This window comes from Sarcophilus harrisii, chromosome 1, assembly GCF_902635505.1.
Source record: "Sarcophilus harrisii chromosome 1, mSarHar1.11, whole genome shotgun sequence".
Lineage (NCBI taxonomy): Eukaryota > Metazoa > Chordata > Mammalia > Dasyuromorphia > Dasyuridae > Sarcophilus > Sarcophilus harrisii.
This window is the reverse complement of record NC_045426.1, coordinates 663591845-663662886: the sequence shown is the minus strand read 5'-3', so window position 1 is coordinate 663662886 and position 71042 is coordinate 663591845. Positions and strand designations below refer to the sequence as shown.

The following is a 71042-nucleotide window of genomic DNA, read 5'->3' as shown; positions in this document are numbered from 1 at the left end:
CAATACATTCTAAATGGGGATAAGATCTTAATATTAAAGGTCATACTATTTAAAAACTAACAGAGAAACAAATCATGTACCTCTTAGAGCTATAGATCAGACATATTTTTTTTTTCCTGAGACAATTGGGGTTAAGTGATTTGCCCAAGGTCACACAGCTAGGCAGTGTTAAGTGTTTGAGGTCAGATTTGAACTGAAGTCCTCCTGACTTCAGGGGTGGTGCTCTATCCACTACATCATCTTGCTGCCTCCAGACATACATTCTTAAGCAAACAAGAGACAAAAACAATTACAAAAGGTAAAATAGATAACTTTGATTATTTAAAACTGAAATATTTATGCACAAACAATATTAATATGCCTAAGATAAGATGGGAAGAAAAGTCTTTGTATCAGATTTCTCTGACAAGGGTTTGGTGTCCAGGATATATAGACTATCTCTCTATCTATCTAATACATGTGTTTTTTCTAGTAAATTTATTTATTTTTGATAGACATTACTTTATGAATCAAGTTGGGAGAGAAAAATCGGATCAAGAGGGAAAAACAGAAAGATAAAAAAAAACCAGAAAAAAAAAGTGAACATAGCTTGTGTTGATTTACATTCAGTCTTCTTAGCTCTTTCTCTGGATGCAGATGGCATTTTCTATCCAAAGTCTATTGGGATTGCTTTGGATTGCTGAAGTGCTGAGAAGAACCCAGTCTTTCATAGTTGATCATCCCACATTCTTTCTGTTATTGTGTACAATGTATTCCTGGTTCTGCTTGGTTTTACTCAGCATTATTTCATGTAAATCTTTCTAGGCCTTTCTAAAATCAGTTTGTTCATCATAGAACTTTTTTTATAGAACAATAGTATTCCATTATTTTCACATATAACAATTTGTTCAGCCATTCCCCAATGGCCATAAGGATGATTTTCTTAAAACTCTCTGATCAAAAAGACTCCTCATGTACTCAGCCTATTCAATAAATCCCAGTGGCTTACTTTTGCCTCCAGAATCAAAAGCAAAATGCTCCATTTGGCATTCAAAGCTTTTCATAAACTAGCTTCATCCTATCCTTCCAGTCTTCTTACCTATTACTCTCTAAAAGGTACTCTTCAGCGCAGTGACACTGGCCTCCAGGCTGTGTCAAGATACTCCATCTCTCAGTTCTCGGCATTCTCCACTCTAACTACTAACTTCCATGGCTTCCTTTAATTTCCTCCTAAAATCCTACCTTTTACAGGAAGACTTTCACAACTTCTCTTAAGTGTATTCACTTTCCTCTGTTAATTATTTCCTTTTTATCTTACATATTTTTCTGGGATATACATTTCTTTGTATATATTTCTTTGAATATTCTTTCCCCCATTAGATTGACAAGCTTCTTGAAAGCAAGAACTGTCTTTTGCCTCTTTTTGTATCCCTAACACTTAGCATAGCGCCTGGCACATGGTCATACTGAGGACCAAAATGACATAACTAAATTAGAGTCAAGTTACAGTGTGTTCCACTGTGGCTGATCAAACCACATGAACTCAGTATGCTCTACCACAGGTTGGGCACAAATAGTCCATATGATCAGTCTCTAACTTTGCACATTTCACATTTCTTTTGAGCTACTTCAATTCTGCTTTTTTCATGGGGAACAGTACCTTCTCAGACAAGGGCATGCCTTGTTGGATAGTGCTGTGTCAGTATCTCCCATGTCCTGCAATCAATTCTAAAGTGCTTAAGAGAGACTTTGAGAATGTTCTTGTATAGATTTTTCTGATTACCATATGAACACTTACTTTGGGTGAGTTTTCCATAAAATAGTCCTTTTTTGGCAAGCCTGGCACATAGTAGGGGCTTAATGTTTATTGAATTAAATATGACTATAGATAAATGACTAAATGATATGAACAAGATTCTTAAAAGAAAAACTACCAAATATTCACAACCAAATGGGAAAAAAAAATGCTCCAAATAACTAAGAGAAAGGTGAATCAAAACAGTTCCGAGGTTTCCAACAGTCAATGTTAAAGGAAAGATAGGTACACTAAAACATTGTTAATGGAGTTGTGAAATGGTTAAAAAATGAGGAAAGCTATTTAGAATTATGCTAATAAAATCACTAAAATATCCATATCAGAACCAGAGAGTCATTACTGGGCTTCTATCCCAAGGAAGCCATCAATAAGAAAAAGATTTCCATATACTCCAAAATATTTATAGCAGCATTTTTGTGATAGCTAAGTATTGGAAACATAGTGGTTGCCTTTCAATTGGGGAGTGACCAAACAAACTATGGTACATGAGCTGTGTTTTATTTTTTTTTACTTTTTTATTGTAGTAAGTGTATTTATTTTAAATACACATTGCTTTATGAATCGCATTGGGAAAGAAAAATCAGAACAAGAGGGAAAAACCATGGGAGAGATAAAGTTTATAAACAGAAAAAAGAAGTAAACATAGTATGTGTTGATCTACATTCGGTTTCCTTAAATCTTTTTCTGAATGCACATAGCATTTTTTGCCCAATAATATTCCATTATATTCATGAGGCACAGCTTGTTCAGTCATTCCCCAATTGATGGGCATCCACTCCTTTTCCAGTTCTTTGCTATGTGGTATATGAATTGTAAGGGAATATTACTGTATGTAAAAAGAAATGAATGTGATGAATAAAAGATCTGTATGAAGTTAGCAGAGTCAGGAAAACAGGATACATAGTAACCATAACAATATAAATGGAAGGAACAATGATAAAGCAAAAAATCAAAAGTAAGTGTTACAAAATTATAAATCCGGCAGAACTCTAATCAAGAGAAATGAGAAGACCTTCCCAGTCTATCCTTGGTGGGGACTGGCAGTCCCCAGGAGTTACACATTGCACATCTTTTCAGACTCGCCCTGTTTAACCTCCCCCCACCATTATCATATGAGATGACTCTCAGAGAGAGTGAAACTATAGTGATTGTAAGAAACAGAAAAACATCAATAAAAAGTTATTTTTAAAACGAGTTTCCGAAAGAGTGGTGACCTGCTTTGATAGCAGGATTTTCCTCACCTGGGAATTCCCTTTGGGAATGAATTCTAGGCTCTCATATGAAATGCTATGCTTCTCATACGTTTTGCAATTATGCATCCTCGTGTGGTTTCTCCCCTATTTGTAGTCCAGCTAGGCTGGTGGTGACTGTTCTTGTTAGTGTTGCTGCTCCTGCTGGCGATGGATAGAGAACCTGTCCCCGAGACAGGAAGATCTGAATTCAAATATGATCTCGGACACTTAAATTAGCTGTATGATCCTGGTCGAGTCATTTACACCCCCTTTGCCCGAGTTCCTCATCTGTAAGAATAGGGAAACACTGGAAAAGGTCAAACCACTCCAGTATCTGCCTCAGAAAACCACGCACAGTGGGACACATCTGAACAGCACTTGAGGGCGGGGAGTATATTGTTTTTGGCCGTGGAGCGGATACAAAGTGGACGGTTAATAAATGCTTCTCGGATTCAATGGGATCGGGCCTCATTTTCCCCATCTGAAAAAAAGGGGTTTATCATTCCTGCGCTGCGTACCTAAAGGGCTCCAGGAAGGGGAGAAACCGTTTCTGTTCCTGAGCCCCTGGCTGGAGGTGAGTGGGAAGGGGGTGCTGCACTTCCCTAAGGTGACAGGCAGGTGTCCCCTTTCTCTCTCCAAAGTCCGGGCCGGAGCTGGAGGAGGGGCGAGGGGAGGGCCCGGTCCGGCCTCGCTCAACCGGCCTGGGGCATCCACTTTCTCTCTATCCCAGCCCTCTGGCTCCGAGCCCGTGCTGGGCTCCCCCCCCCCCCCCCGATATAAAGTCAGTTTCGCCTGCCTCTGTCTCCAGAGGAGAGACTGGCTACCGGGACCGGACCATGAACGCAGAGGCTACCCCAGAGCCCATTTTCCAGACGGGAGAAGACTGTCGGCCGGCCTGGCAAAAGGCGACCGCCGGTTACGATGGGCCCGATACGCACCTGCAGATCCTGGGCAAGCCGGTGATGGAGCGCTGGGAGACCCCCTACATGCACTCGCTGGCCACCGTGGCCTCCTCCAGAGGTACCCGCCCGGCCCTTCTCTCCTCGGCCGCCTCGGAGCGGATCCGAGTGGTCAGCGCCCCGGGGAAGCAGAGGGCCCCCAGGAGCAGGGCGGGGGAGGGGAGAGGGAGAGAAGGGGACGGGGGGAGGGAGGCAGAATGAAAAGAAGGCACGGTGGGGAATGCAAGGGCCTAGGTTCAGATCCATACCCTGCCCCCTCTCCTGGCTAGGCGACTTTCCGTTGGGGATTAGACTTGTCTTTGGGACACTTAATTCCGCTAAATCCTGTGATCACAAACTTTGAGCCTACAGAAGTTGCTTGATCCCAGTAGCCTCCCCCATCCCCTTTCCTTATCTGTAGAATTAGGGGGTTGGACTATGACCTCTTCCAACTCCAAATCCAGCAGTCCCTGGACCATAGGAAGTTGCAGCTGGAAGGGGCTTTAAGGCACAGGCCTGCTTATACCATCCTTCCCCTAAAACAAACAGAAAAAACTTGGGCAGCTGCTTACTGCCTTTGGAGTCAAATTTCAAGTCCTCTCTACCCAGCGTTCAAGGCTTCTACAATCCCGTAGACTGGGATAGGATTTACAGCAGTCAGGGATGAGTGATTCTGCCCCCAAAGAAGCCCTACCCCTGCTTCTGGAGCCTCTGAACCTTGCTCTGCTTGGAATGCTTTGCTTCCCTTCCCTTCCCAACTCCTCCAGGAAGCCCTCCCTATCCCCCTTGCATTAAATAAGACCTTTCTAATGCGCTCTTATCAGGTGATATTAAGGGGCAGCATGATGTGTAGGAGATTAGAAAGCAGGCCTTGAACTCCCAAAGTGTGCGGATGGACAGGGCAATCTTTGGCAACTTTCCTTCTTTACCTATAAATGAGGAGCTCGGACTCTATGGCCTCTATATTCTAATAAGAATACCGTATCTCCCCAACCCTATGAGACAGATGCTATGATTCTCAGTTTTCAGATGAGGCACACTGAGTTTAAGTGATTTTTCCCAGGATCATACAGCTAATAAGTGTCAGAGACCGCATATGAACTCGGGTCTTCCTTCAGGACTTAGGGCTGAGAACTCCAAACGCTGCCGAGCTTGTTTGCCTCCGTGCTCCCGGGCATTTCAGCGCTCTGAATCTGGGTCTTCTAGCTCCAAGGCAGAAGAGATCGGAACTTTGCTAATCTTGATCTTTTTATTTTCTACCTGTGTCTATATACACATATCGTCTTCCCCAATAGAATGTAATCTTAAAGGCAGAGATTAGCTTTTCTCTTTCTTTTCTTTTTCATTTTTGTTTTCCCAGGACCTAACACAATGCCTGCCAGAGGATGATCCTGGCCTTTTTATAAATTAAGGTCTTTCTCGGGCATCCATTTTTTGGAGTCCGCACCCATTCATTGACTAAGGGCTGGGTAAGAGTTGAGACAAAACTTTATGTATCGGAGGGACAGTCCTTTGTTGGCCTTAGTATTTAGAACCTCAGAGCTGGTCAGTGAGATTAGAGAATCCACTCCCATCTTTGAAGTGCAAGGAAGGGAGGTGACTTGTCTTAGAACATCCTCTGTGTAAGAGACAGAGGGACAAAGCATAGAACCCATGAATCTGGGGACAATCCAGGAGTACCCACAGCTGGCTTGGGAACTATGGTATAAGGTCATATTCTTCTCTGTCTTCCTAGATCCTCTAAGCCGGACTTTCTATTGGAGACTTTGAAAATTAATCTTTCTAAAACCACTCCAGCTCAAACATCTTCCATGGCTCCCACTGTTTTTAGGAAGAAGTCTAAACTCTTACAATCAGCCATGTGCATTTAGGATAAAAAACCAGACCATTCCTTGCTCATAAGAAACTTCCATTCTATCTGGGAAAATAACATGTGCACAAATAATACATATCATTGCTCATTATTCGTTCTTGGAGGGAACCAGTGTGACATCATGGGGGAGATGTCTTTTTTTTTTTTTTTTTTTTTTATTTATTTTTTTTTTATTATAGCCTTTAATTTACAGGATATATACATGGGTAACTTTACAGCATTAACAATTGCCAAACCTCTTGTTCCAATTTTTCACCTCTTACCCCCCCCACCCCCTCCCCTAAATGGCAGGATGACCAGTAGATGTTAAATATATTAAAATATAACTTAGATACACAATAAGTATACATGACCAAAACATTATTTTGCTGTACAAAAAGAATCAGACTCTGAATTATTGTACAATTAGCTTGTGAAGGAAATCAAAGATGCAGGTGTGCATAAATATAGGGACTGGGAATTCAATGTAATGGTTTTTAGTCATCTCCCAGAGTTCTTTTTCTGGGTATAGCTAGTTCAGTTCATTACTGCTCCATTAGAAATGATTTGGTTGATCTCGTTGCTGAGGATGGCCTGATCCATCAGGACTGGTCATCATCTAGTATTGTTGTTGAAGTATATAATGATCTCCTGGTCCTGCTCATTTCACTTAGCATCAGTTCGTGTAAGTCTCTCCAGGCCTTTCTGAAATCATCCTGTTGGTCATTTCTTACAGAACAGTAATATTCCATAATTTTCATATACATGGGGGAGATGTCTTGACTTAAGAATGAGTTGGGCAGAACTAGTGACCAAGTCATCAGCTTCACTGCTCCAAAGTCACCAAAGTCCAGTGGCCGGACCCAGGATGACCCTGGAGGCAGTGGGTGATCTTGGCCTTTCTATAAATTAAGGTCTTTCCCAGGTATCCATTTATCGGAGGCTACATCCATTCATTGATTAAGTGTTGGGTTGCCACAGATATATTTATCTGGAAGTGGAAGGCCCTCCAAGTTTCCGGCCAGAAGAGAAAACAGTTGCTCTTTACACTAATTCTAAGGCACCAAAACCTAAACCTTGGGCCACTGTGCCATGGGTTGGAGATTATATTGAAAATTCAATGAAAGCCATTAAGAAACATAGAAACTATGGCTGTGGTTCTTCTGAAGATCCCCTTGGCTTTACTCACTGGGGCAACTCAATATCTATCTGGGGTGAGGTGCACAGTGCATGGTGAATGTTTAATAATGTTTTGGGGGTAATTTTAATGAAGTTAGCGAATGTCAGTCACAGGGTCCAAGAATTTCCATTTTATTGGTGGAGGAATGAATGCCCTTGTTAAAATTTACCAAGTATTCTGTTGACTCTCTCTGGACTCAGGATTTCATATCGGAATTTCTTTTCCAAAGGAAAGGGAAACAGTAAAAGGGAAAGGAACAGATCTTTATTAAGCTTTACTTTTATGTCAGGCAGGAAGGAGTTAACTATATCTGTGTGTGAGATCTTGGTCTCTTTAAGGTTTGTAAAGCATTTTAAACATATCACTTGACCTTCCCAATGGAATACCATTATTGTGTTAATTTTACAGATAAGGAAACTGAGGCTAAGCGAGGTTAAATGCCTTTTCTAAGTGTACACAATAAGCGACAGGATTTGAATTTTCTTACTTCAGTCCATCATTCTATTGATTATGTTCTAGCCTCAAAATAAAAAAGGAATAAGGAAAGGAGATGAAGGATCCAAAGTTGGTTGACTTGAATCCTTAAACTCCACCTTGAAAAACATGATCTGGGGATAGTATGGGGAGAAAGAAATAATTGAAAGGAAAAACATCCAGAATTCAAAAGAATAATATGGTGAGAGAAAAGAGGGAAAGAGGACAAAACATTCTCCTTCTGGAAACCCCACACATGCATCCAATTCCCATTAAAATTTCTTTAAGGAAGAAGGGAATTAGGATTTATTAAGCACCTTTGCAAAGGACTTTACAAAGTGAGTGCCTCGGGCACTCATTGTGGGAGGGATGGGGGGAGAGTTGGTAAGTAGGAGTTGAATAAGGGGATCTTGGGATCCTCATGATGGATGTGGGACAGACACTGAGTGGAAAAAGAAAGAGGGTTAAGGAAGCAGACAACTTATTGCCCTGTACAAAAAGAGGCAGCTAGGTGGTGCAGTTGAAAGGGTCCGAGTTTAAATTTGGCCTTGGATGTATACCAGCTGTGTTACTTAGCCAAGTCACTTAATCTTAATCTCATTTCTTCACTGTAAAATGGAAATGATAATGGCACCTACCTCCTAGAATTGTATTAACCGATAATACAACATACATGGCAAGTAAGAACGAAAGAATTGGGTAGGGGGGTGATGCTGGGGGTCTGGAAAAGCTTCATGAAAGAAGGAGTGTTTCAGCTGAGCTTTGAAGAAGAGATTGAAGATTTACAAGAATTAGCAGCAGTGAGGAAGGAGAACATTCCTGGCCTGGGAGGGGAGAGATGAAATAAGGTCCTTTCTTTTTCTTTTTTTTTTAAAGCCTCACCAGGACTTAAGGAAGTGCCCAGCACATAGTTGGTACAAGATTTTTTATAGGATAACAACAACAATGATAGAATGCGGGAGGTACCTGAATGGGGACAATGGAGGGAGGTACTGGAGAGGTTACTAGTATTCTAAGGATATCTAAAATGGATAGATCTTTATCCTGTCAAATTTTTAGAAGGAATGATTATAGCCTAAAGATACAAGACCTTGATCTCACCAAACATTAAAAGGGAATGATTATACCCTGGGGTTTGGGGACAGAGCAACTGAGATAGGATGACCTCAAGGAGACTATGGCATTGTAGATTAAGGATAAGCAAGTGGATCCATTTGGCTAGTGGACAGGGTGCATGAATGGCTGGAATCCAACTGTGAAGTTGAGAGGTTTGCTTTGCAGCCTTAGTCATTGGGGAGTCACCAGAGGCTTTTGTTCAGGGAAGTTAAATAAGTGCTCAGCTCTTTGCGTGGTTTGGATTAAGATGTTTATGAGTATATATACATACACATACCTAAATATATATGTTTCTATGTAATACACACAGTATGATTTCAGAAGTGGAAGGCACCTTTCTGGTCATCTTATACAGTTGAGGAAACCCAAAATTCATACGGATAAATAGTACAGAGCCAGGATCTGAACTTGGGTCTTCTGCTTCTCAATCTAGCATGTCTTCCACTGAACTACACGACCTCAGATCCTTTAAAACAAACCAAAACAAAGCAAGTGCAGAGACCAAGAGAAGCGTGTAAATGTGAAAAGCCAGCCTTCTCCTGGCATGGGATAGAGCCTGCTGCCTTCCTGCCGGAGTCTAGGAACACAGACAAAGCCTGTCCATGAAGTTGCACATAGTTCAGTGTGAACAATGCTGGTTTTGAGGCAGACGGCTGAGATTTGAATCTATATTCGGTCACTGTGGCAACTCTGGGCATTCATTTGGCTTGGATTAGATTTCCCTTTCAGTTTTGAATCTTTAATTTTATGAAACTATTGGGATCTTGTGAATGACATGTTTGTTGGAAGCTAGTGGGTAGAGTATTTGAACTGGTTCAGGAAGGTCAAATTCAGCCTGACACTCATTTAGCTGGGTGATGTGGTAATCTTTCTATTGCCCCAGTTTCCTCATCTATAAAATGCGGGTAATAATAATTGCACCTACTTCTCAGGGTTGTTGTAAAGGTCAAATGAGACAATATTTGCAAGATGTTTAGAAAACCTAAAGTAATATATAAATGCTAATCACTCTTATCATTACTGAAAATTTTCCTCTTTCCAGCTAGCTTCCAAAGGGAGACTTAGGGGATATGACCAAAATCCCTACTCTTTTGTCACTAGAATCTAATTCTTTCCCATTTAGCCTCTCCCCAGACTAAAAATCTTTGAGTGGGGAGGGGAAATAGGGCTGGCTTTGTGAACATGGTTAGATGTCAGTATGCTAGGTGCTAAAAGTCCTTAGCAGAGGGGCCCTCCCAGCTCTGACACCCTGTGTTCTAAGGGCTCTCCCAGGTCTGACACCTTGTGTTCTAAGCCTTCCCAGCTCTGACCTCCTGGGCTCTAAGGGCCCTCCCAGCTCTGACATCCTGGGTTCTAAAGGTCCCCCAACGCTTTCTGAGAGAGATGGGAAGCATTCATACAATGGACAATGCTGAGGCAAGAATGAATTCTGGCTGTACTTTAGAAACTGCAAACTACCCTTTCCCCGCCCCCCCCCTCCCGCCTTATGGGGGCCAGTTTCTTCCAAGTAAAGAAAAGGGTGATGTGTTTGCAGGCCCAAGCCCACTTCCTTCCCCAGAATAGCTTCTGTGTAAAAGGAGACCTTAGGATCCAACCTCCCAGTTGTGCTCCCTTGTCAGTGAGGAGACAGGTGTTGGGGAGGGGGGGTCTGCCCCAGTCTGTCAGTGGAGGCTAAACTAGATCTGGGGAAACCCCTGAACCTAGCCAGGAAGAGGGCCCAGAGCTTTTCCCTCAGAAGATACTGGTGGCTTTGGTCAAATCTCCTCTCTACAATCCTGGACTTCCAGTCAGGCTACACCTTCACTATAAGCATTTTTCTAAAGATGTCCAAAATATTGACACTTTGGAGGTGATTTTAGCTTGATCTTCTCTTACATATGGGGCTCCTGGGAAAACAGTCAAGATTAGAATCTGGCACTCTGCATTCAGTGAACTTTTCAGTACTTTCTTGTTTCCTTGTGGCAAGTATTTTCATTCCTACTTTATAGGTTAGGAAAACTGAATCTGAGAAATTTAGATTAATTAATTAAAATCCAAGAGGATGCAGAGTCTGAGGCACATTGGTCAGCTCAATGTGTCACAGAGCCTTGAAGGAGTCGAGAGGCTCATTGTCCAGTTTCAGCTCCACCACTGAGTTCCTTTCTGAGAATGGGCCTCAGTTTATCTACCTGTAAACTGAGAGCTAGACAGTCTTTAAGGTTTCTCCCAGCTGTGACATTCTCTGCTCCAAGGAACTTTAGAACTGCCATCCTACATTTATAAGTTCCTGTGAACTCTGACTTTTCCCTCAGTCAAAATCACCTGTCTTTTCCCTAGAGACAACACTCCACTTTGGCCAGACTTTCTGTTCCCTGGGTCTGGAACATTTTTCCTCCCCTTGCTTCCTTCAGAGCTCAGCTCAGGGGCTTCCTTCCTGATCTTCCTTCTTCTCACTTGTCAAAGCTCTCTCTTTCCTTACTGAAATCACTTGGTATTTACTTATATGAATTGTGATAGATCTCAATTGAATGTAAGCTCCTGGAGGCTCTGGATTTTTCCTATGGATATCCAGTATCCAGCACATCTTTTTTTGTTGTTGTTGAGGCAATTAAGGTTAAGTGACTTGCCCAGAGTCACACAGCCAGAAAGTGTTAAGTGTCTGAGATCAGATTTGAGCTCGGGTCCTCCTGATTTCAGGGCTGGTGCTCTATCTACTGCACCCCCTAGCTGCCCTTCCCTCACAATGTCTCCCTCATACTAATCATTTATAATGACTATGTGTTGTTAAATAAATTTGATTCTGTGTTCTCTGACAGGATCCAGGAGCTCTGTGTGTGTGTGTGTGTGTGTGTTAGGGGAATAAGCTTCCTGTAACCCATGCATTAATACCCAACATAACAGGGTGACAGACAGTGGGATACTGGTCATGAGTATCTTTGGGTAAAGGGAAGGTAGGATTCAGCTGGGTTGGTTAGGGAGTGTTTAGAGAAGGCATTTGCAGGAGGTGGGATTTCAGTGTTTACTTAGGTAGAAAGTGGATGAGTGAATAAAAGAACATTTTAAAGCACCTGCTCTGTGCCATTTACCAAACAAGGTACAGGGATGTGGGCGGGGATACTAAAATAAAAGGGAGAGGGTCCCTACAACCTAACAGGAGGGGGTGAGCAGTGGCACAAAGCCACAGAACGGAGTCTTGCCTTTTTCTAGGGTAGTTGATTGGTTTCCTGTTATCAGAGCAAGAATTGGAGGTGGAGGGAGAGAATACCTGGGGGTATCAGCCTTAAATGGGCTGAGAAGAGAGGTCTGGGGCCAGTTAGGACCCCTGAATTTTTCTGCTTCTCACTAAGCAAGGTGGCTCGGCCTTAGGGCAGAGAGAGTAGGATCTAAGACAGAATTTCAGAAGTTATTCAGTCCAAGCCCTTATTTTTCAAAAGAGGAAACAGAGTTTTCGGAGTTCAGGAGACTTGCCTAAGGGTCAGTCATACAGGGGTGGATCAAAAGCAGAGACTGAACTTAAAACTAGAACCCAACTGAAAATTGGAACGGCCCTTCCCCTGCCTTCTGCTACTTCTTTCTGCCTCTCTCCTGGGGTGGGGGGGGGGGGGGGGGGGGGGACAGGACAGGACAGGAACAAGCCCTACCTGGTGAGAAGGCAGAATTTTTATTGACACCAGGTTGAGGGGAAGAAGGATGGGCTTTAAACTTACCTCCTGCAAGAGATGACTTGGGGCTCCCTGGGACCTGTCACTTTTCTCTTTGGCTCCCACCCCAGGGGGAAGGGTCCTGGAGGTCGGCTTTGGGATGGCCATTGCGGCCAGCAAGGTGCAGGAAGCCAACATCCAGGAGCATTGGATCGTTGAGTGTAATGATGGCGTCTTCCAGCGGCTGCAGGAGTGGGCCCAGCATCAGCCCCACAAGGTAGCGTTTGGGGCTCTGCTGGGAGGGACATCTTGTCCTGGGTGGGCTCAAGACACCTATAGCGGGTTACCAGCCCTGGGACAGCCCATAAGGGAAGTGCTTTACAAAGTTAAGGCAGAAATTAGGAGACTTGGCTAGGCTGAGTCTGGAATTGATCTCTATTTTCTCTTTTCTCTCCCTAAGGTTGTCCCTTTGAAAGGCTTGTGGGAGGAGGTGGTACCCAACCTGCCTGATGGACATTTTGATGGTAAGAAAGCACAAAGAGGCCCTAGAAGGAATAACAATAACAACAATAATTTATATATCACTTTAGGGGTTTCATAACACTTTCCAATTATCTCATTTTATCCTCAGAACAGTAGATGCTATTTTTTATTCCCATTTTATAGATGAGAAAACTGAAGCTGGCAGGTTTTCCTGTCTCCAGTCCAATGCTATCTGCTATGGCAACTGGACAATTAGTTCTCCTGGAAGGGTGAGGGGATAGCAATCTGTGGGGAAGTCTGGGAATTCCTTTCACTAATGAAATGATTTGAAAGTCTCATGAATCCCATTGGACAACTATTATTGTTGCTTGAAATTCTGCCATTATAGTATTATCGCTTTGGATTAAAGCATCGACTCCAAGAAAGACTTCTGCTCCAAAGGCCTTGGGAAAGAATTAATGTATTTAATGCTGCCTCCCTCCCGAGCCTTGTTGCTATTGGGAGCTTATGACCTTGGCCCTATTTACGCCAGACTTTCTCCTGCCTATTCTGTATCTCTATAAGTCAACATAGTTACCCATTAGATGGGGGTGGGGGGGCACATTAAGGAACAAGAATCTTGCCATTGCCTGGACCTTGTAAGGCCAAGAATTTAATTTATAACTTCAGGGACAAATTAAAAAAAACCAAAAAAAACTTTGTAGGATTTTGTTGTTGTTGTTATTGGTTTTGATAAAGGACTGAAGATGGTAATTCAGGCCTGTTCATCAGAAGCTAACAGAGTAAATGTTATAAATCATTGTAATGAGCACTTTGGCCCAAATAGACACATAATGAAAAATATTCCTTTCATCTTGTCATAAAGGTGGAAGATTGTGGAGGCACAATGTCATATACACTATCAGATGAGAATAGATGCAGAAAAAGCCCTTGAAAAAAGGAACACTTGTCCTAAAAAAAAAACTAAAAAAAAAGTCCTACAAAGTATAGACATAGAAGGAGCTTTTAAAAATATGACCAAACTATATGTATGTGTTTATGTATGTGTGTGTATACACACATACATACATACATACATATATACAAATACATGCATCATGTATATGTATTAAACTCAAAGTTAGCATTATTTTTAAGGAGAAAACCCAGAAAGCTTTCCTAATAAATATATAGGAGCAAAGCAAGGAGTTCTCTCCTCCCACTCCCCATGTTTTTGTATAGTTATACAAACGTTTGATATAGTAATAAGGAAAAGAAAATTAAAAGCACAAGAACAGGTAAAACAGAGACAGAGATATTCCTATTTATAGGTAACGTGATCATTTACTTAGAAAACCTCAGAGAATCAACAAAGAAAATATATAAGAAAAAAAGTTCTGCAAAATGATGGGATACAAAGTACACATTGTCAGATATGATCTCTATAGCATTTATTTTTGCTAATTTTTTTTTTTCTTTGTTGCAAGAAACAGTTTAGTCCTGTGTAAGAGGTGAGGGACCCTCACATATATTCAGAAATGTAAAAAACAAAGGCAGTCCCATGTAACATTTTTAAAGAATAAACAAAGTTAAAATCATTGTTTCTCTGGAACAGGAATTCTGTATGACACCTATCCCCTCTCTGAGGAGACTTGGCACACTCACCAGTTCAACTTCATCAAGGTAAGGCAGAGGAACCTATGAACAAGATGTTCCTTAATGCTGTCAACAGGCCACAGTTCAGGGCTGTCCCCAGTCCAGGGATGGGTTTGCACTTAAGACATCCAAGTTTTTCCATCCTTTGTGCCTTAGAGTATTAGTGAGCTAGGTATGAAGAGGGGAATGGGAATGGGGGCTCATTAAACCCTGCCCTTTTACCCTGTAGGCTCATGCTTTTCGCCTGCTGAAGCCTGGAGGTGTCCTTACCTACTGCAACCTCACATCCTGGGGAGAGCTGCTGAAGACCAAGTACACAGATATTAAAAAGATGTTTGAGGTGAGCTATGAACCTGGCAGCTGCCTCCCAGCCCTGATACTCTGTGTTCTTATCCTTCCATTCTGTGTTCTGACAGCTCTTCCAGCTCTGACACTCTGTGTTCTAGTATCCTCCATTCTGTGTTCTGAGGGCCTTCCCAGCTCTAAAATCTTGTGTTCTAGAATCCTTTCAGCTGACAGTTTGTTCTTATTTCCCTCCTAGCCCTTACATCATATATTCTAAGCATCCTCCCAGTTCTGACATTCCATGTTCTTGGGTCTCTCCCAGCTCTGCCATTCTGTGTTCTAAGAGCACTTAGAAGGACATAGGAAGCAAAGGTGAAATCTCTGAATTCAGGGGTAGCCTCCAGAGATGCAAGCAGGCTGCAGATGTTTGCCTTTATCCTTTCCTAGTAAGAACAACAATAAAAACAGCTCATATTTTTCTATTAGTTTTTTGGTTTACAGAACACTTTCCAACTTATTCTCTTTTTTTTTTTTTTTTTTTTTTTTTTAACAAAGCCTGATGGTGGAGGACCACCCTCCTGCCTTTTTTTTTTTTTTTTTTTATAGCCTTTTATTTACAGGATATATACATGGGTAACTTTACAGCATTAACAATTGCCAAACCTCTTGTTCCAATTTTTCACCTCTTACCCCCCCACCCCCTCCCCTAGATGGCAGGATGACCAGTAGATGTTAAATATATTAAAATATAACTTAGATACACAATAAGTATACATGACCAAAACGTTATTTTGCTGTACAAAAAGAATCAGACTCTGAAATATTGTACAATTAGCTTGTGAAGGAAATCAAAAATGCAGGTGTGCATAAATATAGGGATTGGGAATTCAATGTAATGGTTTTTAGTCATCTCCCACCAACTTATTCTCTTAAAAGATAATAGGTAGTAGAACTGAAGAGGACCTCAGAAGCAGAAACTGAAGCCCCAAAGACATGGTATAATAGAATTAGAATAGGACAATATTTTAGAAGTTTAGTCCACCTCTCCCTCGTTTACTAATGCCGAGTAGTTACACAAATGACCCAGGGCCACAAAGATCATAAACGTGTCAGAGCTTGGATGCAAATTCAGGTCCTTTGGTTCACATAGCATCACAGATTGAGAGAGGGAAGGGAACTTTTAGGTTGTTCAGTACATCCTTTCCCCCTCAATCTGCTAGTTGAGGAAATTGAGGCCCTAAAATGTTTTTGACAGGATGGAAAGTTGTAGAACCAATTGTTAAACCCAGATTCTCCAATACAGTATCCTTTCTACTACTTCTTGTTGTGTCTATTATTCAGAGCCCCACTTAGCTAAAAAGAGGGAAGCTCATTATTGGAAGGCTGACACTCCCCTTCCTCAAGGATGACTGGTTTTGCTTTTAGCCATATTAATTCACTTAAGGTGTTGAGGGATTGGGATTGGGATCTTTATCAATGCCTGCCAGCAACTGACATGAATGCTGGACAAAGTAGTGAATGAAATAAATGAATTAAGAGTGGGGCCAGCTGAGTTCAAGCTTCCTGGCTTTATTTCTTCCAGCTTCTCTTTTATACCCCACCATAAGTATATTTTATTCATCACACAATTGTCATAACACCTAGAGAATATAACCAAAGCTGTAACATTTTCCTTATTTTATTAGTCAAGGTATATCCTGTTTTTAATTTTCTTTTAAAATAAAATATAGTCATTTTGTCCTTATCGTCAGTAAATAATCTGAGGGAGCTTGTATATGGGTCACCAGCTGTGGAACTGGCCTTGCCAAGTTACCTGAAGTCCTCCAAACGACCTCCCCTTTCTTTGGTCTTCCAAAGGACTTACAGCTGGCTCCCCACAAATGCTAAGACACTCATGTTAACAAATTCAGATTATTGAAATCCTAAAGATAACCAAATCTTTTTTTTCTGGTTTTGATCCCCAAAGGATGGTGCCTTGGAGACCATGTCATCCTCCAAAATGTTCACATCCAAACTGTAGGACTCCCTCTCCAAACATCTCTTTCTTCTCTTTAGCAAAGACTCATGACCAATTTTTCCTCTGGGAATTTCTCCAGATTTCACTTCTTGTAGGTACCTGGATGACCTCAGAGGGTCAAACATCTAGGGCTGGAGGGCACTGTAAAAATCCTCCAGGCATGTTAAACTTGCCCAAGATCCCACAGATCATCAGTGGCAGACCCACCCCAAGTTCTTTAACTCATCAGTGAATCACTTTAGCTCTTATAGAAGAGAAATTTCAAAGTCCTTAGGAAAAGGAATGTAGGCAGGAGAAGCGAAATGACTTTTCTCACATCCCATTGGTAGTAAATGGAGTGTACCACCTCAGGTCCACCCTATGCATTTTCTAGTGTACCTTCCAGAGAAGTATCCAAACCCTTTTTTCTTTTGTCCCTTAGGAGACCCAGATTGCAGCCCTGGTGGAGGCAGGTTTCAAGAAGGAGAATATCAGCACCACTGTGATGGACCTGGTGCCCCCTGAAGAGTGCCGCTACTATTCCTTCCCCAAGATGATCACCCCGACGGTCCTCAAACACTGAATGTGCCCAGCTTCCTCTTCCCACTGGGCTGACCCTGGAATGGGGGCACCAGGGACTCTCTAGCCTGCCAGGGTTAGAGCCTAGGATTGCCAACTTATTAACAGTACTTGACAGGGGAACTAGACACAAGAAGTGGACTGGCAAAGACCAAGCTGAGAACTGAGGGACTCTGTAGGCCTGTCTCTTGACTCGAGGCCTAAGGGTGACAAAGAAGCGTCTGTTTCAATACAACAAACACATATTGAGTTCTTGGCAGGGGTCAATGCTAGAAGTTAAGGCTCACAATTTTTCTACAATTTGATCAGTCTGTGTAAACAACTTGCCGCTTTTCTTTGTTTCTTCTGTTCAATGGGTACATGTACCTGTTGACGGGAATTGACCATCCTCAAAAGTAATAATCAAGCTACCTAAGTGGAATTTTCTTAACTAAAAGTCTCTCTAAGGAATTGCTTTTTTTCTTTTTAAATAATAGCCTTTTATTTTCAAAGTACATGCAAAGAGAGTTTTCAACATTCACTCTTGCAAAATCTTGTGTTTCAAATTTTTCTCCCTCTTCTCTAGCCAGCAAGTCATCCAATATATGTCAAACGTGCAATTCTTCAATATATATATTTAAGGAATTGGTTTAAGGAAATGCCCCTTCCTTTTATGTAGGGTTTGTCATCTACCCATAACGTGCTCCATGGTACTGGAGAACTACAAAGAAGTCTAGAACTTTACTTTGCTTTTGGGGGGCTTGTACCTCATTTGAGAACAGGGTATTGATAATTCAAGAGTGAGATAATTCAAGGGGCCAAAGACTCGGGTCATGCTGCTCCCCCTCACTGAAGGGCTTCAAAGAGTAAACATCTACTTGTTAGGGGTGAGATTTTTGTTCATATTGTAGCTGAACTAGAGTGGATAGTCTCTGAGGTCCCCAGAGCACCCCTTAAGAGATGGGAAAATAGTTTTATCTTTCTCCATGACCTTGGACCCTATTAGCACAGTGCCTGACATTTCATGTTTAATACATATTTGCTGACTGATTAACCCCTTTCTTTTGAGATGGATAGAGCAAAGAATAGCCCCATTTTACAGATGATAAAGCAGCATTGTATCTACAGGAGAGTAGCTAGAACTGGCCTCTGAGACTTACATATTAGCTGTTGTGACTGGGCAAGCCACAATATGTAATTATTCAACGCATCTCCTTCTGACTAAGACCTGCACTAGTACAGAGTTCCCTTTAATTGTTAAAATCAGAGGTTCAGTCCCCATCTCTTTATAGGTGAAGAAACTGAGAAGTGACTTGTCTAGTGCCACTCAAGATGTAACTAGGATCTGAACTCGGGTCTCTTGAGGCCCAATGTTCTATCAAAGTGAGGACTCTAGGCCCCAAGCCCTGTTTGTTCTCTTTCAGTCTGTTTCCCTGTGGAAGTCCATTTGAAAGCCTTAATTTACTAATACACTGAGTTCTCTATTCTTTATTCAGATTTTGGTGCTCTTCAAACCAGGTACTCTGCTAGGATGCCAGAGGGCCTATGGGGAAGGGAAGGCCCCACACCTTCCCAATTGTAGCAGAAAAACTGCTGCTTACATAATAAAGGCGTTCTGACCTCTGCTGGATCCCCTGTTTTTTTGACTCTCAAACTGTTGATGGTGGGGTGTGTGTGTGTGTGTAGGGAAGGGAAGAATGGAGGAAATGGAGATAGGAGAGATTAGGGGGAAAGAATGGAGAAAGAAGGGGTGAAGGATGAGAAAGAGAAGGAAGAAGAAAAGGGAAAAAGAGATGAGTAGGAGAGATAAAAGGAACAAATGGGCCTTTGAGGGGAATTCAAGTAGGAAATGAATTCAAAGTATGGAAGGTATTTCCCATTCTAAGTATGGGTCCCTCCCACCTCTCTACTTGCCTAATTCTCCTGTTAAAGAAATGACTTTCAGGACTTTGCCAACTGCAAGATCATTAATACATGCTGCCATGTGAGATTTCTTGCAAAAGCTAACTGGACAAGATTCAAAAAGGAGCAAAGCACAACTTATCATTTTAATTGGTATCTTCTGTTTTTATGTCATGTAAATTTCCTTCTTTATTCTTGAGATTGGGAAAGATTGGAGGCAAAAGGAAAAGGGAGGGCAGAGGATGAGATGGGGAGGGCAAAGGATGGAATAGGTAGTGTCATGGAAACAAAGACTATGAGCTTGGACAGACTGGGAAATACTGGAGGACAGAAGGACCTGATGTGGTATGATTCTTTGGGACATGAAGAGTTGGATATGATCAAATGACTGAACAACAAAATTCTTCCTTAGATATGCCATACAAAAATGAATTTTTAAAGGAAAAAAAAACACCGCAAAAGAGAAAAATTGGCTAACATCAAAACAATAAAAAAAAAAAAAAAATGTGATTTTCCACACCCAAGAGGGGAAGTATCTTCTCATAGTTTCTTTAGGACTATATTTGTTTCTTTGGGATTTTGCAACATTGTTTAAAAGCACAACCTTTTTATAATCGTGGGAAACCAGTATCTAAGAGTGGAAAATGCTTTGCAGGGAGGACAGGGAATAAGTGAATGGATAGAACCATTTGCAAAATTAATAGACATTTTCAAAGGGGAATTGTAGAGGTCTTACAAACTCTTTGGGAACCTGCAAAGTATTCTGAGAAAGGTAAAAACTGTAATGTCAGAGAAACTGAGCAAGACAGAGATTAGAGAGTATTTAATAATTTATTTAAAAGGGAGAGATGTACTGGGACCAAATGGATCCATGTTTGGATCCTCAGGGGGGTAGACTGAGGCAGGGGTGGAGTCAGGGTGCTGAAAAGGGGAACACAGGACTCTGACAATCCGGTTCTGACAGGGCATGGGAGATGGGATGACCTAATGGGAGAAGGCTTCTTGATAAGAAGATATCTGACATAGCTTGGAATGGGGAGAGGCATTCTGATATTCTAAAATGCAAGATCTTTTATCCTTATCAAATATTCTGATAAAAGAGGGAGGGGAAGTTTTGTAGGACTGACTTTGAGCTGACAATTATAAACTGAAGCAGAACAATTAGAGAAACTGAGTCAGGACAATAAAAGAGAACCGTGGCACAACAAAACTTGAACAGAAAATGGCTTAATAAAACGTCCGATAAGACGTCCTAGCAGCATAAAACTCCTTGGTGGGTCTAGAGATGAGACGTTTCCCACAGTCCTTTGGGCTGCCATGCTCAAGTTCCCCAGAGTCCTTTGTGTGTACCCACAAAAATAGCAGGTCTGGAATCTGGACTCCCGACTCCTCCCTCCCAAGGCCATCATGACTAAGCTGCTTCAGAGCTCTGGGTTTTCTTCTCAGGTTGGTAGGGTCCTTATCCCCTTGGGCATTGAATGCCAAGCTGGTGGCGAGGTCACTTCAGGAGCTCCCCCAAGGGCTATTTCGAAAGCTGGCCTTCTCTTACTCTGACCACGGCTAAAAGAGGATGATACAATGTCCCCATTTTTATATCTATGTGTTTTCCTCAAAACACCTTGGTAAGGCGGGCAGTAACAAGGGACAAGGCTTGGGTTATAATCTGGCATCGGGTTAGGTATCCCTCGGAGGTCCTTCATTGATATATTTATAACTTAGGCCTAGAATTGAGATCGGGTTGACTTCATTCCAAAGTTGCATGACTTATTTCTCAGGAAAACCTATTTCATCATTGATAAGCTTCAAATGGTACAGATTATGAAACGTACCATGATCTTGAAAGAATCGGTTACACATGTCAGTGGAAAGGTATGTGTGTAGTGGGCCGTGTGTACACCTGCGTGCTGCAGTATCTGACTGATAAGGGACGTGAGGGAGATGCAGCAAAAATTACTTCAAGGATATTACTGACCAGAGTCAAATGGGCCAGCCCGAGGGTTGTTGCTGCTACACCCAAGTATTAAAAGAACCAGAGGAAAGGGATTTATGGAAGAAATGGAGAACAGCCAGGTAGGATAAGTGGGGAGATTTGGGGCCAGATGAATAGAGGGCCCCATATCCACAGGATCATGGATCCATTCAGAGAAAGGACCCAAACTGAGTGAGTCTCCAGTCTTCTCCATTATTTGCAGCCTTCTCAGCCCTGAGCCCTGGGGAAAAACTGGATCTCAGCACAAGTAATCTAGTACTAAAGGGAAACTTGCGATTGCAAAAATCATTCCAGAGAGATCTTCTCTTCTAAAAAGAATGGCCTTCCTTCTGTACAAAAGGAGTTATGCTGGGACAAGTATGCATAAAGAGCCTCCTCCCAGGGTAGCTAGAAGGCACAGTAGATAGAGCACTGGCCCTTAAGTCAGAAGGACCCAAGTTCAAATCTAGTCTCAGACACTTAACACTTCCTAGCTGTGTGACTGTCACTTAACCCCAATTGCCTCAGCAAAAAAAAAAACAAAAAAAACAGAACCCCCTCCCTTCCTGCTTTAAGACAACTTGTGCTTCCAAATACTCTGCAAAAACTTCCATCAAGAGTTAAAACAAAAAAATCTAGCAACTAAGGACCCAGCACAAGCTCTGGAAGTCTTGGTCTATGGTAAGAAGGCTGGAGAACAAAAAGAATCACCAATAATGGGGAGAGGAGGCAAGATAGCCAAGCTGCAAGAAACGCTACAGATCTTCTGGTCCACTCTCGTTTTACAGGAATCTGGGGACTAGAGCAAGGAAGTCAATGCAAGGACCGTTTTTCCAATTCCCAGGCCAGGTAATGATGAAATAGCCAACTCTCCATCATTATCACCAAGAAGCATTTATTGAGTACCTACTATATCAAAGTCACAGAGGATTCTTCACTTTACAAAGGGACTCACCAGTACTCCTTGTGAGCCGTCTTAATACACATTGACAAGAATGTTATCCACACACATCCCTTAGTAAGGTGCACCTTGACCAACAGTGGTCCTCCTCTGTCTGGCAGCATGAGGGTCTGGGTTTTCCCAGGACATGTGCTTAGGGAAGTGAATGGCGATGACCTCCACCAGTGAGGATGCCTTGAGTATCCCCACTCAGTCCATCTCCCAGGTGTGCACTGGCACCCTGCCTGCCCAGAAATGGATTAGCTATTGAGCCAGTGCCAAGAGATGGATCTTACAGTCTTGCCTTTAGTCCTATCCAGCCTATGATGCACTGTGTGCTTTTGTTACACAAGCATAGGACAAAGAGCTCTAGGGTCATCTCATTCAACACTGACTTGACAAGATGGGAAAACTGAAGCCCTGTGGAACTGAGCACAGGCCCTGACTGCCAACCCAGGGTCCTGTCCATCCCCCACACCAGGCTGCCCTGGGTAATCTCTGTCACTACCAAGCAGAGACAAAGCGTCTATTATCTGGGTATTTTATTGACATTCACATGGCAGGAGGTCACAAACAAACAGGGGCCCGTCCCTGTTGCCTGCCCAGAGGGGCCGTCATCACCGCCGGTACCACACCTTGAGCCTCTTCTCTCGTTTGATCTTCTTCTGAAGCTGCAGGATCCCGTAGAGCAGCGCTTCAGCCGTGGGCGGGCAGCCTGAAGGGACACACAGCACAGGGAGTCACCGTATCCCCAGGGGAGGGAGGACGAAGCTCAGACACTGGACTCCCCCCAAGCACCTCACTAACGGCATCCTAACATCCCAGGATCGTTTTGGTGTTGGAGCTCTTTGAGCTTACCGGCTACCCTGAGACCTTGGCAGAATAACCATGAAGTGGCTAAGGATGAGGGAATCAAGGGAAGGGGTACTGGCCCTTAGGACTGGGGGATCAGAAAGGCTGCATGGAGAAGAGGTGCTTCAGGGACACAAGGATGAGAAGGGAGTGTGTTTCAGGGATGGGAAATGGAGGCTATGTGTGCCCGTTTCTAGTCCTGCCTTGGCCATAACCTACTTCTGAAACTGTCTCCTTCCTTATCTACAAAGTGAAAGGATTTCATCAGATAATCTCCAAGTTTCTTCCTTGTTTCTACATTCCCTCCTCTCCCCAAGAACAGTTACATGGTGCAATGGACAGACTTAAATGCAAATCCAGCCACACACTTAATGGCTGTGGCTCTGGGCAAGTCACTGAAACTCCTGGCCTCAGTTTCACCAACTATAAAAGGGGAATAACAGTACAGCAGCTTCCGGGGGTTATTGCAAGGTTCACACAAGGCAATACCTGCTTTCCCCCTTCCCCACCTTTGACAGACTCCCTCTCTTCCAAAACTCCACCAGTTCCAATACTTGTTGGCAGTCGCCTCCGGTGCACTTATATCAGCTGCCATCAAATGCCTTGTGGCTAACCATGGATGAGATTAATTTAGATAAAACCAGGCTGCTGCTTTCTGGAGCTTACAGTGACTATGGATCAGAGAGGTCACACCACAAAGTCCAAGATGACTGGAGGAAAGGGGGAGATGAGAGCACAAGGAGCTAAGAGACCAGAGGATTTAAGCTGGGCCCTCCTTTTAAAGAGGAGGAAGAGGGAGCCAAAGTTGGGGAGGCTCTGACTTGCCTGAGATCACATACATTGGTAGTAGAGCCAGAATCTAAATTCAGATCCTCTGACTTCAAATTTGCTATTTACAGAAAACCCTGGTAGCTCCCCCAAAAGGCTGGCTGACCAAGTGGGAGGGATTCCTGTTCAATACAAGCTGGACCATCTACCCTCAGAGTCTTTTCTGAGGCTGTTTCTAGGAGACAGAATAGTCCTCCCCGTTACCCTCCTGTTGGGAGGATGAGAACATGGGGGGGGCCACTTGGTGCTGTGGACTGTAAGGCCTGATAGGCCTATGGGTCTCTAGGACAAGTAGTGTCAGGGCAGAATTCACAGCCACTGAACACAGGTGCAAAGCCCCACTTGAGTGTCTCATGTCCTTGACCCCTTCTGTCCAACTCACTCAAGGTCCCGGTTTGACACTAGAAATTCCTGATCTCCTGGCCTCAGTTGGAGCCGAGTGTTTATGCTCAATGCCAGAAACAGCCTTTGGATGTCCCTGATGGGATTTCTACTCGGGTGTGGACTGGCCAGAAAGCTAATGAAGGTCTCCTCCCGAGGATCTATGGCTCAGTGAGCTTGAACATTTTCTAGAAGATTACAGATCACCATCAACTGCACCAGCCTAAAGAGACTCTGGACTCTGGGACTTCTGCCCTGGCGTGGAAGGGCCATTTGAGTCATGGCTGCTTTCTTCCCGTTGCTTGTCTCCTTCCGTGAGGGCAGCGCTCCCTCCCCCGGCTGCTTTTGCTCTGCTCTAGCCTATACCTCAGATGACCACGTGGTCAGAACCATGTGAAGAGTGAGAGGCAGCAGCCTCTCTGATGCCCTTTGGCCTCTACTCTGGGGTTAAACCCCATGATTCCCGGACATCAATTTGGGGAGCTACGACAGCCTCTCGTGCTTCTTTTCTGAACTTCCACTGGACTGCAGATCTGTGATTCTTTCTATTCCATGACCAGGTATTGGTTACCCAATGAAAGTGCTAGAAAAGAACTCAGAATCCTTCAGTCCAACCTTCTCATTTTAGATGGGAAAACTGGGGCATAGAGAAGCAGAGGCGTGAACTGAGAGGGTCACAGGGCTTAAAGTCGCCAGGGTCCTCAGAGACCCCCCTGTCTGGACAGCACTTTACAAATGCAGAAGGGATGGACACAGCTAGTAAACAGCCAAGGCAGGATTGGAACCCTAGCCCCAACTACAACTTCCCCACTCTCTCACCTCGGGGGCTCTGACCTTAGATGGAAGGTTTGCTCTGCCATGCCATGTACAAACAAGCTATAAGAGGCTTTAAGGTGTCAAAGGCATCCCATCTGTGAAAAATGCCTCCAGTCTGCTTATTCACTGTATACTCCTATGGTTATTCCTCACTTTTATTCTGAATGACCTTGGAGGAGTCACTTCCCTTCCACTGAGGTGTGAGGGAAAAGCTGGGGTCAGCAGCGAGTCCCTTCTGGTGCCACGCATGACATACGGAGCAGCAGGGCTGGGTTCAGGCACACGGTGGCTAAGGAGGGGCTCCTCTACCTGGGACATAGATATCCACGGGCACAATGCGGTCACAGCCTCTCACTACGGAGTAGGAGTAATGGTAATATCCTCCGCCATTAGCACAACTGGTAAGAAAAAAAGAGAGAATAATAGGAATTATCTCATTTTTCCTAAACACTTCAGGTGTACAAAGTAATGATAATGAGGTAGTAGTTCAAATTCTGTCTCAGACATCTATTAGCTAGTCTGGGCAAGTCATTTACTTGCCTCCCTCAGGCCCCCCATCTATAGATCTCCCCACTTTATAAAGTGGGCGAGATAATAGCACATACCTCCTGGGATTGTTTTGTGAAGGCCAAGTGAAATAACCTATATAAAGTGCTTTGCAAACTTTAATGTACCATATAAATGCAGTTTTTATTATTACTAACAATAATAAGGATTATTTATCATCATTACTCTCTATCCTCCATTTTTACAGGGGAAAAAACTGAAGGGCAGAGTGATGTGACAAGTATGGTCACATGATAAATAGAAGAACATGATTCCCACAGGCTGTCCTGACTTCAAGCCCAGGATTCTTCCCAGTTTCCAAGCTAGCTGCCCTTCAGGCCCTTTGAAGTCTGTTTGCAGACCATACAGAATATGCCCAAGAAACTAAATGTACCCAAGAGGCAATTTCACTCCTGGGCACAGAGGCCTTCCTGGGTAACTAGAGGAAAACTGCTCAAACTCAAAGAAACCCCAATTCACTGGGTATTTGCTCAGTGCCTACTATAGGGTGGCTATCTCGGCTACATAATGGGGACACAAATGCATAAACTGGACCAGGGGAGGGCTCAAGGAATTTATATTCTTTAACAGAGCTGACTTTCCTTGATACTCTGGAAGGATCCAGATGGTTCTGGGGTTTCTTAGTAACAGATGTCGAGAACTCACCTGCTACTCTCTGGCCCCATTAGACGTTTCTCATAATTTTTCCCAGTCCTGGACACGAACCCCCTGCCAAACTGATCTTAACATCACTTAATCTGTTGTGATCATTTTCTCTTGCCAACCCTCATGCGTTTTCTTAAATCTTATTGCTTCCTGTGTACATCAGCTATTTCTGGTGGGACTGTTGCAGAAAATATGCTTTGCAAACCAGCATACCCCCACAGATGTGAAACCAGTTGCAAAAATCACTGCCAGGAAGTGATCCAGGGCAGCAGAATGTCTCATATTAGCTGCAGTGCATGGAAAGAAGCTTTAGTCCGGATTTCTTTTTCCATTAAAGGAAGGTCCTTGTCAGGATGTTCTTCACAATGATAATCAACACGCAAAGAGTCTTAGATAGTGTTTAAAATGAAATAAAAATCTTCTTAGGGAAGGACACATTTCTGAGGGTCATGAGTTAGAAAATGTGCCAACCAAAGCATTCACCTGAGTGGCTATTACAAAATTCACACTGAAGAGAAAGCCCACCAACAGAATAGATACCTGTCGAAACCTTTTAGCTATGGAGTGAGGGAGGATGAAGTTGTAGGAGTTCCAGGCATGGGATCAGAAACCTGGCTTCAAATCCCAATTCTAACAATTGGCTGAATACATGACATTGAGCAAAATCACTTCCCTCTGGCTCTCAGTTCTCCCTCTATAAAATGAGGTGGTGATTTTGGTGGTCTCTTAAGGTTCCTTCTTTAACATCCTCTGATTTTGTAATTGCTGAAGAAAGTCAGGTCTTCCTATGGGCTTGGGCAGAGAAGCCTTTTTAAAGGAACTCTGTATTGAGGTTGGACCAGGAGAATTTTGTGGGTACAGTCAAGTCTTTGGAGAAGAATACTCAAGGCAGGCAGATGAAGTCAAAATAGAGACCGACAAGATCATAGCACGTGATTAAGCCCTTATGAACTCTAGCTTCCCATCAGAGATTCAGTACTTTCACACATTCAGAATAGAAAAACTGGGGGAAGATAACCTCATAGGCTTCATTTTAAACTCTTTAATCTCTTTCCTGCTCCCTCCTTCCCTGATGCCCTCTTGTTGTCTTGGTAACTATCTTTTTTGCTCAAGAAGAATTAATCGTTTCCTTCTGACCTTGGATAACAAGAGACAACGAGTCCAGGAGTCAGTGTGTACTAGTCTTAGCCAAATGTCAAAAAAATCTCAAGAGTTCAATATCTAGGAGGGAACCAAAGTTGCCAGGGACAACCTGTCCCAGGGTAAGAATATTAAGACTAACAGAATCACTGTTGCAGTTGTTATAGAGAAATTCAAACCCCATGAGGAGCCACTAGGAGAAAATGTGAAGGGAGGTGTCCCTAGGTAGAACATGGCACCTCTCATCAGATGTGGTCACTTTACTGCTGATTTTTCTTAACGACTTTTCTTTATTACAAGGGAGAGTTTAGGAGGGATGGATGACTCTCAGAAGGATCTCCTTCCCCAAGAAGATTCTTATTTTGTTTTAAACAATATCTGAGACTTTTCCCATGTTTATTATCATTGTGAAGAACTTCCTGACAAGACCCTTCCTTTCATGGAAAAAGAAGTTAAGTCCAGACTTAAGCTTCCCTCCATGCACTGCAGCTGATGTGAGGCATTCTGCTGTTCTGGATCACTTCCTGGCAGTGATTCTTGCAAATGGTCTCACATCTACAGGGGCTTAAGATGGTGTGCAAGGCATTTTCCTCACAACAGTACCACAGGGAGGTAATGAGAATAATTTCTTTCTTCTACTCCAAATCAAAAAAATAAGAATCCAAGAGGTTTAAATGACTTATCATTTTTTTTGCTGAGGCAGTTGGGGTTAAGTGACTTGCCAGGGTCACAAAGCCAGGAAGTGTTAAGTGTCTGAGGCCACATTTGAACTCAGGTCCTCCTGACTTCAGGGCTGGTGCTCTATCCATGGCGCCCCCTAGCTGCCCCTAAATAACTCATTATTAACACAACATTATGAGTCCAAGACAGGGATTGGAGGTAGGCCACTCTTATGCCTCGCCCCACCCTTCCCATACCATTTAGTGCCCTATCTGTCTCACCACGAACCTCTCTTACTTCCCTAGGATCTCGCTTTGGTTCCCCATGGCATTTCTCATACTCCGTCCTCCCACCTGCGGACCTTTCTAACTGGTCTTTTCTTGGGGCCATCATTTTGGCGAAATTTGCAGGTCTGGAGCTAAGGATGCCCTGGCGTCAGGCACCGGCTCCCATGACCACTGCAGCCTGAGCCACGCTAGTCATACTTTGACATCATTCTCCAGGTGTTTCTTGGACTTCCCAGTGAGGGATTTTGGATCCTCCCACTGCTAAGGCACAGTCACAGTGCTTTGTTCCATTCACGGTTCAGACTCTGGTCACAAAACAATGCCCCAAAAAGGAATCGGTCCTTCGCTCACCTTCCCATGGAGACCACATAGCGAGGCTCTGGCATCTGGTCATACACCTGGAACACAAAGCCAGCCATTTTATTGTCCTCTTCCGGCAGGGTCACTAAAGCCTTCTACATCCCACTATCTCTGAGACACAGACCTACCACCCACCCTCATCACTCCATGCTGGAGCCCACTCATACCATGGGCTCTTTTGCCTGAATTTCAAAGCCAATGACTTGGAATACTAGAGTTCTCCAATGCAACCTTCTCCTGTGTCAGAAACACCCTTAATCATCACTTCCCCTTCCCTCCCCAGTTCTTTGCTGCCTTTGGTAAAATCAACTTGCTTCTTGCTGAGCAAAAACATGCTCTGTCCCAATGAGGCCGGGTCTGGGTTCTCTCTGAGGGAGACAGCTATTTCTGGCTTACCTTTCGGAGAGCCGGGGCCATTTTGTTGGTGAGGGTGCCGGCTACAATCATCACATCTGCCTGCCGGGGGCTGGCCCGGAACACCACCCCAAACCGGTCCATGTCATAACGGGGAGCCGCCATGTGCATCATCTCCACGGCACAGCAGGCCAAGCCGAAGGTCATAGGCCACAAGGAACTCTAGAGAGAGAAAAAGCTTGCTGAGGGGAATACCACAGCCTTCCTGGGGGAGGGACCGTCTTACACAATGCCCATGCTGATGAGCTGGGGATTGATGGGTGGGCAGGAGGGGGTGTTTTGTTTCCCATGTAAATTAGAGACATTCTGGGTCTAGGATCGCTTCTGGGTAGGGTTATAGGAATGCAGATTCTGTCTCAGTATAAAAAAGAAATTCCTAAGAATTAAGAACTCTCTGAAAGGAGAAGGTGGCACAGCAGATAGAGCACCAGCCCTGAAATCAGGAGGATCTGAATTCAAATCTAGCCTCAGATTCCCGCTAGCTTTGTGACCCTAGAGAAGCCACTTCATCTTGTGTGCCTCAGTTTCCTCATCTGTAAAATGACCTGGAGAAAGAAATGGCAAACCGTTCCAGTATTTTTGTTAAGAAAAGGGCCACGTGTGGCTATTTTCAACAGCGAGGTGATTCAGGCCAGTTCCAATGTCTTGTGGCAGAGAGAACCATCTGTACCCAGACAACTTTTTTTTGTTGTGGTTTGCTTAAATTTTATTTTCTTTCTCTTTTTACTTTTTGATCTGATTTTTCTTATGCAGCAAGATAATTATAAAAATATGTATGCATATATTGGATTTAACATATATTGGATTACATGCCATCTAAGAAGGGGTGGGAAGAAGGGGGGCAATGGTTCTTCAAAGATGAATGCTGAAAAATTATTCTTGCACATTTTGAAAATGAAAAACTTCAAAAAAAAAAAAAAAACAGGGTCATGAAGAGTTGGATACATTAAAAAAAAAAAAAAAAAAAAAGGCTCCCTGCAGAGGATTCCTACATTAGCTAGGGAGTTAGACTGGACTTTGGAGTTCCCCTCCTATTCCAGGCTGATATAATTCTAGAACATATAAAAGACATGAAGAAAGCAGGCATTCCCCTTTTTCAAAGAATTTCTATCTAGAGAGATACTCATATTCTCTGCAAACTAAAATTTTCATCAATAAAACTGTGTGGGAATATTTTGATTAACTGGATTCTTAAATTTAACTCAGGGTTTAAAAAAAAACACACTAATATTTATTTTGTAACAAAGATCCACCTAACATATTATACTTCTTTCAATAAGTAAAGGATCACAGGGCTAGAAGGAACATCAGAGGCCTAACATCTTTATTTATCAAATGACAAAACAAAGTCCTCAAAAAGTGACTGGGCTGAGGTTGCACAGCCAGGAAGCAGCAAAGCCAGGATGGGAAATCAGACCCACTGATTCCAAGTTCCTATCTTTCCAATGAATTCCAAAACCTGCTAAGTACAATTGAACCTGCTTTTGCTAACTATGTCTCCTGAAAGTTGTTAGGTCATTGTTCTGAACACTTAAAAAAATTCTTTTTCCATTGATCTTTTTTTTGTTTAAACTTACTATAGTTTTCCCTCCAAAATCCTCCCTCTCTCAGAGAGCCATGCAGTAATAATAAATGGTATTTCTGAAGACAAAAAAAAAAAAAAAGGAGAAAAAACCCCAACATTATTGATCAATACTTTGAAGAATTCTGAAAATAAGTGCAGTTTACTGCCCGCCTGGACTTTTGCCTTAGCAAAGGGATAGGATGGGAGTGTTCTCTCATCTCTTTTCAACTATACTTGGAACATTCATTTTCCTTTGAAAGGACTATCAAATCACTGAATCACAGACTTAGAGTTACGAGACCTCGGAAAGAATCTCCTCCAACTTCCACATTTTCTGGATGAAGAACCTGAAACTTCAAGAGAGAAACTTCCTCAAGTTCACAAAACAAGCTAGGGGAAGATCTGGGATCAGAAGCCAGGTCTCTGGGTTTCCAGGTCAGGACTTCTTATATGCATGCAGGTCTAACTGTGTGGAAGGAATTCAGTATAGCCATCTTTCAGCGAATGGTTTTTTAATAATTCTGACTTAGTTTTTCCCTCCACAAAAATGTTCTCTTCCTGACATTGTCTAAATTGCTTAAATTCCATTTAAATTGGAGTTTATTATAACTGGAGATCACCAACTGTAAAGGTGAAAGAACAAGACAACTTTTATAAACCAATCATAAAAGGGAAGTTCATGTTTGGCCTGCTTCTTCTGCAAGAAGGAGGAATGGAGTAAGAGAAACAAAAACCCAGGATGGCTTGGGAAGGATTTCAGTGGCAAATTCAAGATCCTAATTCAAGAAAGTGAATTTGATCTCCAGAGGTTTGGATAAAGACCATGAAACTTGTGGAATGAGGTAGGAGGAGAAAGAAGAGAGTTCAAATCTTACTTTTGAGTCCTTACTTTTTAATCCTCTTTATTTTATCTTTAGTTTCCCTGTTTGTATAGTGAAATAATAAGAGCCTCTACCTTCTCAGGTTAGGAGAATCAACAGAGTTAACAAAGAGAGAGTTTTCCCAAGTTATGAAGTGCTAGCATTATTATTAACAGTAAGATGTACAAAGAAATTTAAGAACTAGCAAAGGTGCATGTGATGAAAATATGTGGGTGACAGTAAATTGAGACAGAAACAGAAACTTTATTGAAACATTCTATGGAGAGGAGACATAGATGAGGAGTCTAGGAGATGGAATCACAGGCAGGCCCCAGAGGATCATCCAGGCAATGTCCCAACCTCTCTTTGCTGGAAGCAGAGCACCTTACAGACTTCATGACTTGCCTGAATCTTTCAAAAGCAGGAAGCCCAAAGCAGAGGATGTCTATCCTGGATCTGGCTTTCTCTGACAAGGCAGAGAATGCATGTTAAGATGGAAATGCAGGAAACACTCCAGGGAGGTGGCTATTCCATCTGAAAATATAGGGTAAAAGAGGAAACTGGGGCATTATGTGACATGTGGCCTAGGTTGGGGAGAATAGATTTCAAAGGACTCAGAGAAATGATAAGGGAGGATTGCCTAGATTAAATGCTATAGGCAAAGTCAGCTAGGAAAGGATGAGGTCTGAAAAATGGTATCTGGAAAACATAAAGAAAAAATTCTGATAAGGTAGGAAAGGTATAGCTGTCTAAAGAGATCAATATGAAAGCCCAAGGAACTCTATTAATCAACTTGGATTTTGGAAAACTACATACAGAAAAAAAGAAACAAAGGCAGGAAACAGAGGTTGAATAATAAATCATGGCACAGTCCTGAAAGAAATAAGAATGATGTTTGGAGATGAGCTAATACTGACAAGAAAAGCTAAGAAGAAAAGACAATTTTATTTTTAAAACTATATTGAGGGAACTATGAAAGGAGAGGACCACTACTTAAATGGATCAAATCAATCAATCAACAAGCATTTACTAAGCCCTGCTAGGATACAAGTCCACAGAATGAAACATTCTACTCACAAGGACCTTACACTCATATGGGGAGGGGGAGAAAAGTATACAAACAGTGACTAAGTCCAAGCAGACAAAAGTAACTATAATTAAATCCCCAGGAGCCTAGGAGGGAGGGAGAGCGAGCCCTGGCAGTTGGGAGTCTCAGGAAGGGCAGAAGATGAAGTTGGAGTTACACCTCAATGGAAAAGACTTTTTTTTAACCACCTAGGACTTTGCTTCCATTTCCTCTGCAAAGGAGACTGATTTTTGGACTGAAAAGGACAGAACCAAAATGATCACCAAGGGAATAAATGCCCAAAAAGCTGGGAAAGAGTGAGAAAGGACCTAGCTATCTGTGGTGAGTCCCAGCCACCTGACTGGAAATCAAAGGTAAACCACTGCTGAACGTAACAGGCAGTGGGGAAGGGTGTGCCATGGAAATAGAGGCTCTGGAGCCAGAGTATGAGGGCTCAATCTTCTCCCCGAAGCTGACCACCCAGATAAACATGGTTAATCACTTATAATCATGCAGTAAGTTTCTAGACTGGCAAAAAGAGAGGGTCGAATCAGACAGACTCTCAAGATCCCTTTCAGATCAACATCTGTGATATTGCAAAAGAAAGTCTAGGCCCAAAGAAAAGTTAACATCCTGATTTTCCAAAAAGGGAAGAGAGTAGATACTGCAAACCATACTGACTATAATTCCTTGTAAAAAGTCTAAAATTTTCTAATAAGGGGAAGGTTAGTGAACATTTAGAAAAGGAAACTGATAACAAGAATCAACATGGCTTCAGCAAAAACAGATTAATAACAGTCTGCTCTAGGTAGAGATTCCCTGTTTCCATGTGCCTTGCCTGCTGTTGAAATTCAAGCTTTTAGGGAAGAAAGAATGGTCTGGTGGTGACTTACCCGCCGGGCCCAGTTGATCAGGTCATCTAGTTTGGTGATCACATACTCCCCCTTGCTGCTTGGGAGTGAGGAGGATTTGGAGACTACTGCTCTACTCTTCTTTCCTTCTGGTACAGGGCTGAGAAAGCAGGGCATAAAACACAAAGGGAAATGTACAACACCAAAAAAAAGAATACTAAATCAAGACACTGCGGAAAAGGGAAGCTGGTACATGATGCTAATAAGAACCAGACTATTAAGTAGGGGATCTGTGTGTACCTGAAAGAAGATCAAGGTTTTCATTCTTGGCCTACTAAGCTCCCAAAACTCAGTTCAACTTGGCTCAACTCAGAGTGGTCCAACCCAGATGAAGCATCCGAACATGGGACCTCTGACAGCAAACCATGGGCAGCTAACTTGTAAATGAATAATTATGGTCACTAAGAGAACTAGGGGAGATGCATAATTCAATGTAAATCTATTTCATTCCTTTCTCATACCCAATCCTCAATGAATCTTCTCTTCCCTTTCTCAACAGTTTTGGGGTACCATAATAAAAAAAAGAACCTGTGATGCTCATGGAAAGCTCTTGAAAAAGAAAAAGAAAAAGACTTCACAGACCTTTCCTAAGAAGCTACCTTTTACCTGCTTGCATCTGTCACCGAACTCTGATGGATCAGTTGAACCTGGAGGGCTGTGCTGGGTCTATTCAAAAGAACAGTCAAGAATCAGGAGAGAATTCAACATCATATTCCAACAAAGAATACAGGAATGATTGAGTTCATTATCTTCTCAGCTGCATCTAGCTGCATCTAGTCCATGTTATGCAGATGGTCTCACTGAATTTTCAATTGTCACAGGGTATCATGGGATTACAGATTTAAAATTAGGGAGGGTCTCTCTCTGATCTAGTCTACCTCCCTCACTGTGTGGATGAGGCAACTGAGGTGCAGAAGAGGAAATGAGCAGCCTGAATTCACATCTTCTTAAAATTCAGCTCTGATATTTTCACTGACCTCAAAAACCTTCAATGACTTCCTATTGCCTAGAAAATTTATACTTTTTATGCTTTATTTTATATGCGTTATATTAATGGTATTGATTTATCTGACTTATTTCCTATTTCCCCCCACAGTTGTCATTAGTTACAGTCAAAAAGTACTTTTTGCCTACCCCCTCAACATGCCCTGAGCACTTTTGCCTCCAATGCCTCCCGGTGCCAGGCAGGATAACTGCCACTAATATTCTATGTAATACTGAGCAAGTAAGCCATTTCCCTAAGGACCTGAAGTGTCCTCATCTGTAAAAACGAAGAGCCTGAACTACAAGACTGCCAAATTCTCTTTGACTTCTAAAATGCCGATTCTTTCTCTGCCCTCCTAATAACATTGTATCCTTCTGGTTGGTAAGATATCAGAAACCACAGTACTCACCGAAAACTAAATAATCCATAACGGGCCAGACGAGGAACTGCAGGCAGAAACCACAAGAAAAAAGAACCTCAATAACATGCCAATTTAATTACTGCAAGTGGGGCAAAAACTAATTACAATATTATAATTATCACGCCCAAATTGTTAAAAGATCTAGAGAGAAAGGCCGTTAGCATACTGGGTAGATGATCTACGGAAGATTTATGGGAAGACAAGGACAATGCTAGAATTGCAAAAGAACTCCAAGTCTCAGCTCAAGTGTTATCTCCTGGGGCAAGCCTTTCCCGATTTCCTAACGTTACTCTCTTCTCCATTTATCTGGTAGCTCTGATTTATATATACCGACTTCCCCATTAGAACAGAAGCTCCAGGAAGGCAGAGGTTGTCTGTCCACTTCTTTGTACCTAGAACCTAGAGCACCACTTGATATAAAACTCTACAAAATGACCATTGACGTATAACCAAGGTTAAACTTGGGTTCTCCAAGCAAGGTTGCGGAGGCAACTCCACATGCGGACTCGCTTTTTTTCAGGAGTGAGTTATGAGGGGCTGAGTAGGATTTCAATGGCAGAAATACATGGGCGGCAAGAAAAGCAAACGGGCCCTAATGTGAGGGGTTTACATGAGGGCACGGGTCTCACTGCGGAGGGGTCGGGGGTGGGCCGGGCGTCAGGAAGAAAGGGGGCAAACAACCTGGCTTATTTCAGTCCGAATTACAAGGCTCTTTAAAGTTTGCAAAGACCTTAACAAGCAGTATTTGATCCTCCCATCCACACTGGAAAGCAGGTGTTGTTATTGCTGTTTTAACAAGGGGGAAATTTTGTCAGAGAGGGGTGAAGTGACTTCCCTAAATCTGACCTCCGGGCGCCGGCCCCTAAGACAGTCCCGCCAAGTTTACGGGTCCTTTATGGGCTGGTTATCCCTGGCTATCAGGTCCTGGCCAGGGTCTCGCATTCCCTTTAAGGCCGATTAGAAACCCGCGGGTTCGCGCACGGCGGCCCGGAGCAAAGAGCCGGCGCTTTCGGCCCCAGGAAGGACACCTGGCGCAGGTAAATAGAGGCTCGGAGGTCAGGGGTCGGAGGCTCCAAGCCTCAGCCGTTATTCTCAGGAATAATTCAAGTCTACGTTTGCGAAGCCGCCGAAGTGCAATAAGCACAGCCTGGGCACCGCCGCGGGAGAGACCCTCCTTTCCCAAGGTCGGCCGAGATCCCGGGCAGAGAAGCGGGGCGCGCGCATGCGCGCCCCCTCCCCCGGAGCCCTGAAGGCTGAGCGGCCTACCTACTAGGCTGGAGATGGGGGAGGCGGCTAGCTAGTTCCCCGCCCGGCCTCAGCGAATGCTCTCAAGCGGGGGTCCTCGCCGCTTGCCCGTCCACCCACGCCCCAGCCCCGGCTTCTCGCTCCGCTCACCAGCCAGTGCCACCGCCATCTTGTGCACAGCCTTCAGACGACCTCCCCGAGTCCTCCGCTCTAATCGTTCCGGGTTGGAGAGGGTGAGCGGCGGAAGTGTATCTGGCGGTAGGTTCCGTGAGTGTGGGAAGGAGGCGAGGGGGGAGGGGATAGGTAGTGCACTTCCCAAAGAGGCCCGGCGCCTCGAAGTGGCCACCGGAGCCGTTAGACTCCGAGTTCCGCCGCCTGCAGCCGCTCTCCAGCCTGCACCCTGGTCTCCGAGACTGGCCCAGGGAGTGTTCCTGGGCGCTCCGATGATGCGGGCCGACCTGGCACTCTGAGAACGGGGCAAATCGTTATACCTCCCAGCCTCCCTCTCGTATCCCGGACCGGGCCCTTCCTCCCTCCATCAGCCCTTAAATCTTCGACCTGCTCCAAAAGGACAGAGCCGAGGCCCTCGGTTCGTAGTCCTAGGGCTTCTGGGAAATGTTCAGAAAAAAGTAGCAGCGTCCCTGGGTGGGCTCGAACCACCAACCTTTCGGTTAACAGCCGAACGCGCTAACCGATTGCGCCACAGAGACGGAGCTAGAGGAGCAAGTTCCGCAGGCCGTAGTCATGGCTCTAAACTGTGCCTGCCCTGGAAGCCTAGGGCAGTGCTCAGAGAAACCTCAGAGGGAGGGCACCTTAGAATATTGAATAACAGAACTGGGAGGGCCTTAGAACACAGGATGTGAGTGGGGAGGGCCCGTAGAATGGGGGAATGTCAGAAGTAGCCCTTAGAACAGGAGATGTTAGAGCTGGAAGGGTTCTTAGAACATGGGATGTTGGAGCTGAGAAGGCCCTTAGAATATTGAATATCAGAGCTGGGAGGGCCCTTAGAACCCGGGAGGTCAGGGCTGGGAGCGCCCTTAGAATCCAGGATGTCAGCTAAAATATCAAAATTCAAGGGCTCTGAGAACATGACATGTTAGAAGGACCCTTGGAACATGAGATGTCAGAGCTGTAAGGGTTTCTAGAACATTGAATGTCCGAGATGGAAAGGGGATATTTTAAGCGCGAAGGATCTGAACCTTTAAATTATCTCCTCCAATTATCTGTTTTTACCCTGAGTCTCTAGGATTTTCAGCGTAATGGAAAAGAGTCCTTTTAAAACCTGCCAATAAACTCATCAGAAAGATGAAAGAGGGGAGCAGCTCGGAAGTGTCGGCTTTCACTGAATGAGGATAGTGAGACAGACTTTTTACGCAGCCGAAATAGCTCAGTTGGGAGAGCGTTAGACTGAAGATCTAAAGGTCCCTGGTTCGATCCCGGGTTTCGGCAGACGTTTTGGTGTTTCAGTTTACGGCACGCCAGGCTAAAAGTGACCTCCTTTTACACATAAAGGAAGCCGCCTCAGCCTGTACCTCGGGGGTGAGAATGCCCGCCTTCCTTCTGCCCCCCTGGGGTCTCAAAGGGAAACTTCAGCTTCCCTTCCTCCCCGTAACTCCCTCATTCTCCTTCTGAGGGCTCCGCAGTCCCCAGGCTTGATGCAAGCTAGCTAGACTCACGTTGAAACGGGACATCAGAGAAACAAACGTGGTTCCAGAAGGGCACCGGGGTCCAACAAATCCCATAACCGCTCGTTAAGCGAGTGGAAAGACCCAGGAAGGGCAGCATGTGCCTTTAAGCGACCACTGGAAGCTCCAGGTCCCTGCCTTGGCTGTCTGAGCCCTGTAGGCAGCACTTCGCCCTCCCAAAGCAGAGAGAAGCGTCTGCCTGACGGGGCTCTCCGAGGAATGACTCGCCAGCGCGGGATATAAATGAAAACCTTCCCTCATTCCCTGTAGCTCAGCGGCTGTGGGGGTACAACTGAGCACGTGATTCTCCCGACTTTCTCGGGGCCAGTGTGACTTGGGACCCAAAGGGCCTGGGCTCTGGGCCACTGCGGGCTCCGTCGTGCCCTTTCGCGGCACGTCTAGCTTTTCCCAAGCCCGCTCCGATCGTGAGTCTGCCATCCACCCAACCTGTGCGCCCGTGGTTCCTGGCGCCCCGGCGCAGCCCCGTGGCTCTGTCCGAAATGCCCGGCTCCTAACGCCTTCGCCTCCCGGAATGCCAGGCTTCCTTCAAGGCGCACCTCAGCCGGCCCTCCTACTGGAAGCCAGTGCCCTCGGCTCACCAGTGACTACTCGGCCGGCTCGTTCCCTCCTCCATGCCCCGGACAGCGTTATTTGTGTCTTAGCGGGGGGCTTCCCTAAAGTGCCCGTTCAGTGGGCAAGGCCCAGGATTGAGAATCGGTGGATTTGGGCTTAAATGCCAGTTCTGCCCACTACAGCCTGTGTAACTTTAGCCAAGTCACTCTATCTAGACTTGAGAACCTGAGATTCTTCCCAGCTGACTAAATTATTTTCCTAGGAATGACATAAAACAGTGAACACATCCAGGTCCAATTAAAATGAAATATTCCCATTCAATTCCGCATGTACTGGCTTATCTATAAAACTGGGAATACTATTTGCAATATAGGCCTGAGGTATTATTAAGTTCAAAAGATAATGTAAAGTTATTACTATGTAACTATTATCAATGATCTAGTATGATCTTACCATTAAAAACTCCAATAGGGTTGGTCCATTTCTCCCCTTCCCCCATGCCCAACAACAACAAAAAAAGCACATGACAAACTGTATCAATTATCTTTTAATTTTGCTTGGAAAAAATAAAAACTCTTATACTTGGGATCATTAGAGACAATTACTTTGCACTTTTAAGATGCATTAAAATTTTGGATTTGTTCATTCTAACAGTCTTTAAAAACATAACCCCCAGCAATATAACTGCATAAATATATACACATATATTGAACTTAACATATATTTTAACATATTTAACCCGTATTGGAATACCTGCCATCTAGGGGAGGGGGTGGGGGGAAGGAGGGGAAAAGTTGGAACCGAAGGTTTTGCAAGGATCAATGTTGAAAAATTTCCCAAGCATATATTTTGCAAATAAAAAGTTAAAAAAAAAAAAAAACTCCCCACCCACCCACAGCCAGATACCCCCACTCCCCATATTTGACCTTTGATTTTATCACAGCATTTTAAAAATGGTTATGGCACCACTTCCAAGGGCAGTATTATTTTTATTATTATAAGGTGAATGCTTTTGAACTAATCAATTTAAACTAGAGATGATTACTTGAAAAAAATAAGGTATCATCAACCTAAATTAAACTTCTTCCATAAGGATAGCTTTGATAGAAAGACAAGTACCCCTGCTATAAAACCATTGTGGAGAGTCACAGAAAGCTTATTCTCCTGATATAAGAAATGTCCATCTCCTCTTCTCCCATTTCTTTCGGTATTATGCTTTGGGAAGAAGAGGACTTTTTTTGTGTGTGTGTGGGGGGGGGGTCGATGGATGAGCTGTGGCACACATTTTCAAACACTGGCGAGAGCAGCATGGCAAGATCCCTTCTGATCTGTAAATGGCTCTGCAGCTGTGTATCCAGACTAGTTACTGATTCACATTCCCTGGGAATATTAAGATGGAGACTGAGGAGAAAATGTATTTCTTTATGCTTGAGGAAGAGACTGATGAGAGGACGTGTAGAAAAGGCAAACAGATGAAGGACAGCGGCTGCCGCTGACTCTCAGACCTCTGAATACCCCAATTCCAGGAATTTACTTAGTAGTACCATAAACATGGAAAATACTTGAAACAATTCATTTGGATTAAATGGCAAAGGAAGGTGAAATAACAAAAAGAGACTTATTGCTTAAAAATGGGTTTCTTTTTTAGAATTCTTTGATTTTATTCAAGGGTATTAAGGAAGATGACTATTTACAAGCACAAAATATTCCCCAGGTTGAGCAAAGAAAACAGCATTGAAATTAACTCACATGTCTCTGTCTACTTTGTATACTTAAAAATTCACTTGAAAATAGCCCATTATAAGTTATCATTGGCTTATATTCTTCGTATGACTTGGGTAAATTATGTCCTCTTTCAAAAAAAGGAACAATAACCTAGTGACAAATTTTAGTGCAATTGCCCAGTTCATATATACTTATTAACACAAGATTCTAAAGCTATACTGAGATTAAGAAAATAGGTTTTCTTTGTTCCCTATCCCACTCCCAAATACAAAAATACAATCTTTAAGATTCCCTAATCTTAAAGGAAAAAAAAAAGATATGCATAGGAATTTCATATATTCACATATACTCACACTATATAACACATGTTTATATATATATGCAAATGTACGTATATGTACATACATAGCAAGACTATAAGCAATTCATCCATAGTAGGATATAAAATTATACTAAACTCATGTTTACACCACATTTTAGCATTCATATTCACTCAAGAATCTGGAAAACAAAATTTAACTTCTTTAATACCTTAAGTCCACAAAAATAAAACTTTCATCTCTTTCTGGGACTGAATCACTCAATAGGTTTGAGTCTTTTGTTATCAACAAGATAGTCCTTCCTAAATTTGAATGGCCAAAACCTATTAGAATCTGAAGATTTTACTACTTATTTCCAGGGTCTAGATATCCATGACTGTTTTTGATGAGAATGTAAAACTGAAGAATGCAATTGTTTCTGATACTGACTTAGCCCCCAACAAATGATCTAGATAAATCCTAAAGAGGAGTGTTTGAGTTTCCTATAACAAGTTATTCAGAAAGCCTGTGGGGATCAAACTAAGATGATCCGGTCAAATGCACCAGTCTGCTGATACAATGAAATCTAGCTGTCACAATGCCTGAGACCAAGGCTTGCCAGGTTAAGATTCAGTCACAGCCAAAAAATGGAGATGCACGTGGGAAGGTGAGATAAGTAGTGAGAGAATCTGGCCCGGGGCTATCCAAATGGTTGACAATACAATGTAATTTCATTCACTCACACAATCTTGAAAAATGCATGATTTGTAAGCACTCATAGATCCATTCTCACTCTGGATTACTTGGAAAAGCTCCATTTAAAATAGTTATGATAATATTGCAACTTATACTTTGTAGCACATATAATTGTGGTTATTCTGTTAGCAATAAGAAAACATTTCTGACTCAGGTTTCACCTCTTGGAGGTAATTTCTTCCCAAAATGAATATAAAGAAAATAGGGGCAGGAAGAATATTAAGAGGAAGCCCAACATATTGAATATCAATGAAGCAATATTTTAAAAAGGACTGATGTTTACAGAATTTCCTATTATTACATATCCAAAACTAGGATTAAAAAAACAACACTCTTTAAAGACTGACATCAGTGATTTCTCCTTCAATATCAAAAAAAAGCAATGTGCAATTTACACTAAATAGGACAGCACAAGAGTAACCAGAAATACTACAAAATGTGTTGGTTTCTTCAAACATTAATTATCAATTTGATATCAATTTGAAATCAAAATTTTAAAAAAGGGATCGGGGTAGGAAACTGGCCTGCAGTGTATGTTACAAAAATAGAAATGCACACTATTGACTACTTTTGTAAATAATCTAAGTAAAGAATCCCTGAAAATTCATAAGCAGTGCCACAGAAAACATCCAACCAACAATAGATATGTCCAAAATCAGTTAAGATCTAAAAACCCTTCAAAAGCTCCCAATTTCACAAAACATTTATAATATAAGGAGAATTTTACACAGAAAGCTCTCTTACTAACTACATCTATAAGATGACTTCACAAAGCTTTGCTGTTACAGTTTTGACACATCCGGAGACATTTCTGGAAAAGATGTTTCAGTCTTCAACAATGTAAGTTCCTTTTTTTTTTCCTCTAAAAGTTCTTTATCAAACATTTCTCTTTCCCTGAAGGAAACAAACATTAAGTCAGGATTCTTTTATATCAAAAGTTGTCATTTTAAAATTCTTCTAACTCTTAATGGATTTATTGAGAATTACTACCTCCTCAAAATAATGTTTATGATTTCACAAAGTATAAATGCTTTGGAAATGTTTTTCTCCTACTTCATGAAGTGTCATTCTAAAGGAAATAAATAGGGCTTGGAATAAGAAAATAGAGATTTGAGCTCTCCCCCTCAGCCTCTTCCCAGCTGTGCTACTTTCACAAAGTCACTTCCTTGTTTGCAAAATAGAGAACTACTTCACGGGACAGTAGGGAGGATGGGGTTTAAAAGCTCTATGTATATTTTAGATTGCAGCATCAAAGACCAAATTTGGTTATTGATCTACTCATTGACCTATTTAATCTAACTATAACATATATACAACACAACCAATTTATTATATATCCATTCCATAATATCCTTATATTTATACATGTCAGAAATGTAATCAGCACCTGAGTATCAATTCTCTTCCCTATTTCTTTTCATTAGCAGTTCATTAGTTACTTCAGATTTAATTCAATTAATTCAGATATAAATAAGATTCACATAAGCACTGCAATTATTATCATCCCCATTTTATAAAGGAGGAAACAGAGGCAGCAAAGAGAGATTGGCTTTCAAGCCAATAACCACTTATTAATAAGTACATACACAGCCCTGTGCTTGGTGCTGAGGGACAAACAGTTTTCAAGGTAAAAACCAAACAATTTATTGTCGCAAGGAGCCTGGAATTGAATAGACTTACCCAGAATCCCAAAGCTATGAAGTAGCAGAGCCAGGGCTCATGAACATCTTCTGATTTCAAGTCCTAATGTTTTAATTCACTATGCTAATCTGCCTCCCTAACTCCAAAGGAGCAAACAATCTCTGAACATTTTTTTCAAATTGTCTGGATGAAGCAGTTCAGGGACGGATTCCAAGAGAAAGAAGGGAATGAACAGGCCAAAGTAACGATAAGGCTGGCAGTGGAGTGTAGTTATGAGGGCCTCGGGATTTTAGTGCTGCACAAGACCTCAGAGGTTCCCAGCTAGATATAGAAAATAAAGGCTCAAGAAATGCAAGGCTGGAGCCTGAGGTTACATAGATTACACAGACCTAAAGCTGGAAGAGGAGAACAGCTTCAACTTCAATGCCTTTTCCCACAAGCCCACGGGCTGTCTTCAGGAGGAGAGGGGAAACCTAGGCAAGTCTTGGCTTTGCAGCTGTCATCTTGATGCTTACTTCCCCTGTGCCGAGGCCAAACATCTTAAGCTTCCTAAGCCTCAGTTCCATCATCTATCAAATGGGTAGATAACTAGATTGCCTCAGAGGTCTCTTCCATATTGAGATCAAGATCTTAGGGCTTGAATCAAATGAAGAAGTCTGTTACTCAATCTCATCTGTTATATGGGGGTTTAGATAAAATTCCCTTCTAATTTTTGTTATTCTTCACTCAAATTAACAATCGTTTTACCAAGGTTAGTTCTCATGGGGTAGTTTAACATTCAGATTTTATTAACTTAAAGAATTTCTCAGTTATTCAGCCTGCCTAAATTTTACTTGGACTAAAAACTCGACAATGGCTAAATGTTTTTGGCAGCAAGATGATCTTGCTGATTAACGTCCATAATGGGTAAGAAGGCATTCATTTTCAGAAATTAACACTTTAAGGATATGACAATATGATTTAAGAATTTCAAATTCATTTCCTTACCAGTGTGGGCAGTGAAATGAATAACTTAATTATCTATGATTCTGACCTACCTACTAAACTAAACACATAAAAAGACTTCTACTTAAAGACAGACCAAATTAGATTTTTGTCTTTAGTCTGTCACTTGGCTTGTTATTTATATATAGCCCACTTGACAGGCATTGGAGAGGCCCAATGACTCAATTAAGAATTGTGTCCATTAGCTCCCAAGAAACTATTTGGACCTTAAATTCAGGAATAAACACTCCAATTTTCCATAATATTTTGAACAAACATTCTGACTGATTTGGACCATTAGGAGATTAGGACAAGGGCACTGTCTAAACCAGGTCCAAAAGGTTTGCTTGTTGAGTCAATATACAAGGGGGCCAGAGGTGAGCTGGTAAATGTTTAACAATTGGCTCTTTGGGGAAAAGGGGAGCCAAGATAGGGCAACAAATGCATCACATTTTAAAGCTTAATCTGCATTAACATTCTCTCTTTCATCATTAACAATAAACCTAGACAATACAAAACAATAAACCAAGCCTTAATTTTTGAGTTTCCTGATTTCCAAGATATAAAAGCTCATACTGAACAAGTGGCTCTTGGGAGCTGGTTTGAACTGGCTCCAGCATACCCTCAACGGGATGATTTCAACCTCCACCTTGTGATTTCCTAAGAAAGTGAATCTCCCTGAAAACCAAAGAAGTAGAAGATCCAAGTATTTTACTAACCCTGACTAATTTTTTTTAAATAAAGATTCTTAACCTGAATTAATCCTTATTTTCCGAGTCACACAATCCATTCTAGGAATTAGACATGTAGATTACAGTAACCACAAATAATGTTAATTTAAAATAAGTTCTTTTTATTCTGAAGGCCAGTTTTTTCTATCCTATTCCATACTGACCTCTTCTTTAAATTCACAAAATAAAGTGTCTTAGTGTCAGAGAAAGGGAAAGTTGGCAACATTATAATAATCTAAACAGAAAGTAAACCAACAATTAGAGAAGTTTCAGGGCTGCCAAATTTCAAGCACAAGCTCAAATAACAATTATCTGATTTTCATGTTGGGCAACTGGTGGTTTCAACGCATTAAAGATTTTAGGTGAAATATTTGATGAGGCATGCTTGTATTTTTTAGTGAATAGATAAATAGAGAACATTGGAAACAAAGAATCTGGAGATGTTTGTAAATGATCCGGAAATGTTACCAGCTTCATACCTTTTGCTCACAGATGGTCCTTCTATATATTTTTTTTCAGCTGTCTGGTAGTCTATTTCATCAATTGCAGATATCGCATAAATGATTGCCTATAAAAGATAATACCATAATACTTCATCACACTTAATGGTAGAGTGGAAACATCACTGCCTACTCAATTAACCAATGTTATTTTGATGAAGTTTGGCAGGCAATTAGTTTACTGAACATTAAAATGTTTCTGTGGATATTTCTAGTTTATCTTTAAATAAGAAATTCACATTAAAAAGTACCTAACATTATTCTGATCATTCCCAGAATCTCAGGGTGGAAGGGAATCTAAAGGTCTTCTAGTCCAATCCATTACTTAACAGGAATCCCTCCAGTAACATTTTTGGTAAAGACCCTTTAGACTCTTTCTGAACAATACCATGGACAAGGCAGCTCATTTTTATTTAGGCCACTTTAATTTTTACTAAGTTTTCTCTCATATTGAACTGAAACATCTTCTTTGTGATTTCCACATATTGCTTCTGATTCTGCCATATGAAGCCAAGCAGGAGTAAAAAAAAGAAAAAATAAAAAAATTTTTTTTAACACAATGGCTTGAAAATACTTGAAGACAGGTATTTTCCCACAGTGTTCTTTTCTCCAAGTCAAATTTCTTAGTTCTTTCAACCAATTTTTGTATGACATGGTTCCCAGTTCCCTCCAGAACTGGTTATAATATTCTAGATGAGGTCCCTCTAGGCATGAAGACAACTGGAATATCATTTCCCTCAAGCTGATTTTTATGCTCCCCTATCCAACAGGCAGCAAGAACATATACAAGATATGCCTGCCTTATTGTCATTAAAAAGCATTTTTAATTACAAATTAAATATCTATTTAGCCATCAGTTGCAAAATGGCCAAGAGATTTGATATAATGGTGAAAACCCGCTTACATGGTGAAGGCTTCTGATGGCACTAGAGAGAAAACAGGTCCTAATCATTAAAAAACTGATTTACAATCTCCAAAATAGATGTTCCATGCTGCCAGCATTCTAAGTTACACGTATAAGCTTTTTGGGTAAGACTGCGGGGACAGCTCAGCAGTGCCTACTTAATTAAAATGTATTTTCAAACATATTTCAGTTTCTACATAAAGAACCTTCAGACTGCTGTGCTGAGCAAAATGGTACAGCACTTAAACTCTTCAGCTCAATCATCACTTAATCCTTGGAGTAGGGGATCTTGCTGGGCCAACGGGCAGGAGAACCCCAAGCCAAAAAATCAGAATCTGATAAAGTCAGCAACTTACTTCAGGCAAAAGAACATCCAGAATAAATTTTATTCCGTCGCCATTTATTAGCGTCAGCATTTTGCTGTCTATTTCTTGATAGACTTCTTGTAAATATTTCACCACAAGGTACAACTGCTCATCATCCTCAAGGTATGTTTCAACACACGTCATGTACTGACTTGAATTCAAAAATTCTTTCAGCCACCTGGATTTTTTCCTGCTTTTTAAAATAGCCAAAAGATGGTTCTCTGCCCCTTTTTCATTCACTATGTATTCCACTAACTTCTCATTGGCTTTGTCTCTGGCAGCCCTCCTTCGGTCTGGAAGGACTTTCTTAAAGGACTGTTTTTTGTTTAAGGATGTATCGGACAGGCCATCTTCAGGCTCTTCCTTGTTCAGTATGGGAAACACTGTTTTTATAGGTGCTTGCTGGATTACTTTCCTCACTGGACAACCTTTAAAAGTAAAATAGTTTACCAATCAAAACAAAGATACATTCACGAAATAAACCCTAGCTTTTCCCCCAAGAAATAAGCAAAATTTTGTAAATATACTGAGATTTTAGATTTTTCAAAAAGAAGAGAAGACTTCATGTCTGATAGACAGACTATTTTAATGAGCTTTTATTCTGTATGGTATAGATATAGATTGGATTGGAGCTCCCAAATATCTAATTATGCTTCTCCTACATGCAGGGCAGTAGAGCAGTTGGGTGGTCCCTTCATAGTAGATACTATTCACATTCCTATCCCTTCTTTTAGATTAGGTATGACTTTCCTTGTAACAACTCCATCTGGAAAGGAATACAGGTAATGTCTCATTATTTAGATGAGGAAACAGATTAAGTGACTTGCCCACAAACACACCTCTAATAAATGTTGGATCAATGCCAAGGAATGAAGCAAGATTCAGCACACAAAGCTGCTGGACTTCAGTACAGAACTTTGTAAACCAGCAAGAACTTGGATTTCTTCACTAATCAACCAAAGGGCTGGCCTCCTATAAACTTTGCTTTGTATAATCTATAGCTTTCTCCACATTGCCTTTCTCTATTCCCCTCCTGTCCAAGGATGCCCAATATTTTTGGTTTTGGCTTTTTTCTGAACTCAAGTTTTGGATGAATGATGAACAGAGAAGCTGATTTCTCCCTGCCCATGAACAGAGAGTTCAAAATCAGCTTAATCAGTGGTGGTTCCTTCTAGGGAGGAGGCTAGGCATTTAGGGAACTGGAGCCAGCTGGCCCTGGTCCAACAAATATTCTTGTGGCAATAGGGAAGTCATACCCCCAGAGAGTCTGGCTAACTTCAGTGAGGCAATTAACAGAGCAAAGCACTGCATCTAATGAAGAACTCTTCTTTTGACAGAATTCCTGATCCTTCATGAGAAGGATCCATTCCCTTTTCACATTGTCAAATTAACTTCAAGGGAGTAGGAGAAAGGCCCCCAACTTCTCAGACAAGTAAATTAATCTTAACTCTTTTCATGGCAGGGAGAATGGATATCAACAAATCAGCCTGTCAAAGTGACAAAATTTATGTAATTGAATTATGCTTTATAATAGCTCCCAATCTAAATCTTTGTAACAGTGAAACATTTCCTTACCTTTGTTATCAGCAGAGATTTTTCTATAAACAGTGTCAGCACTGACTACTGGAGTGCATTGAGTGCTTCCCACCTCAGGCCTGTGAGCAAGGAACCTAAAGAGATATGAGGGGGCTTGTGCTCCTCCCCCATCTGGGCAGCTCCAGGCTTCTACAGGAATCTAGGGAGAGCCTCCCCAGCTCCAAGCTCCCAACTTGAACTGAATTTGAAACTGCCCTGAGGGCACCAAATTCAAACTCAGTCCCAGAGGCCAATTTACCCTGAGTAGACTGCAAGAGAACCAGCAAGAACCCCTGCTGAGTTGTCTTCTTCCTCTCTAACAGAGTCCATTGGATGGCATTAAATACTTCTGTGTTTTTGAAGGATGAAGAAAAACAGAATTAGAAAAACATAGTTGTACTTACTAATATCAGCAGAGTAATATTCCAGGAAAGATCCTACAAAAGAACCACAACCTGCACAAAAGAAATGCAAAAAGCTAGTCACATTTATGAAGCATTCTCTTCAACATCAAAATATCTAATATTTGGGCTCTGCTATTCTAAGACTGACCCAGACAGCATTTGTCCAGCCTTAAATGAGAAAGCTGTAATGGAAAACGCTTATTATTTTGGGTCTGGGCTATTCAAAGCAATATTTAGTATTTTTTCCAAGTGTAAGTCTCCCTAGAGGTGAATAGATAAAGCAAAGCTTGGATTCAAACGTCCTCCTTGTGGAGACTTCAAGGAGAAACTAGCCTTTTGTTTAAACCACTCTTTCCCCCCCTCCCCCCCCAGATGGGAGTTTATGCTACTAATGCTCATCCCTGTCCATTTACCTCAAGCCATAGGGCCCATGAATACACCACATAGTAAAATTCCAGTTACCCTGGAGACACAGAAGAGTGGGCCCCATACCTCTTCAAATGCTTTGGAAAATGAAGAACTGCTCAGATAAGAAAAATAGAACCTCTAGGGAATCATAAGTTTAATTCCCTGGATTTAGGCAGCTTCAGCCAAGAGAGAGATGAAGACCTATTTTGTTCTTAATCATTTTTAAGAAAAGGAACTCTACAATCTCCCCCTCCCTAAATAACCCTCAATTCTAAAGATATATCTCTTTTTGTCTCTAAGATAAATGAATTTAAACATACCTCAGAGCTCATTTCCTTCTGTCCTACTCTCTGTAGATTAATATTAACAAATTTTAAAGGCTTTGATACTTTAATTTTACTAATAACACTGAGTTCCCTCGCTTACCGATTCGAATTCTGTAGTCAGAAATCAGCATGATACACCAGTCAACACCCTGACTGTAATCCTCCTTGGCTTTATCCTGTAATCAAAATCCATCAGTTTAGCATTAATAAAGTCCACAAGTGGCTGGGTATCTGAATAAAACACAATAAACATTTGGTATGTATGAAGTGAAAAGTAGAAGAAAAGCTGGAAAAGCTTATTCAGCAAGTGGGGAATTCCTTTCCAATTTCATCTTCCAACAGAGAAACACAGCTTTATGCCTCGTAAAGGCCGCTTCAGTAAACGATAGCTTTTGCAAGTCTTTAAGGAAAGAAATCCTCTGCAAGGGCACATTAACCCCCTCCCATACTCCTCGGGCAGCCTTGCTTGTCCCAACTTGGTAAAGGACCTCAGTGAACTGAGATCAATTACTAGCCTGACCAAGCTGCTCTGCAAGCTTCCGCTTCCATCAACAACCTTCCTTTCACAATTCACCTAACTTCAGACAGCTTTCTTTTAAGGTTATATGCAATTAAAGCTCATCTTTCTGAGCAGCTGTTGGTAGATAAAAGCAGAGCTTGCAGCCTCAAGAAAAAGGGGTTAATCATTTAAGCTTTGGCACGTTAAGTAGCAGACACCAGAGCTGTACAGAGTAGAGCTGGGCTGCAGACAATTCACAAGGGCTGAAGAAAAGGGCCCCGTTACGGTATGGATTTCTAGAAGCATTTGCCACAGTCTATTCCTACTGAAGCTCAATGCCTACTGAATTTAGTGTGGAGGAGAAATATTGTACTGTACATTGCAGAGACACAAAAACCTAGAAAAATAAATATAACTTTGAAGAATCAGTTTCCACATTACATATCTTAAACACTCAGGGTAAAACAATGGGAATTAAGAGCAACATAGTATTTATTTCTTATTAATTTAACAAAGAAATACTTCAACATTAATGATTATGTGAAAAAGCTGCATCATATACATTACCACTTTCAAACTGTGTTTAATATTGTTATTTAACATTCCCAGATAACCAAATATTTGCCCCATTTAATATTATAGTTGATTACAGTGAAGTAATTCAGTGTGAACTTCACATTTTCTTGGTGGGTCAAGTCACTGCTTTGTTCTTAGAGTTTTTAAGGGGAAAAGCATTCAAATAGAGATGTAGAATGTCAGCATGTAGTGCTGTTCAAAACCTCATGAGTCGGAACAAGCATGATATTGACAAGACAAAAAAAAAATCAAATCAGAGTGGTAAAAAGTTAGGTTAATGAAAAGATACAAAGTAGAGCTAGTGAGGATCAGCAGTCAAGTGGGGGTAGAATAGAATATTTTGAGAAAAAGGTTATAAGTAAATGGATAATTTGATTATAGCAAATTAAGCAGGTGCTTTCCACCATTCTGTTTAGATATGGCAAAAACTCCCCATGAGAAGACATTTTCCTATAGTACTTCAGGATAGTAGTTTCTAATCTACCCATAGGTGTTTACAGTAAGGTCAAGTTCTCTAGAAGTATAACAAAGTAAGAAAGGCATAGAGGCTTTATTCCACAATTAGATCTATGGCTCCTTAAATGGTGACCAGGAAGAAAATAAAAGAACAGGAGGAAAAACAAAGAAATATGTATATCTTGGGTGTATAGATATATTTTTAAGTAATAAGGTCAAAACATATATTCAAGAGCTGAAATTTGTATTGATGTGGACACTCTCTTTATAAACATATACCAAACACCCCTCCCTACTTTAGTACATGGTTTCTCGAGTTGTTCTGGCCAAATATGTTTAGCTAATCTGATGGCCAACCTTCTAATCCCAAATTTCCTGTATTTTACTGGGTAGTCCTATAAAAGATACAAAGTCAAAAAAGACTATAGATTGGTAGGACACACCATAGCCCAGAGACCTCAGTGCCACAATAAAACATTAGAATACAAAGAATTATTCCATTACCTTAAAAGTTACTTTTATGTTATGAAAATGAATGGTCTTTTCTATATATCTATTAAAAGTTCTGAAAAGAGATTCATTTCTTCCCTACTTCCACAATTGGAGAGTCACTGAAAATCATTCTACACAATTGTCTATTTTTAAGTATATTTGTTGAGAAATAAGGTGGAGAGGGAAAAGTCAATCATGAATCTCAAACCAAAAGACTAATAAATTCTTAAATCAAGATTTGCAAGTATTTGATTAAATGAATTTGTACTTGGCACATGAAATTCTATCACCAGTGTGTGTACATAGTACAGGTTCCTTTAAAAAAGATTTGGAAGTTAAGACTGATTAGACAAAGAAATTCTGACTGAGGTTACCAAATTTGAAAGGGGTCGAGGATGAAAATGACAAAAATGACATCAATTAATAGATTGTGGACCACAATGGGCTGTATTCTAGTCATAAGGGAAATTAATATCTTTAGCTTAATTAAGGAAAAACTGAGTGATACAGTGGGAAAATCATTAGAGCCCAGAGCTCCTAGATCTTTCTCTGGTATGAATTTGGGCTTATTTAGTCTCTCTGAGCATGTTTCCTCATCTATAAAACGAGAAGGCCAGATTCATTTTGACTTGATCTAAAAACAAGACAAAAAAAAAAAAAATCCTACCTCAATACTACCCCAGAAGAAAGATCTTGTCAACCTTCCCAATTTATCAAAGATGAGACCCTGGGGTCTCACATCTACATTAGAAATTGTTATAACTCATCTACAGAAAGACTAATTTCTAGAGTTGCCTCTTTTAGGCAATATGTTTTTTTTAATAAGGTATAATGTTTTAAGGAACCAGCAATAAAATCTTTATCCCACCTACCATAAGCTCCTGCTTTTCTTCACAATCAAAGTGCTTTAATCGCCTAAGAGACACTGTAAACCTTGAGGAAACAAAGGCACAACAGAGTTACAGGAATGAATTGTCAGGCAAACTAAATAAGTAGGATGGTATTTTTTCTCTTTCTACTAATATTAGATAGTCTAAGGTGTTTTTTGTTTTTTTTTTTTTTAATAATATTCAGTTTATTTCACAAGTTATTTTCTTTCTCCATTCTCAAAACCCCTTCTCTCCCTGCCCCTCCTACCAACCTTGTATTCTTAATTAATATCACCTTTGGAATAAGAACCCTGTTTACAAAGTACCAGTTCAAGTCATTATTAAGAGGCAGGAGCCTTTAATGGCAGCCAAAACCAGATCCAGGCCCCCAATACCAAATTCATTCAAAGCTAACAAAATTACTTAGCCAATAAGGGATCATAAAAATTCCACATAATTTACATTATGGCTTTAAAAAAATATTTATCTTCTTGCTATCTCATACAGTAGAAAGTACTTTAGGTTTTAGCATTTACTGAACTGGTACTATTGAAGTTAGAACAAAAACATTGTACGTGAGCTACAACACTGTGGGATGGCTGAGGGGTTCAGTAGAATAAATCTGAGTTTTCTATCTTTAAAGAGTCAATAAAGCAAAGCTTTTTAAAGCCCTGATAGTCCACAAATTAATTATTAACAGTTTCACTGTTGTCTTTATTTTCTTAGTTGTCTAATTAAAATAACTACATTATTAAAAATAATAATAATCAAAATGACATTGATAAAGACCACTTTATATCTAATATCTCATTTTCAACAAGGACTCACATTTATACAGATGTCAAAGATTTTACTCTAGCCACATTACAAAAGAAGCAAACTAATATGATGGAAAGAGTATAAGACCTAGCAGCTTGGATAGATACCAGATGGGTAATCTCTGGCTTATGTGAGAAATGGGTCTCATCAACCTTACATGTGAATCATGATTCACAAGGATCAGTGTCCCATTATGCAAATGAGAACAGGGGCTCCCAGAGGTCAGCGAGTGCCTGAGCAGAACCTAGAGCTTTTGCCTCCAAACTTAATGCTGAGCCCAACTACATCACAAATAATCTTTCAAAATGTGTTGCCAATTTGGTTGGTTTTGAGTATCTCAAAATGGTTTTTCACACCCAGGTAGGGAGTGTTTGGCCATTGTAAAATTAGAAAAATCGGGCCATTTGCAGTCTTATCTTCAAATGACCAGATTTTTACACATAGGCCAAAACTCATTCTTATTAGTCAGTAGTATAATCCCTGTAGCAACATGCATACAGAAAGCATTTAAGATCTCCATGATTTTTCAAAAGATGTCCCTTCAGGTGACAGCTTCCAAAAGCCATTATTATTTTTACCCTCTCTTTTCTGGATTCATATTTCCTTCAATATATAATATACTTGCTTTCTTATCCTTCCGCTTTACACTTTTTACCTGTAGAAAAATTCAAGAAAAAAAGATGCTTTTATTTTTAGAAAATTATATAAGCCTTCTCTATACTATGCCACTGAACTTTATGGAAAACAATTGTAGATATAAAAGAAAATATGACCAGATATATTATCTACAGTAATAATAATCTCATCCACATAGTTGGTAAAAGTACATTTGAAATGGAAGGGTATTTAATACATTTTCCCTCTAAGTAAAGAGGTAAATGCCTAGTACGACTCTTAAGACTGGCCTCGTGTATTAGTAAATACAGTTCCCCATCTCCCTAAAATATCTTCAACTAGTTCTGCCTCATGTTATCTGAAATTCCTCTACTACTCATTCCCTCATGCTAAAGTATTGAAGGCTGATAAATGTAAATGTCAAGAGTAACACATTAGCCATTAACAAAGCATTCCAGTTTGATTAGATGGACAGTCTTTAAGCAAGCTTTTGTGGAAACAGGTTGGAATATAGCTAAGTTCTAATAAGAAGAGGAGGCTTAAAAGGCTTGAAACTTGCTAGGAGCATAGACTTTTCAGTCCTTCACAATAGGGCATCTTGGACACGGTAAGTCAGGACTAGATGCCTGGTATTCTTAGCAACTTCTAAGACCAAGGAAAGATCTGGTTTGTACAAAAGCAAAGGATCACAGATGGACAGTCTGAGTTTTGCATCAATGTTTCCCGTATAATAAAAGAACTAGAGAAAAGCCTCTTCAATCTCCACCATGGAGGATTCTTAGACAAAAATCACACAGGATGAGGTTTGAATGAATTCAAATCAGTGGAGAAAGGGTTCACATGAAACAAGGTCACAATCTATCAAAGTCAATAATCAATAAACAGTAAGTAGCCACTACATGCCATGCAAAGCACTGGTGATAATAAAGAAAAGCAAAAGGTTATCTCTATTCTTATAAGGCTCACAGTTTAATGGGGGTAGACAACATGAAAACAATTAAATATAAATAAGATATATATGAAGGAAATAAGATAAATTGGAAAAAGCATCAAAGTGAGATGCCTGGTGAAGGGAGGGTGCTGAAAGAAGGCTGAATGTCAAAAACAAATTTCACTTACTTCACAATTGCCTTGATACCCTGAAATATTCCTGATTTCATGCTGTATTAATCAGATATAATCTTAATAATCTATCTTACTAGCTATATTAGCTTTTTCCCTTCTCTCTCCAGTTTCCTATAGTCCTTTTGGCCACAAAGAACAAAAGTTTCAAGGGAAGCATTTTTTCTTGGCTCTTAACAGAGCTAAATTTTCAGGGGATAAATTTTTATTATTTTGAAGAATTAACCCAGTTCTCCATGAGTTCTCGCTTAATCAAGGCACTGATGTATTTTGAAAGCAACAAGGTAAAGCAACCACCAACAAAGATAGTGTCTTTCTTGTGCTATGAAAAAGCTTCCCCTTGAACTAAACAAGGCTAAAAACTAAAGCTCTTTGGTAAGGCAAAAAACAAACAAAAACAAAAAACAAAACAAACAACTGAGGGTGAAACAAAAAGAGAAGATAAATAAAAAGGGAGGGAAATGCATGAAAAGTTATGCAAAGCTAAGTGAGTCAGGTTCACAGACCAATGTAGGGTTCACCAGACTATGTGGTCTGACACACTCTAGGTAAAGAGTTACATTTTAACAGGAAAATTCATCATAGCCAGTGCTTTACATTGCTCTGCCTAGAAGGGCAAGAAGCTTAGTTCTTCAGAGTCGATTATTTCACCTACCCATAGCCCTTTGCAGTAATATCAAAATCTAGGAGCACAACAAAGTAGCAGGTCTACAATCCCAGTTCCACAATAATTTTTACTATAGAGTTCCTTTAATTATTCCAAAGAATGATTAAAGATCAGAAGAAAAAGAAAATTTTGAAAGCAACTCTTCAAAATTTTAAAAGCATTTGAAGACACAGCAAAAATTACTATGAGCCCCAAAACAACTGAGAGTGGGGGGAAAAAAGAGGATAAATGGCAGAAGTTCAAATATACAGTAAAAGATATTAATTCTATGCTTAATTCAACTAGGATCGATGATGATTAACTGACAAGCATATTAACTCAACTCATGTCATAAAAGCTAACTGGGACCAATAGGGAGAAAATTCAGTTGAAATTATGCACTATTAAATAAGGTTCAGTTTTGTTAAAGTTTTTCCAAGGCAAGCAGAATTCTACTAGGCTCACTTTAATCGATACAAACAAAGAATCTAGGATTAGATTCAGCCAGTTAAATGACTCCCTGTAATCCTATTTACAATTTGCTTATAAAATCATCAATAGAGATACTATAAAAGTAAACTTTTGTACAAACAAGGTCAGTTTAGCATAATTTTCAGAAGAATAGAGTTCAAATTAATGAAGTTTTATTATATTATATATCCAAAAGACAGATATGGTTATTCTTACCACTGATGGCCAATAGGGATATTTTTGATATTTACACCAGACTAACATTCCAGCTTCTATGGAACATGGCTCTGAAGCATAAAGAAATACAAGAAAAATTATCAGATATTTGTCTAAAGGTATTAGACAAGAGTATGATTAAAAAAAAAATTTAACTGAAAGCGAAAGGTCATTTAAAAGTAGGTAAAACTACAATGTAAATAGAAGAGGTAAAAAAATTAAATTGAACATTGTGTAATGAAAATGATTAAGCCCAACCCAGGGAAAAGATAAAGAAAAACACCTCCCTCCTTTTTCAGAGATGGGAGGGACCTTATAGAGGAGTACTACATATACTGCTCAGCTCAGGTGATGGGCTGGCTAGCTTTGTTGAACTGCTTTTTGCTCCCTTTTAAAATTCTTTGTTAGAAAAGATGGTTCACTGAAAGGAAAAGAAGAGGAATATATTCAGAAAATAAAGTACTATAAAAAACAAATGACACCAATAAAATTTTTAAATAAAAAAAAAAAGCATAAAATTATTAAACCATTGTCAGTAAATGAAAACAAGCAACTACCAACAAATGGTTCAGATAACGTGGTTCTGTTTTTTCTTGTGCTTAGTGACCTGGATTATATTCTCAACTAGTTAACTCCCTCTTGGATTGATAGGCTCAATCAATCCAAGGTGTCTGGCTTCTTTTAGCATTTTTCTCTGCCACTAAGAATAGATTTCTTCTGGTTATAAGCTGAAGCACAACAGATTTAAGCTACATATAAAGAACAAATTCTAAAAGCAAAAGTTGAATGAACCACAGGGTGACTGTAGAATTTCTTCCCTAGAGATTCTTAAAGGATAATAAACAGTTATTAGGAAAGGAAAACCTAAGAGCATATCTATATGACATTCAGTGACCAGCTAAATAACCTTTTAAGATCTTTTACAATTCTAGGATGCAGCTAGGGGGAACAAATTAACAAGTAATATGTACCTGCCTTAGGTCAAGGTGTTAGAAATAGTTTCATATCATTACCCAATCCACTTCCCATGCTTTCATGTTCATCTGATCTAATTATTTCTTACCAGGGCGTGAAAGTATACTTGGAAGTTCTTCATCTTCCTCCTCTTCATCTACCACAGTGGTATTAACACTACTAAACTCCAACGACTGTTCAGAAGACTGAAGTTCTATAAATAAAGTTAGATTATGATTTTTTTGCTATCTTAAAAGGCTTATTTAAAAGATGAATTGTGAGTCATTTCAGTTGTGATCAATTCTTCATGACTGCATTTGAGGTTTTCTTGCCATAGATACTGGAGTGGTTTGGCATTTTCTTCTCCAGCTCATTTTATAGATGAGGAAACTAAGGGCAAATAGAATGAAATGATTTGTTCAAGGTCACACAGCCAGTAAGTGTCCCAGGCCAGATTTGAACTCAGAAAGGTCTGATTCCAGGACTGACAATTTATCCACTGCACCATCTAAGAAAATATTTATTGATCCATGAAAAAGGAAAGGTTCTCCACTGCAGTATCAGCAGCATGACATGGAAATGCATTGAATTGGGAACCAGAAGACCCCTACCTCAAACTTTACTAGCCAAGTGACCACTGGCAAATCATTTCCTCTGAGTTTCAGTTTCTTCATCTTTAAGACAGGAAAATCATACTTACATTATTGATTTCATACATTTTGTAAGGAAAAGTGGTTTCCGAACCTTAAATTATTATATATATTATGAACTATTACTCTCAGATTCAAAACAGGTGATCGATAGTTTAAAAAAAAAAAAGTCATTATTTTATGGCTTACACTATCCTTCTCAAAAGGTTGTTTTAGGTATTAAAACCCTAACAACCACAAATGAAGTTTGTAAATTGCAAAGCATTTTCTAGGCATGAGAGTTGAGCTTCCCAACAGCCCGGAGAGGTATATGTTTCTATGTTGACAAGGTATTATTTATATTGCTGGATCCACACTATACATGCTATTATCCATCCTGTTTTAGATCTAGCCAGTCCTATATCAATCACCTAGTGGACAACTAAAAGGGAATGTCTCAACACATCCCAAACAGAACTCCTATTTTCCCCCAAACTCATCCTTCTCTTCCCAACTTTTAATTATTGTTATCAAGAGCACCACCTTCCTTTCAGTCACCCAAGTTCACAACTGTGGTGCTATCTTCAATTCTTGCTCAACCCCACATGTTTATCTCTACATGCTTCCTTCTCTCCACTCCAATTTAGACTATCATTGCTTCTCTATTGCAGGAGGCCTCTCTGCCTAAAATTTATTCCCAAGTCACTCTATCCTACAGAAAGTTATCCAAGTGATTTTTCTAACGCATAGATCTGACCATGTCACACTTCCTCTTCTCCCCATACACATAAAACTTAAACTTAATCATTTCTCTATAGCCTCCAAGACATTTTAAGCTACTCCTAACCTGGCCCCATCCTGCCTTTCAGGCTTTATTACACACTTTATCACACGTTCCTCATTCCATAAATTCATATTCATATATGACTGTACAGTCAAACTGTTCGTGCCATTCCTCACATACAGGATAGTCCATCTCCCATCTAAAAGCAGCTCAGTGGTGAAATAGAGCACTGGGCCTGGACCCCCAAAGACCCAAGTTAAAATTCAGCCTTAGACACTCAGTAGCTGTGTGATCCTGGAAAAGTCAATTCACCTTTACCTGACTCAATTTCCCTCTCTGTAAAATGGGAATGGTAATAGTATATAGTATTTCATTGGATCCTCACTTCAATTCTGGGAAGCAAGTACTATTATCATTCTAGTACTTACTTCCCAGAATTGAAGTGAGGATCCAATGAAATAATATTTGTAAAAGTCCAGTACCTAACACAGAGTAGATGCTTAATAAATGCTAATTCCCTCCAAACCCATCTCTCCATGCCTAAAACTAACTACCTGTTTCTCAAAACCCCATGTTTTATTTTAATATTTAAGGTCCACCTTCCATATCAGGTCTTTCCTGATGCTTCCAAGTGTTATCTTGTACTTGATTTATAAATAATCATTAAAAGCACACTGTCTCTCCTCCTTCAGGACAGGGCCTTGTTTTCTCTGGGTCTCTAGTGTTCAGCACATAGTAGACATCTGCTTAGTGACTATGAAGGAAACTCCCATTTAGGCAAATCCCTTACAATATATTGTCTTCAAGAACTATCCAAGATTCCACAGACAATTCTAGAAGCCAACTCAATCCAACAAGCCAAGATATGTTCTACAGGATTCATTATCATAATCAACTTAATGAATAAGGATTCATTAAGCAGATCCTATGTGTCAGGAACTATGCTAAGAACCGAAGACACAGATAGAAGAGAAACCATTTCTACTCTCAATGAGCTTACTTTCTAATGGGGGAGAAACCATGTGCACACATCGATATTACATTGTGTGTCTATCTACATACACCTAAACACCAGATACATACCTATCGGATAGCAGGTAACCTTGGAGGGGAGCTGAGAGAGATGTCAAAGGTAGCATTTGAGCTAAGTTCTGAAGGAAACCAAGGCAGAATATAAAAGTGAGGAAGGATGGCATTCTAGGCTGAAGGAATTGCTAGTGCACAGAACAGGAACAGGAGTTGCAATATCAAATTGTATAACGAACAAGAAAGCCAAAGGAATAAGCAGCCTTGAAAGGTAAGAAAAGCCTAGGTTGTGAATCAACAAGCATTTATGAAAGACCAATTATGGGCCAATACTTAAATACTAAAGAATGTATATTTGATCCTACAAGCAGTAAAACCTATGTTCAAATTCCACTTTCGACATATCCTGGCTGCAACCTAGACAACTTTTCAATGTTTTAAACAACATTCTAACACTTTAAAGTAGCAGATGCTGACACTGATGGAGGGAGTTTTCTTACCTTGGAATTCTCTATACTTGTAAACCAAAGGAAGTTACTGGAATAGTTCAAGAAAGAAGTGAGGATAAATGTGGAATACATGTATAGAAGAATAGCACATGTTCAATATATACTGGATTACTTGCTGTCTAGGGGAAGAGGTGGGAAGAAGGGAAGGAGAAAAATTTGGAACACAAGGTTTTGAAAGGGTAAATGTTGAAAACAATGTATATATTTTGAAAATAAAAAACTTATTTAAAAATAAAAATAAAAACACAATTAAAAAAACAGTGAGGAAGGCTATATTTAGGGTTGTGGTCACATGACTGGAAAAAAGGTCATATGTATAAGATACTGTGAAGAAAGAAATTTCAAGATTCAGTAATGTGGGGTGAGTGAGAGTAAGAAGTTGAAAATGACACTGAGTTTTGAACCCAAATTATCGGAAAGATGCTGATGCCTTCAGCAGCAATACAAAAGCTCAGAAGTGGACTGGATTTGGAGGGAGGGGGAGGGGAGAACAATGAGTCCCCTTTTGTACATGACTTGTCTATAAGGCATCTAGTTCAAAATGTCTAAAAGGCAGCTGAGGAAATTGAAGGTCAGAATGCTTAAGTGATTTGACGATGGTTCAAAGCTAGTATCTGAGATGGAATTTCAACTTCCTAAGTCCAGTATGTTCTATTCATTATAAAGCAAAAACATATAAATCAATAGTCATTAGTAATCTAGAGACACCTCTTACACAAAATACCTTTGCCAGTATTATTTCATAGGTATACATTCTAACCAAGACCTAATCTATCCACACACTTGATCCATATCTTGTACCCTAACTTTATGCATATGATTTCTACTTCTAGATATATCCAATGCTAGTATTTTTCCTAAATACCTTTGTCAACTAATTCCTAGCTCAGTGTGAGGACTCAGTTTGAACTTTTGTTCTTCATTTGGACTGCTAAAACACTAAAACGGAGAGATGGGTAGTATTTTAGCCACTTAGCCATGTTTTCATCAGTACCAGCCCTACTCATAACAAAAAAAGTATCAGATGAATCGCTTTACCTAGTCCTATGTAAAATAGAAAAAAGTCTTGAGGTTTTTACAAACTTTGTAGTAGTCTCATACCCACAAATTCAAAGTCACTGGCCACTCCAAGTCTCAAAGTAGGAAATTGGGGAATTGGGCTTCTGAACTCCTCAAGCTTTAGCTCTAATCGATAATCTACTCCCTTTAACACAAGACCCGAGGGTTCAATACTTTTCAAAGGACACAGACATCAATATGGAAGGGACCAGATCATCAAATCCTAACACCTCATTTTACCGATGAAACTGAGGCCTCAGGATGTGATAGGTGAATGTCAGAGGCAATATTTGTACCCAAGTCCCCTGGCTGCAGACACTGCTTTCTGCGCTCTACTGTGCCACATCCCTTTCCTCATTGTTCTTTCCTCTGGGAGACTGAGAAACCTTCCCCAGAGGTGGGAAACATTTTCTGAGAAGGGAGACTGCCCAAAAGTGTTCAAACTCATCTGACATTTTTCATCAATAGCTAATCTTAAGAGGCGAGGGAATTCCCAGGGATGAAAAGACATTTCCTTTTTCCCAGTTTCTTATCCTTGATTCAGTTCCTTTCCTCCTCCTCCCCCCTCCCCCTTCTGTTGGCTGCTAGCCATAAATCTCATAGGTGCTTCTGATAACTTCATCTATCAGGTCCCTTCTCTTCAGGTCTATTTATTGTATCCAAGTATGCCCAACCCACACAGCCCAATTAGTCTCAAGTGTCCAGTCTGAATTTTGGCCATCCAGGAAAGCATCACTGTGCTATAAAACTAATTGTCCTTTGAGTTTGTTTCACTTAGAGTCCTATTTTCCAGGAATCAATGCATGACCTTAAGGTAGGTCATTCCTGAAATAATATATGTGAGAGAATAACCTTGATCTAGATGTACTTTATTTATATACTATCTCTGGCATTCTTTGTTACAGTGAAAAGGACATGATTCCAGAGTCAGAAGATTTGGGTTCAAACTTCATCTCTTCTGATACTTTCAATCTGTATGACCTTAGGCAAGTCACAATTACGCTAGGCTTTATTTTCCCCTGTATAACATGAGAGATGGGCTAGAGGGCCTTTGAAGTCTCTTCTAGCTCTAAATCTATGATCCCATGGCTTCAAATGTGATAGACCAAGCTCCAAAGCTATACAATAATATTCAACTATAGGGCCATGATATCGTGGCTCAGTTTTTCAGAGAGTGGTGCAGTGAATGAAAAGAGAAGGAATCCCTCCAATTTGGAAGTGGATTACCTGGATCAGAGGTGTCAAATACAAAGCCCCGAGTGTTGCCCCAACCAGATTAAAATGTAACTGGGAAATAGCTAACAAAATAAACAAAAATACAATAAAATATAGATAGCATTAAATTATTTTAAGTCAGTATGCAGCTTGCAGGGATCCTGATGGACAGGTTCACAGCTTCCATTTCTATATGAATTTGACACCAACGATCTAGATCAATATCTCCCAAATATCAGTATCTAGCCAATGTTTCTCAGTTCACAAGTTACTATGGAAAAGCTCTACTTCTTAAAATCTCCACTTTACTGGCTTCCTTATACTCCTCTGATCATCTCTTCCCTGATCATAGGATTTATAGCTGAAAGAGAGCTTGATCCCCTAGTCCTACTCCCTTATTTTTAAAGAGGAGAAATCAGAAGCCCAGAGGGCTTTTGCCCAAAGGGACGAAAAGAAGGGGACTTGGCAAAGTCACCCAGAGTGGAAGAGTCAAGCTATACATTCAGAATTCATGTCTCCTAATCACCTAGTCAAAGCCCCTCATTTTGCAGATGAGAAAAATGAGGCCCATTTTAGTCTATTTACAAATAGTTCAACAAAAATTAAAAACTATTAAGTGTGATTTTTTTTCTCTCCTAAAACACTTAACTATATAGTCAGATGTCATCATAAGCTTCAAGTTCAGGATGCTTAACAAACCAAGCAGTCACAGTATCATAGAATTTAACCCATACCTGAACAAGCTTTTTGAATCTACTATTCAAGAATAATCACCTTTTAAGAAGTGGGTAAATCACTCCTCAGGTTCCTGTTATGCTTAGTTGATGTGAAAAAAAAAGAAGTCACATTTACCAATGACAAGGGAAAGGAGCAATTCCAAATAAGATTAAATGCAATATAATAACTATTCACTATAACATCTAATTATAAAGCATACAATCAATAAACCTGATATTTTTCCTCTCTCCCCTTTTAAATCATACCAGTATACTTTTCCTTGTATTCCTCTCCCAAAAAAGAGTGTTGGGAAATACTATAATACAAAGTAGAAACAACATATCCTACTGAACTAAGAACATAATAAAGAATTAAGAACCTTACTAATCCATTTTAACCACTAATTTGATAAAAGACACTGGGCCACTTTCAACAGCCAAAATGAATTGTGCCAATTTCTAAAATGAATGGCCATTAACAAATAAGAATGGGGTTTGAATTTAGGAATTTCTAGTACTCACCCACCATGCCCCACAGATACAGATTTCCCTAAAGTAATTATGAAGTATTTGAAATCATAAGTAAGCCAAACTTTCCCAGTTATAAGCTTTTACCTTCTTCATCGTCCTCAAAATCTGGAAGCTTAAGAGTTCTCGTTTTAGGTGCAAAATAGTTTGGGCAAACCAAGCTGCAATTAGAGACACCCGGGGGAGTGTCAGATCCATTGGTGCACAGCCCTATCTCTTCTGGCTCCAAACAATGGCATTCGGAAACCGATGACTGTTTAATGCCATTTAAAACTTTACAGTACTTCAGTGAAGGCACTTTGCCAAGTTCATTTTCACACTCTGATTCCACAAAAGAACGGTTGGTAGAAAAGTCCAATGCTTTTCGGCTAGAGCTACTTGTCTTTTTTTCCAAAGCCATCAAATGGATGGAATTACTAGATGACAAAACTGGACTGAGTTCTCCAAGTTCAGTATTTGTATCATCTTCTTCTCTAGCATTAAAAGGTGATGAATACCTGTTTGAAATCCTTGGCCTTTTCCTGCCTTTCTTTCCACTATCCTTTATTTCCAATTTCTTCTTAAGGTTCAGCTGTAAGTTTTGTGATGAATCATCTTTCTTTTGTTTCTGGTTTTTCCCAGTTCTGGACCAAGACTTAGGAATTTCAGATTTCTGATGCTGCAGCTTTTGAGTGCCAAAAATATTTCTAGCTGGAGAGGCCAAGGGTTCTGTTTTGTTACCATAAATTCTAACAGACCTCTTTAAACCCTTTTTGCATTTATTTTCTTCAATGGGGGAACTGGACAGCCTCTGTAGTACATTTTCTTTCTTAAAGGGCCCAGACCCTCCTACCACTTCTTCACAGACAAAAGGTGACGAGTCAGATTCAGAGACAGCATGTGCAGGTCTTGTTTGTTTCAGTTTGTGAAGTACGGGAGTAGTTAGACTTTTGCTCAAAGAGTTTGCTTCAATAGCATCTGCTTTCTGACTCAAAACATCCAGTCCGAATTTAAGTGATCGTCTATAAATCAGTTCTTCTTTAGGTGTAGTTTTTATTTCAACCTGGGTAGCTAAAATATATGTGAAATAATTGACACTGTAATTTTTACTGAAAACATAAACATTTTTATGATGTCTATCACATAGTGATGGTTTACAAGCATAGGAAAACTGGTGATTTAAACTACTGGCTGAATGTAATTTTAAAAAATAAATAAAAGCACAAGCATTTAAAGAGCCAACATACCCAAATCTTATTTGAAAATAAACAAATTACTAACCTGTCTTGTATAAAAATATAAATTCCTTCAAACTACAACTGATAACCACAAAATGTGTTCAAATAATTAATGCCCACTGAATAGAAAAGGATACTGATAATTTATTCTAAATATCTGTGCAAACTGATAAAAAATTTTTGTGGATGTGTAATATTTTGTCCTTTCCAAGGCTATTTTTAAAGACATTAAAAAAAAAAAAAACAGAACAATTATCTTAGAAGTGGTGCCATTGATTGCGTTTTTTTTTTTTTTTTTTAAAGACAGGACATTGTGCTATTTATGCTAACAAGACGATTCAAGCATCAATCAAAACATTTTCCCCTTGTTTTAATATTTAATTGTCCAGAAATATGTTATCAATAATATGCTAGGCACTGCAGTCCTTCAGAGATGAAAACTCTGGGGGTATGACAGACATAACTCTCATAACTATTATATGCAGGCATATCTTATCTATGCCATAGAAAATGTTTAAACAGAATCTTAGCAGAGAACTCCATTTTTAAAGAAGCCTAATACTAAATATTCTAGCACAGCAAAGGATTCTTTGTAAAATGAATAATCATCCCTTATTTGTCTGTGTGCAAATTCTGATTTCATACCTGGGTTTGCTTAAAGAAGGGTATATCTTGTGTAAGCATGTTACTACTGTATATGTTCTCAAGCACTGTATATGATCTTTCTACCCCACAAATGTTAAATCCTCATGGGGGTGGAGGAAGGGAACACTTTTTTTTTTCCTGAATTATCCCTGTGCCTAATATTATGTTCTCAGTTTAAATAATATTGGATATTAAATAAGTCTATAACATATATTGCTCTGCTACATATTTCGACCCATTTTTTATTGTACTATGACCCAAAAATACAGCTTAAATTTTTTTTGCCCAAATTAATCTACAAGATTTGTGACCAGGAGTCACATGATCAATTTTTACAAATTTCCTATGGGTATTCTGAAAAACATGTATTTCCTTTCTTTTATGTCCAGCTCATTATTCTATGTCTATAAAATCCAGTTTTAACACTAAGCCTGTAGTCTAATTTCTTTCTTTTGTCTGATTTACAGTTCAGTGGGAGTATTGAAATCTTCCACTATTATTGATTTTTTTTTTTGTAAATGAGGAAATTTTTCCTTAACAAATTCAGAAACTACACTGTTATCACTTAAATACTTTCATTTTGAATGTCATCTTAACAATGCAGTTTCTTTCATTAAGAATTTTTTGAAAATACTTAAAAAACAATGGTAGATTCTCCAGCCTGAAGAGCAATGACCAGGAGAGATTCAGTCTACAGCAGCTGTCCTAGATTTTTGTAGTCAGAGTAGAGGAGAAAGACATTTCACATATAAGGAGATAACCATGCACAGCCCCAGAGACCCCAGAGGTTGATCACTGGGTATACCAACAATCTCCTTCCTTAGAGGAGAATCCAAGAGAAAGCATGGGAAGGAAGGGCTGGGGCAAGGATCCTAGCTCTTCAAGACTGTGACTAACTTGTTTTAAATGCCAAATTTTTATAATTCTTCCAAACAGAAATTTCTTATTTCATTAAAATGACATTTTCATCAATATAGTCTCTTACTAAGTTCCGCAGCGATCTCTTCTATCTGAGATTTCTCTAGAATCTTGGTTTCTGTCTTCTTCACTTTAATTCTGCAGAGACAAGAAGTCATATGTTACCCACTATCACCATGAGAACATTTTCAAATAACTGGGGGGTGAAAAAGATACGGCAATGGAACATGAGAAAAAATGAAAACATATGTTCTTCCTTAAATCAAAACTCATACACACACATCCCTTTAAATTAAAGCCAGAAGCTGGTGTTAATGAGCTATAAAGACCTTTACACCTGGTCTACCTTTTAACAAAGGAGAAACTATCCTGACTTCAGAGCCAAATAAATTCTAATTGGTTTATCCAAGATAAATCTTATTTAAAACTTCTTTATGGAAATGGTTTGTGATATTATCACTGTTTCTGAAAAGAATGCTAACTAGTAAATCATCTGTTTATAGCCCAGCAGGAGCTACAAAGATTGGTGCTCCTGCCTCTTAAACTAAAATACAGGTATGTCCCACTTAATGTTATTAATTGGTTAGAGCTAAGGAAACAATTAAGTGTTCTAGAAGAATAAAATTTTAAATGGGAAATTGGTTGGAGTTCATCGAGTTTGCCACAGCAAGATCACAGACACTCAGAGACAGCTTATTTACAGATAAAGGAGGATATAAAGTCCCAGTGAGGTTAACAATCATACGAAAGTCTCTCAGGTAGCAAGAGATAGTAGTGGAATGTGAACCTAGGCTGACTCCAAATCCAGTACTCTTCCCAACACACAATGTATCAAGATGCGTCTGTGAAATAACTGTTGTGTGAAATCTGAGTATTCAATTAGCTCTCTTTCTCCTCGGGTGAAAATATCAGTTCCAAAGCTAGGGAGCTTACAAAGCAGACAAGGCAACCCAGCTTACCCTGAAACATAAGAAATAGTTTGAAAAGCTATTCCTAAGATGTTTATCCCCAGGACGGAGTAACACAGCTTTCCACTGCTCTCAAGTTGTAGACAAAATGAGGCTTTATTTTTGTTTCAAGTTTTGTGATTTATTAGATCAGCCTTTAACTTTGTTTGAACATAAAAAGAAAATGTATTCCAAAACAATAGAGAAATTTTTATTTCTTAAATAAGACTAGATATAAAGTACTTTATAAACTTTAAAGCACTATATAAATGTTAGCTATCATTATTACATTTTCCCATTAATGGATATTAAAAAAAATAGCAGATGATTTAGCTAACATTTCTTATTAATATTAAATTGCAGTTTCTCTTTTTGTAAGATTCAAACCTTTCAAATGATTACACACAATAGATATGTGAAAATGAACATAATTTTTTCAAGAGATCATTTATTTTAGGTAAGTTTTATCTATGGGTAATTTTTATTCGATTTCTCCAGTGTTGTTCCATCGGATTCCACAAAAGGCCTTCTATATAAAATATACCTATTTTCCTTAGTAATTCTTAGCAAAAAAAAAAAAAAAAAAAAAAAAAAGACATCATGTTTGTTTGTTTCTTTTTTTTTTTTTTTTTAAACAAAAGCCACACCTGTAAGAACAAAAGAAGCAATACTTAACTTTTTATCTAGACTCAGTATTTCAACATTTAAAAAGGCTGATCTCATTTTCTGAATATGTTTTCTTGTGGAGAGTCCAGTCTGGGGCAAAACCTAAGTTTAAAAAAAAAAAAAAAAGGCATCTGTTATTAGTTTGTTTTTGAGAAGATAAATAGTTCTCCAAAACAGATTACAGTATGGTCACATGAAATAAAAAACACAACAAGGAAGAGGAAAAAAAAATTTTGCCTGTTCCTGAGATATTGTTTAAGCATATTTCCTCATGAATTATAATCCTAATTTACTGAGCTTTCACACAGCTGTCTCAGCTCCCTTAAAAATGTATGCAAAATGCAAGATTTTAAAATAGTGCCCTGAAGCTGTTTAAGACAAGTTTACCAATAAGAACTTTATGCCGTTTTCAAGGAGGCAAACTATACAGCTCAATCATTTTGCTAAACTGAATCGTAAGCATCCCTTTTAACAGCTGATGGAGATATTACGTGTCACCAAAAAGTCATCTTTAATTCTTCACATTATTTTTTTTTAAATAACAGCTTGTCACCTTTGCTGGCCATAAACGTTTTTTCCATCTGCAGAGGACATACTGAGTATCCATCATGATGAAAACGAATGTGGAAAGTAAGGCTGAACTACTTCAAGGCCTGAGGACGCGACCTGCAACAAAAGTGACAGGAAAGCTGTAAAGTCTTTTTGCCACCGGCTTAATAATAACGTCCTGGCCAAGGGCAAAGGTTGGTTCAATTGAATCATCAATTCTGTGATCATTACACTGAGATACTCAACACAAAAGCCAAGTCTAAAGAAGCAAACTAGTTTTTGATACCTGGGTAGATTTTGTCTTCATTACAACAAAAAAGTGAAATCGGCTTCTGATTAAAACAGTTCCGCAGTTTTGAGGGCCAACGCTGAAAAACCACTCAGTAAAAATCCGGGAAGTATTTTAGTCTTCTACGATTTGGGATTAACGTTAGTAAACAGGAAATAAAAATAAGGCACATGTTAACGGGGATCTCACCGAGACTTTCACAATTGCAGTCTGTTCATTGTCTCAGCATAAAATGCTGGCTGTAGTAAGCCTGGAAATAAAACGACCCCTTTGCTTCAAAATAAAGAAATAAAAATAAAAATAAAAACGGGGGAGGTGGGGGATTTTGAAGGTAGGAAACACACACTGATAACTTCCAACTCAAAAAGTCTGAGCAGGGAAATGTTTACGCCAAGCAGCTTTTGCGGGGCAAGAACTAAGGTATTTTCTGCCACCCACTCAAATCCCTAAAACAGGAACTTTTAGTAGCAATAGTTCCGAACCCCCTCCTCCAGGTAAAGGGAAGTTCGGGCCTCCCACTTTGACAATTTCTCTTGCTTCCTTCGACTATTTAACACAAAGCAGCCCCTAGCCATTTCTCCCTCTCTGGGCCTCAGTTTTCTCATCTGCAAAATGAGGGGCCCGGGTCCGTCGGACGTTCCCGTCGACAGACCACCCCCGCCTTCCGCCTGGGTCTCAGTTTCCCCGTTTGTAGGAACGGGTTACACGAGACGTCCAGAAGGAAAGGGGCTGCCCTCGGGCTCTCTTTCGGCCCGGCGAGGGGGACCAAGAGGATCAGCCCAGACTTCTCCAGCCTCTTACCGCGGTGGGACCCCCGGCATCGGGCTGAGGGGGGGCAGGCCGAGCTGCAGCGCGGGATTCCTCCCGTTCCCGGGCCTCCCACAAATACGGGGAGCCCCAGGGCGCATGTGCGCGAGACGGCGCAGGGGCGGAGCCGGCGAGGAGCCAGACCTGGGCGGGGCAGGGCCAGAGAGGGGCGAGGCCAGGGGAGGGGTGGGGCCGGAGCAGAGCGAAGCCGGTGGTCGCGCTCCCCACCCCCATCCTGGCCCGCGAACCCTGATCGCGCTCCCCCCCGCTCCGCGATCTTGCTGCTACCCTAGCAGCTGTTGGAAGCGGAAAGGCGTCTCCCCCTCTTTAGGGGAGCATCCCAGACGGTGCCGGGGGACAGGGCAGCAACTAAAGTTCACAATGAGACGCCATCACACGTGTATCATCCCCAACTTGAAAAAGATTGAGGGTCCCGGGAAGCTGCGCGCCACCCGAGCACGCGCATGCGCACACTCGCCGTTCGCTGCCACAATACGCGGGGGGAGGACCGGGTCGAACTGCCCCGCCCTCCAGGTTTCCCGCCAACCTCGAAATGGAGCCGGAGGCAACCACCACCCCTCCCCCAACCCTTTTCCTCCTTCTCCCTTTTTCCCTCCCAGTCTCTTTCTCTTTCCGCCCATTCCCTTTCCGCTTCCCTCTCCTCTTTTTTCTCTCCATCCTTTCCCTAACCTCCCCTCTTTCCTTCCTGCCTCCCCTCTCCCCTTCTTTCTCCTCTCCCCATTTTCCTCTTTTCTTCGCCCTCCCCCATCTCTTTCTTTAGCTCCCTTCCTTCTGATTGGGAGGAGGGGGCGGGGAATCTGGGTTATGCAAGAGTGGCTGCACGAGACCTCGCTCCTCCCCCTTCCTGGCTGGAGAGCAACCATGGTGGGAGGGCACGTGATTAGCTCTCCCCTGCTTTTTGGGGGGGAGAACCTCTTTTCTCATCTTTCTCCCCTCTCTTTTTTCTCTTCTTTCTCTCTCTTTGTCTCTCCATCTTCCTCTCAACCCCCTCTTTCTCTGTCTTTGTCTCTAGCCCTCTCTGTCCCTTCCCTCTTTCTGTCTCCTATACTTTCTGTTTCTCACTTTTAGTGAGAAACACTTCTCCATTTCTCTGTTCTGACCCAAGATTACACTGTAAGAAGAACCCAGGTCTTTTGATTCCAAGCTCTTTTCACTATTGAGAGATAATTGTTGCAGCTAGATTAACAAGCAGGAGAAGCCTTGTCTTCATTTCTCTGCCTCAATTTCTGAATATCTCTTTCCATCTTCCTCTTTCTCTCCCTCCTCTCTCCCTCCCTCTGTCTTTTTGTCTCACCATCTCTGTCCTCTCTCTCTCTCTCCCCTACCTCCTTTCTGTTTCTCACTTAGCTGTCTTTCTCCATCTCTGTTTCTCCCTCTCTCTTTGTCTCTCACCATCTCTCTCCCTCCCCCTTTCTCTTTTGTCTCTCATTTCTCTCTGAATGTCTTTCATCTCTCTCCCTTTCTCCGTCTCTTTGTCTCCATCTCTCTTTTCTTTTTGCCCATTTCTATGTCTCTTATCTTTATCTTTTTTTTTTTTTCTCTGTTAACAAATATTATGAACCTGAGCTAGTTGACCAGCTGGATCTCCTTTGCTCCTGTATTCCTGGTGTCCCTCATTTCTTTCATTTTCTGCTTTCCCTTGCTCCCTCCCATCTTACTGATTTAGATGAAAAGATCTCTGAGGCAATCTAGTCCAATCCTGAAATTTTACATATATGGTAAGACATTTAAATCCAGGCTGTCTGCATATCAGGGAAAGAGCTAAGATGCTAACCGGTCTTCTGACGCCCAGGCCAGAGATTGCTGGAGAATCTCTGGCCCTCCACATGAATCTGAGTTAGAGTGTAAGTGAGACTGAGCCACTTACATGCTCCTGAAGAATACTCCAGGGCCTTTTGCAACTTGAATTCCTTGCTAGATTTATAAGAG

General features: G+C 40.7%; 3 protein-coding genes and 2 non-coding genes across 8 annotated transcripts; 2 read left to right on the top strand and 3 right to left on the bottom strand.

Annotated features, from left to right (window-relative positions):
• The first annotated feature begins 3403 nt into the window (after positions 1 to 3403).
• Positions 3404 to 18792, top strand: GAMT (guanidinoacetate N-methyltransferase). 2 transcript variants are annotated; one of them, XM_031948050.1, is made up of 7 exons: positions 3404 to 3601; positions 3836 to 4047; positions 12339 to 12484; positions 12668 to 12731; positions 14285 to 14352; positions 14555 to 14665; positions 17049 to 18792. In XM_031948050.1, exons 2-7 carry the CDS (start codon positions 3864 to 3866, stop codon positions 17187 to 17189), a joined length of 714 nt encoding a protein of 237 aa, XP_031803910.1. In that variant the 5' UTR covers positions 3404 to 3601; positions 3836 to 3863; the 3' UTR covers positions 17190 to 18792. The 2 variants fall into 2 exon arrangements, with proteins under 2 accessions (XP_031803910.1, XP_031803911.1); XM_031948051.1 differs by lacking the exon at positions 3404 to 3601 and having other exon boundaries at positions 3682 to 4047.
• A 3118-nt stretch (positions 18793 to 21910) lies between these two features.
• NDUFS7 (NADH:ubiquinone oxidoreductase core subunit S7) lies at positions 21911 to 36513 on the bottom strand. Its single transcript, XM_003760816.4, has 8 exons — positions 36128 to 36513; positions 34721 to 34757; positions 33933 to 33992; positions 33309 to 33426; positions 28908 to 29087; positions 28503 to 28549; positions 25162 to 25250; positions 21911 to 22690 (listed from the first exon to the last, which is right to left on the bottom strand). Exons 1-8 carry the CDS (start codon positions 36144 to 36146, stop codon positions 22593 to 22595), a joined length of 648 nt encoding a protein of 215 aa, XP_003760864.1. The 5' UTR covers positions 36147 to 36513; the 3' UTR covers positions 21911 to 22592.
• A 100-nt stretch (positions 36514 to 36613) lies between these two features.
• Positions 36614 to 36687, bottom strand: TRNAN-GUU. The gene has a single exon. It is a non-coding gene; the product is annotated as a tRNA-Asn (tRNA).
• Positions 36688 to 37353: 666 nt separating this feature from the next.
• On the top strand, positions 37354 to 37426 carry TRNAF-GAA. Its single transcript has one exon. It is a non-coding gene; the product is annotated as a tRNA-Phe (tRNA).
• A 1689-nt stretch (positions 37427 to 39115) lies between these two features.
• On the bottom strand, positions 39116 to 69539 carry PWWP3A (PWWP domain containing 3A, DNA repair factor). Of its 3 annotated transcripts, none has more exons than XM_012542227.3 (15): positions 69087 to 69539; positions 68475 to 68535; positions 68001 to 68113; positions 67458 to 67549; positions 65902 to 65972; positions 63142 to 64104; positions 56698 to 56802; positions 55635 to 55705; positions 53143 to 53219; positions 51749 to 51809; positions 48954 to 49029; positions 48120 to 48170; positions 46132 to 46568; positions 44851 to 44939; positions 39116 to 41909 (listed from the first exon to the last, which is right to left on the bottom strand). In XM_012542227.3, exons 3-15 carry the CDS (start codon positions 68055 to 68057, stop codon positions 41798 to 41800), a joined length of 2262 nt encoding a protein of 753 aa, XP_012397681.1. In that variant the 5' UTR covers positions 68058 to 68113; positions 68475 to 68535; positions 69087 to 69539; the 3' UTR covers positions 39116 to 41797. The 3 variants fall into 3 exon arrangements, with proteins under 3 accessions (XP_012397681.1, XP_012397682.1, XP_012397680.1); XM_012542228.3 differs by lacking the exon at positions 68475 to 68535 and adding an exon at positions 68283 to 68407; XM_012542226.3 differs by lacking the exon at positions 68475 to 68535.
• Positions 69540 to 71042: the final 1503 nt, after the last annotated feature.

Coding starts and splice junctions, on each gene's coding strand:
- GAMT (XM_031948050.1), top strand. CDS start 3,864: ATGAACGCAGAGGCTACCCCAGAGCCCATTTTCCAGACGGGAGAAGAC. Junction 12,732..14,284: donor GCCTGATGGACATTTTGATG/GTAAGAAAGCAC, acceptor TCTCTGGAACAG/GAATTCTGTATGACACCTAT. Junction 14,353..14,554: donor ACCAGTTCAACTTCATCAAG/GTAAGGCAGAGG, acceptor TTTACCCTGTAG/GCTCATGCTTTTCGCCTGCT.
- NDUFS7 (XM_003760816.4), bottom strand. Junction 33,993..34,720: donor TATGGATTATTTAGTTTTCG/GTGAGTACTGTG, acceptor TCTTTTGAATAG/ACCCAGCACAGCCCTCCAGG. Junction 29,088..33,308: donor TGATCAACTGGGCCCGGCGG/GTAAGTCACCAC, acceptor TTCTCTCTCTAG/AGTTCCTTGTGGCCTATGAC.
- PWWP3A (XM_012542227.3), bottom strand. CDS start 68,057: ATGATGGATACTCAGTATGTCCTCTGCAGATGGAAAAAACGTTTATGG. Junction 48,171..48,953: donor TGACTACAGAATTCGAATCG/GTAAGCGAGGGA, acceptor TCTTTTGTGCAG/GTTGTGGTTCTTTTGTAGGA. Junction 41,910..44,850: donor GGACCATCTGTGAGCAAAAG/GTATGAAGCTGG, acceptor TGTTTCCTTCAG/GGAAAGAGAAATGTTTGATA.